The 72,089-nt window shown below is 35.2% G+C and overlaps 3 protein-coding genes and 3 long non-coding RNA genes across 7 annotated transcripts; 3 read left to right on the forward strand and 3 right to left on the reverse strand.

Annotated features, from left to right (window-relative positions):
• Positions 1 to 2,966: 2,966 nt before the first annotated feature.
• Positions 2,967 to 4,010, reverse strand: LOC136824265 (uncharacterized). 2 transcript variants are annotated; one of them, XR_010849112.1, is made up of 3 exons: positions 3,886 to 4,010; positions 3,613 to 3,767; positions 2,967 to 3,142 (listed from the first exon to the last, which is right to left on the reverse strand). It is a non-coding gene; the product is annotated as an uncharacterized lncRNA (long non-coding RNA). The 2 variants fall into 2 exon arrangements; XR_010849111.1 differs by having other exon boundaries at positions 3,626 to 3,767; positions 3,886 to 4,009.
• Positions 4,011 to 14,946: 10,936 nt separating this feature from the next.
• Positions 14,947 to 17,279, forward strand: LOC136824299 (uncharacterized). Its single transcript, XM_067080464.1, has 2 exons — positions 14,947 to 16,771; positions 16,975 to 17,279. The coding sequence occupies exons 1-2, from the start codon at positions 14,947 to 14,949 to the stop codon at positions 17,277 to 17,279; spliced, it is 2,130 nt and encodes a 709-aa protein (XP_066936565.1).
• Positions 17,280 to 17,997: 718 nt separating this feature from the next.
• Positions 17,998 to 18,377, forward strand: LOC136824259 (uncharacterized). The gene is made up of 2 exons (XR_010849109.1): positions 17,998 to 18,080; positions 18,292 to 18,377. It is a non-coding gene; the product is annotated as an uncharacterized lncRNA (long non-coding RNA).
• A 1,631-nt stretch (positions 18,378 to 20,008) lies between these two features.
• Positions 20,009 to 27,480, reverse strand: LOC136824286 (uncharacterized). Its single transcript, XM_067080451.1, has 10 exons — positions 27,342 to 27,480; positions 26,331 to 26,510; positions 25,724 to 25,854; positions 25,319 to 25,450; positions 24,711 to 24,909; positions 22,244 to 22,555; positions 21,753 to 22,011; positions 21,102 to 21,347; positions 20,532 to 20,723; positions 20,009 to 20,278 (listed from the first exon to the last, which is right to left on the reverse strand). The coding sequence occupies exons 1-10, from the start codon at positions 27,468 to 27,470 to the stop codon at positions 20,085 to 20,087; spliced, it is 1,974 nt and encodes a 657-aa protein (XP_066936552.1). The 5' UTR covers positions 27,471 to 27,480; the 3' UTR covers positions 20,009 to 20,084.
• An 8,484-nt stretch (positions 27,481 to 35,964) lies between these two features.
• Positions 35,965 to 48,121, forward strand: LOC136824287 (pre-mRNA-splicing factor SPF27-like). The gene is made up of 8 exons (XM_067080452.1): positions 35,965 to 36,083; positions 45,705 to 45,797; positions 46,027 to 46,097; positions 46,261 to 46,362; positions 46,487 to 46,597; positions 46,905 to 46,947; positions 47,189 to 47,226; positions 47,744 to 48,121. The coding sequence occupies exons 1-8, from the start codon at positions 35,991 to 35,993 to the stop codon at positions 47,835 to 47,837; spliced, it is 645 nt and encodes a 214-aa protein (XP_066936553.1). The 5' UTR covers positions 35,965 to 35,990; the 3' UTR covers positions 47,838 to 48,121.
• On the reverse strand, positions 37,399 to 38,392 carry LOC136824288 (uncharacterized). Its single transcript, XR_010849117.1, has 3 exons — positions 38,383 to 38,392; positions 37,951 to 37,985; positions 37,399 to 37,559 (listed from the first exon to the last, which is right to left on the reverse strand). It is a non-coding gene; the product is annotated as an uncharacterized lncRNA (long non-coding RNA).
• Positions 48,122 to 72,089: the final 23,968 nt, after the last annotated feature.

Raw genomic sequence — 72,089 nt, forward strand, 5'->3', positions numbered from 1 at the left:
TATTTCCTAGGATAAAAGTACTCCCGGGAGTACATTTCTCCTAGGAAATATTACCCCCTACAGAAAAAAGTACTCCCCTAGGAACTATGCTGTGAAGTCTATGCGAAATCAATTTTCCATGACGTTTTTACTTGGAGTACTTGCATACAGTGTTTGTGATCTGGCCATTAACTTTTGAATTTCGAAAGTTTTATAAAAACAAAAAAAACATTGAATATTTGAAGATTCTGAAAATAGATTATATAGCAAACTCTGTAGTTCCAACAAATTAGATTTTCTGTTCGAGTTAGGATAGGTTATTTATGAGTTTGGAAACTATTCTAGTCGCGAGTTGGGGAGTTGAAAAATTACCGGCTACCGAAAAAGAGTAACATACATCAAAAGTATATTTTGAAATCTTATTGCCGACCCAAAAAATATCAGCGTTTGATTGGTCGAGAGCATCGAGATATTTGCGATATTTCATATTTCTTTAGTCTGGAAATATGACCGCGTTGACTTTTGGGGGACTGGGTAAGCGGCGGCGAGAAAAATCAAAACAAAACAGCCGAAAAGAACTGACTTTCGGAGAAACTGACTTGGGAATCAAAGGGGGAAACGCAACAAAAATATGTTCAGATTAATTTTTACTTTGGAGTTCTTCCATAAAAGACACTAAAATCAAATCTGATGAACTAAGAATTTATTATAAAACAACTTTTGGCAACTTTGTCCGTGTGATAACCAAACAGTTTTTTATCAATGCATACAAAAAAACTTGAGATTCTTGAATGTTTGCCAATAAAATTTCTCATAACATAACAAGGAAAGTGTAATGTCTTGTATTTAACCAAATGACGAGTGATTTTTATAAAAGTTCTCTCCTAATTCTCGTTCTCGACAACAACGTACGTCCTTGACTTTTCAACTCAACAATCATTACATCTTCCTTCTAAAATTCGAAACATTTACAGCTTGACGATAATCAAGAAAGTATCCAAATTGTTTTGCTGTTGAAAAAATGTTGTTCTTTAACCATTTTTACAAGCATACATTTCCATCATGGGACTCCTTTCCTCTGCTATTCTTTCCCATGGCCATGTCACCGAAACAAAAACATAGAAAAAGACTGAATGTTATCAATCTGATTAATCCATTGATGGAGGGTTTCTTCTCTTTCGAAACAATACTGTACATCATCTGCATTTTGAATTATCAATCTAGAAACTTTCAAATACATCTCTAAAAAATCTGCAACTCTTCAAAACAAAACTTCTGGATCGAAAATGATCGAAAAATGTTTCTCTATTTTGTTTTTGTGTGAATATTTTTAGCGGGAAGTTATCGAATGTTATTTTGTTCGAATCTAACGTTCGAATTAGATTTTCGAATAAAAACATTCGAAAGTTCACAGAAGCAGAAGAAGGCGGTAGTAAGTTTAAAAACAAAAAGAGGACAATTTTTTTGAGTCGACAATAAATTAGTTATCACATGACTTCTCGTGCAATACTCGATATTTTACTCGTTCCGAGATTTTACCGATATTTTTCCTCGCCTAAAGGCTCGGAAAAATATTACGGAAAAATCTCGGAACTCGTAAAATATTTCTCGTATTGCACACGAAGTCATGCGATAACTAGTACGTAGTGTCGAATCGATCAATTAACTGACGTTAAGCGCGCTTTTTTGTTTTGATGATTGGTCGAAGAAATGCCTCGTTTGTGCAAGCTCAGCGTTTTTGAAGGAGCAATTCAGACATCGGGAAAAAGTAATGTCAATATGGCTTTAAGTACTCCCCAATACTTATTTCCTAGGATAAAAGTACTCCCGGAGTACATTTCTCCTAGGAAATATTACCCCCTACAGAAAAAAGTACCCCCTAGGAACTATGCTGTGAAGTCTATGCGAAATCAATTTTCCAGACGTTTTACTTGGAGTACTTGCATACAGTGTTTGTGATCTGGCCATTAACTTTTGAATTTCGAAAGTTTTTATAAAACAAAAAAAACATTGAATATTTGAAGATTCTGAAAATAGATTATATAGCAAACTCTGTAGTTCCAACAAATTAGATTTTCTGTTCGAGTTAGGATAGGTTTATTTATGAGTTTGGAACTATTCTAGTCGCGAGTTGGGGAGTTGAAAAATTACCGGCTACCGTCCGAAAAAGAGTAACAACATACTCAAAAGTATATTTTGAAAGTAAATGTAATATGAGAGTAATATATAATATAGTAAGACGTATACTACATATAAAACACGTTATATGCTCATTTCCCTGAAACACGTGTGTTGAGAGCATCGAAGCTATTTCTACTGTCAATTCATATCCATTTATTATAGTTTCATCAAAATTTTTATAAAAAGTGTCAATCCTAATGATAAAATGATAAAAGACAAAAGAAAGCGTCATTGTTTTTCTAGCTCTATATGCTAACTCTACGTACTTTATAAGGCTAAAATGACTGTCAACTTATATCCTGTATGATTAATATTTTTCGGGGAATTTCCTTGATAATCATATATTTAAAGATTTTGTCAATATTTTTACAAGAAAGTGTCATGTCAGCATTATGACAATGACATTTTCAGAAATACTAATTATTTTGGCTTTGCTAGCCAGCACCTTACTATTTTCAGGATCTTAAAGGCCAATAATATGGTTGGTACTGGCTTATTTGAAATTTGTACTTTTGAACTACATGAATTAACTCTATAGTTTTCGGTTGCCGTAATTTATAGCAACTCCCAACTCGAAACTTGCAACTACCCACCTACCCACCTCCCCAACTCACCACTAGAAAATTACCGAGACTCGTTATTTTAGTTATGGTCAGGGTTGGAAGTCGTAAATATTGTACATTTCAAAAATATCATAAGTCCCGAAAAATGAAAGCCACCATCTACAAAAGACTAACAACTTGCTGTAAGATGAAAGAAATTACGTATCACGGACTGTTAAGTTCGTCGAAGTTGTTATAAACTCTGTCATTTTAGTCGAAGGAAACGTCTAGAAACGATATTCGTCTTTTCACCTTTCTTCATTTTGAGTAGAGATTCCCGTTTTAATTTGTTCTCCACATCATGGTCGATGTAGTTGTAGACTTCAATGTAATGCGAGTTTTCGTCTTCGATCATAGTGTTAATGGTCTCTTGCATCGTACTGAAAATGTGAAAAATGAGACGTCATCGATGTTAAAGTTCTTGCTACGTCGTTTTTATTTAAAGTGCTTTTATGAAAGCCAAAAAATTTCATTTTTGTTTGTCAAGATACTGATGCTATTTTCGACGTCCTATTTTCTTCTGAAATAAGTCGTCTAGCATACGTTGCCTACAGATCATTTTGTGAACACTAATGAGTAATATTCAATACGAGAAAGAAATCTCCCCTAATAAACAGAATATAATTCTGTGAATAAAGATATAAAAATAAAAGATGTATTTATCATGCCACAAGTTATCACTGACGACAAAAATCGAATTTAAATAAAACGTTATAATGCGTTCACTCTAACTTGGTTAATCGTTAATGACTTTCAAGTGGAATTCTTTCTTTCAACCATCGAAAACAATGGAAATTGAGTGTTTTTTAAAAAGACATCAACCAAGTTAGAATGAACGCACTATATTTACCTTTTCATCGCACCTTTGTAAGAACCATGCTCAAAGAATCGAACGATTGTTATATTATCTTGTTGTAACCGGAATGACACACAGAAGAAAATACCCTCTGCCACACCACTGTATTATAATATTATCCAACACTGCATTCGTCTGGTTATCGATTTCTGAAAATATAATTAAAGAATCTTCAATAAATAGTTTAACTTTTAAAACAAGACAGGGTATAAGTTTCAAGGAAGGTACAAATTAATGAAAATAGATACAAAAGCTGGCAAAATATACCTTCCCATAAAGAATGGTTATCATCAAGACTTGATCCATCATATGGTTTACCCATTATTTGAAGATTTGCAACGTAAATTTGTTTTTGTAATTTCTAAAATAAAAGATTTGAAATATGAAAGATGAAACGGGCTAAAAATGGCTACTAGCATATAAAATGTCATCAATGGCGAAAAGGTCTATAGACGGTGGTGGCAGCCATATTGAAGGCGAAGCAAAATACCAACTTTGAAAGCAAAGTAGCCAATCCAAAGTGACTTGCCTAATTCTATTCATACTTCTCATTGGCTGCAATCTTAGCAATATGTTGCTATTTCCAGATGGTGTAAATTGAACAAGCTTAAAAGAAAATTGCAATCGAACCGAAAGCGATATAGAATAATTGCGATTTGATTGTCGAACGCAATTGAATCTCAATTGAGTGGACAAATCCTGGGTAATATTTGATCGCGATTCAATTGCGTTTGAGCGTTCAATTGATTCTGCGTTGGATTGTTCGACTCACACCATCCATCCCCGGGGGGGGGGGCACTGGGTTTGCGGACTGACGGTATGTGCGGGCCAAAAATTGGCTTTTAAAATTGCACCCTTACAGTGCAGCAAAAATCAGTGAAAATCATACCCTTAGAGTGCATTTTCCCCCAAATTTTCGATCCCTTTCGTGCAAAAAATGGTCAAAATTCTAGCATTTTTGGTCAAAATATCTAGATTTTTCAAGAATTTTCTGAAATTTCTACCCTTACAGTGCATCTCTAGTTTTTCCGACCCTTACAGTGCATTTTAAACATATTGGAAAAGGTACCCTTAGGACCCGCACATACCCGTCGGTCCTTTTGCCCAGCTGCCCCCCCGGGCATCCATCATACACCATACATTATCAGAAAGGATTATTGTAAACAGATATTACTATCACATCATTTAAACAAGACTTTTATCATTTCAAGTTTGTTTGTTTTTTCGCTAAATAAGACAAAAGAGATTTTAGCTCTAAATATTTAGGGGAACATACTTTGGTCAGAACTAATATGACAAGTCAAAAACAGGATTACAGGCATTATTCGTACGTATCTTCTATTATTTGCTCACTCAGCCTTTTGAAACAAAAGAAACAACGATTTTCTCTCTTTTGCACGCGGCACTCTCTCTTTCTTTTGCTTTCATTTGCTGTATCAATATAAGATTTTTATTGGTGACATAAGCATGGGTGTACACCCGAGAAATAAGAAGTTTTTATTACCGTATAATGCCATAATGTCTCAAGGCGATAATATTTCATTCACCAAAAAATTTGCCAAAATAAAAAATTTAAAAATGTCCTTGCTTGCCAAATAAGCTATTACCACAGTAGTGGTGAACAAAGTAAAGAATGAATCTGATTGGTCGATGGAATATGTCCTTCAGTCTAAAGAATCATCCAGGCTAGTTCAATTTATTCCAATGAAGTAGTTGATAGGACTTGCAAAAGTTGTGTTTTCTGTGTTTTGTGTGTTTGATCCAATAGCTGCAGAAAAATGATTTTTTTTTTTATGATCGGACTTGCAAAAGTTGTGTTTTCTGTGTTTTCTGTGTTTTGTGTGTTCCATCCAATGTGCAGCTATTGGATCGGACACACAAAACACAGAAAACACAACATTTGCAAGTCCAATCATAAAAAAAGTCATTTTCTGCAGCTAACACACAAAACACAGGAAACACAACATTTGCAAGTCCGATCATAAAAAAAGTCATTTTCTGCAGCTATAGGATTGAACATACAAAACACAGAAAAACACAACATTTGCAAGTCCAATCACAAAACAATGATTTTTTGTCAGCCAATCGATAGACCTTTTCGCCTTTCCATCCGCCATCTTGAATTGTATGCAAAAATAAAGGAACGAAAAAGCCGTGGTTGGATTTAGTTTGAATATATGCAAAACATATGCAAGTTTACACAAAGATTAAAAAGACAACAAAGCTTCTTATAAATAAATATTATAACCATTAGAACAATAAAAGATGGAATTTCTCAATCCAAAAAGAAATATTCACAGAACAACAAAAGCCTTTTAGAAATTTGTTCTTAAAGACATAGCATATTCGGTTTTCATGCCATTAAGAAATTCCACGAAGATGGAGTGCACACATCAAACTTTCAAAACACGCAAACTGAAAAGCAGTAATTATGACGTCACACATTCTCAATGTTTTGATTTGATCATTTGGCGGCTCTATTCCCAGGAGAATAATTTACCGTCAGCCGAATAAGAATTATTTTTTACCTTCGCTGATGATTTTTCAGTTTGAATTTATGTCTAATGTTATTGATTTTTGAAGTGCTTGTTCTAAGAGATGAGCGAATATAATTATTTTTAGTTTTCAAGAGAAGCAAATTTAATCTTTCTTCTACAAGATTACACTTTAATATAATGCCAATTATGCATGTAAGTTTTATATTTACTTTCTTTTTGCATATGTTTTGCATACTTTCTAAGGGAATTTCACCACGGGAATTCGGCCACCATAATTCTTGCATACAATTCAATATGGCGGATGGAAAGGCGAAAAGGTCTATTGAACACACGAAACACAGAAAACACAACATTTGCAAGTCCGATCAAAAAAATGAATTTTTTGCAGCTATTGGATCGAACACACAAAACACAACTTTTAGAAGTCCTATCGGTGTTTGTGCTCATACTTTATTGGAATAAATTGAACTAGCCTGGATGATTCTTTACTGAAGGACATATTCCATCGACCAATCAGATTCATTCTTTACTTTTTGTTCACCTTAACCCTATTACCAAAATGTAACTCCCTTTAGGTAAAATAATCGTAAATTGTACAAGATAGATTCTACAATAACCCATTAAGAATCTCAAGTGCGTTTAAATAAATCTCAATACCCATTGTTTCTGAATCTTCTAATGGATTAATATGGTTATCTAAATGATTGAAAAACTCTTGTGGAAAGTCAATGTCATCAACTTCAACGTGTGGAAGGTTGTTATTCTCAAATGGGACAGGAGCTTCAGGATCGTAACCATACCATTCTAGGTCATCTATCACGCCATCATGATTTTGCTGCAAAACATCTTGAACTGTATTAAGATTTCTGTTCCTGATATCCACCATTCCGTTTTGCCACATTCTAGTTGGGGTCCAGTTATGCTCAGTGCGCATAGGGTGGTTATTCCATGCTGATTTAAATGAAGACAAAGAATGATTTATTCTTGGTAAGAACACAAAATGCAACGCAAAAATGTGTCTATCATTATTTCTATCGAGAATTCCATTTGTTTCCATAGTATGGAACAGGTAATAATATGTACAACATACTGATCTGTAGACATCACGCCACAAACGCTCAATACGTTGATTCTGCTGTGATGTACCACGTAAAGCACTTCCCCTATTCAATCCTCTCAAATCCTCCATCGCTCTCCACACAAGAACATTTTCACCACCAAAATCAGTTCTAACTCTTGATGGAATTCCGAAAGTGGCGATAGCTTGCTCAAATAATGAAAGTACGGTTTCTGAGTAATTGTTGGTGGAGCAGTGTAACATTGTTATAAGTCGAGAAAAACCATCAATAGCTCCGTGTATAACGAACTTCCAAGTTATGAGGCTATGGTGACCATCCATGTGCCAGAGGCTATTAGGACCTCTGACACTGTACACTCGCCTAGAAACAACTAATGCCCATCTAATTCGAGCATTTTCAGGATCTACAGCCTTGATACTATCTTTGATACGTTTTTGTTGGACATGAATGCCCCGAGACTTTAAATGACCGTACACCAAAGAAAAACCAACAAAATTGCCGTGTTCCCTCAGAAATGATGAGACCAAATTATTGAGGTCTGCATCTGAAATGTCAGCAAATCTTGATAGATGGTTCAATTCAAAATCATTGACACGTCTTAGTATTGTCCATCTGGAAACACGAAACATATTTGCAATTGTGTTCCAGGAATGGCCAATTTCTCTCAAACTTATGAGTGTTTCTCGGGAAATGTCAAGTCTTGGTCGTCCAGGCTGACTTTGCCGGATCACAGGGGGCTGTTCAAATGAAATTACTGCTGGAGAACTTGGATAACAAACTTCGGTATTGAACATGAAGGATATTTCTCTGAAGATAGCATTAAAATTCTCTAGAATTCCAGAAATAAGCTGTACACTTTCTTGATTTCCTTGAAATCCTGGTAACATTTGTCCCAAGATGGGGCACACAAACTCTATTCTTGAAAGTACAATTTCAGCAGCATTTCTGGAATATATATTAGCAGCTGCATCTAAGAGCTCATCCAAGTATTGAAAGAATTCTTCCCAAGTATGATCTACATTCTGGACTCTATCACGCTCCATATTGCAAAAAGAAAGCTATCATTTATTCATAATGAATTTTTCACTGTAAAGAAAATACAATTTTTTAAAGAATTTATTTGTATATTAAAATCTCAAAACTAAAATTAATCATAGGTTGAGAAAAAATTCACCAATGCTTTACCAAAAACGTGTGCGCCGTTTTTATGTGCCCCGCCTTTTGTTAAAAATCTGAAATTCATTAATTATTTATATTGACGTCATAAAACAAGAAAAAAATTTCTCTTCCAGAGCGCACAAAAAACGCCATTGAAGTTGAAATACCTCAACTTCCACAAGCGCATATCATATTTTTCTATAGTTCGTATTTATTTAACCAATCAGATTAAACAAATAAACTGATTCAACACTTTTATCGTTTTATCTTCAGCTCTCAAAAATGAGCTGGGAGAGTTTATGAACAAGCGTTTTAAAAGACGAAGCGCACATAAAGAGAGTGCAAATTTAAAGGAAACCCGCTATAGTCAGACAAATTTGGGATAAAATAGTAGGCCCGATTTGTGTTAAAATCGTGCAAATTTGGAACAAATCACCAAATTTGGACCAGATGCTCATTATACCCTATAGATTAATATTAGAAGGGTAAACCAAGATAATTAAGAGGGTTACCCTCTTAATTAGGGCCAATTAGGCTAATTTGGCCTCATTAAGCCTAAAACAACGATTTTCCTGGGTGCTGTACCCCAAAAAGCATCAATTTTCCAATCATTTGGTTTCAAATCATTCTTAAAGGGATAATCAGATGGTTTTTGATATTCGGCCTAGAGATACCTTCCGTGATCCTGAGAAAAACCTCCAAATTTTTTGACCCAATCATTTTCCAAAGCTAATTGATATTTAATTCTAAAGTTTTTAACTTTTGCTTGAAAACAATAGAAATACAACGTAAAGACTGTGTAAAGACTCAATTTTAGAAAATTCAAAATTAAATATCTCAGCGCTGCTGGTAAATAATAAGGTTGTAAAGTAGCTTCTTTCCTTTTGCTTCGAAGCTTCGAAAAGTGCGTGTTCGAGATTTCTAGATTTTCCGTGGATAGACTCACAATGATATAATGTTAATCGATTTCCTAGTTAAAATTGCGAGGCTAAGTGACCAAGGCACGCGCGATTTCAAAGGGAAGGGCGGAAAAGTGCCAAACGCCCTCGTGCGTTGTCGGCACAATTATTTGTCGGGCGTTTTCGAAAATAGACTTTTTAGCGCCTGACAAACGAGAGTAGTGCGCCCGACTTTCGGGCGCGCCGGCAGAGTTGTCCTGTCAGTTGGTAGGTCTGCACTGAAACAAACATCAAACAATAAAACATTTACCCCCTAAACGTCAATATGACGTTCGTCATGGCAAGATGTATTGACGTCATCCCTTTTAAGGCTTACCGTCAGTCAACCAGGGTTACCAGTGTTCACAGTGCTTTTTTCGTCTGAGATGGAAAACATGAGAAATTGTTTATACTTTTGATTGACCCTCTAAGTTAAGTTGGCAGAAAGCACTCAATTTTCTAAAAGTTTTTGTTTCGCAGAGTTTGAATTATAAATTTCAGGAGCTTCACAATTCCTCCGAGGGAAGCGAGGTTGGAAAGGAGTGCCACAGGCGAAATTTTTTTCACTGTTTGTGAAGTATTTTTAATATTTCGCGATGTTGTTAAGAAGAAAATAAGAAAGTATCTTCTTTGCTACCTAGAAAAGCGAGGAATTGAAGACTTTTGTGTATAGATTGTAGATTAAACTAAATAAAGCAGTTGATAAACTAGGGAATAAAGTAAAGCAAGTTTATTACTCAATTGATAAACGAGTGAATAAAGTAGCGAGTTTATAAATCATTAGATAAACGAATGAATGAACAGATGAATGAAGTAGCTGACTGTCTTGTTGTCGGACTAGTGCCCATTGAATTTACCTAAATCCCAAAATAACTTAAACTTGAACTAACTTTACTTTAATCTAAACTGTATAGGCACAGACTCCTGGCTTTTAACCTCCAGAAGTAATTCCACCATCTTTGTTTTGAATACACATACTGTGAGTTTTTTGCAGACCAGAAAGGATTTCGGAATGGAATGCAATGCTGACCAGACTTGTAAAAATGATTATTTTCAGGACCAGAAATGAGAAAATGATGTTTTCCAAGACCAGATATGTAGGGTGAATTTACCGAACAAAATTTAAATTTATCGCACAAAAATTTTGAATTTATCGAGCGAAAGTTGAGTTTAACGAATGAAATTTGAATTTACCGAACGAAATTTGAATTTACCGAACGAAGATTTAAATTTTACCGAATGTTTGTTTTGTTTATCGAAAGAAATTTGTATTTATCGAACGAAAATAAAGCTAGCGAATTTTGCTACCAAAAACCCACCATATATATTGGACTAGAATCTCGATTTTTTGCGAATTGTTTTTGTTTTTGCGTCGTAATCGGCTTTCCGGCCAATTTACTACTCCGTGATTTTCCGGTAGCATTCATAGCCTAGCAAATAGCTTTTCCTTTTAAACATGAGCGGCGTTCATAGCCTAGCAAATAGCTTTTCCTTTTACATGATGAGCGGCGGACGTTTTTCTTTATTTTTCTCTTCGGAGTTTTTTTGTCGCAGATTGATTTGTGGATCAAGTTTTCAAAAGCAGGTAATTCTTAGACATTGCACGTTTTTGATTAAAGAGGCCATTTTGATTTTCAAGCAAGTCCAGCAGTCGAATTGCATTAATTTTTTTCAAAAATATAAGATATAAAACACAGTGAATTTGCTGACAGTCAAATTAAACAATCTGTCTCCTGTCTTAGACATTCAGATTGACTTATTTTTCGGCCAAACAGTTTGATCAGCACGTTCAAACTGCCACAGTTCTGAGAGGAAACTCAGGGCTGGGATAAACACTGTCAAACCCAGTTTGAGTAGCACCCTCAAGCTGATTGAAAGTGAATTAAAGTAAAAGAATTATTGAAACTGAATTACACTGCTTATTTAAAAAAGTCTGATTATAAAAGAAAAGCCAAATATTAGGGAAATTATATACGTTCTGTGAAACTTTTGTTTTGAAGCATAATTTCAGTGTCACTAATAAATTACAGCTTCTGCAACAAAGAAATTTGAAACATTTTTTCTCAGTCATGGAAGAGGAAGACTACTTAATTGATTTAGACACTGCATTGAGTGTTGCGCATTTTCGAAATTCAAGCAGAACAACTGCTGGACGTACCTTTTCTTGCGCTGTTGATTGTTTTCTTGAAATATGTTACCGCTTGCTTCTTCCAGAAATTAAAGATAAGATGTTGTTTGAAGAATCAAGTGAATTTTTTACTTTGCTTCAAATAAGTGGGTCAATGGAAATTCCATTTGAAAATAATGATAACATTAAAAGTAATGCTTTTCGACTGCTGGATGAAATTAGAGATCCGTTATGGTCAAGGATCATGGAAAATTGTGATACATTTAAGAAAAGAAATTGTGACGCAGAGTTCCAAGAGATTTTTGGAAGTAATATTTTCAAGAAATTATCAGAAGGAGAGAGACACGTTTTTGAAGCAAGCTTTGTAATTCAAGGTATTTGTAATAGTTGCGGTAGTGAAAAAGAACGTAGAGAAACTGGTAACATTGTTAGTATCCTTTCAGAAATTATGTATCCAGAGATTATGATTGATGCAAGTTCATGGCCGAACTGTTTATTGAATTCTCTTATTAATCCAAGCTCAGTAATAAAATTGCAATACTTGCTCTGTGAATATACCGGCTCAGGTTCAAGCTGTTGATCTTCCAAGTTTTCTCTTGATAGAATTTTCTACTCCATTATGCATAAACAATTGCAGATTTTTTGAGCAGATTTTAGTGAAAGAAACTAACTATAAATTACATGCCATTGTAAGGAATTGTGGTGCCCATTTTGCTTGTGGTATATTTATTGAAAATAAATGGGTTTACATTGATGATTTGAATCCTGACAAAATATTTTATCAAAACATTAATGAAATGTTTTCAAAAAATAATGGAGGATGGTTCTTTGCGTTTTATAGAAAAGCTTCCGAAATTATTGATTTTGTTATAGACACCTCGACTATTCAAGAAAATAATCTAAATGACGAAAAAACTCATAAAGTTATTCCAAAAAATGAGCCCAAAAAAGAATATCCTAATCGGAAGAGAAACATAATTAACTATGAAGGTCTTTGTAGCAAAAGTAATAAGAAAATTAAACTTGACAATTTATTTCAAAGTATTGACAAAAAGGTAAAAAATTTGAAACGAAAAGCCAATTATGAGCCTGCTAAGCGAAAAGCATATTATGACCCTGAAAAGCGAAAATCCTATTATGACCCTGAAAAGCAAAAATCATATTATGACCCTGAAAAAACAAAAAGCGTCTTATGATCCTGAAAAACGAAAAGCGTCTTATGACCCTGAAAAACAGAAAGCGTCTTATGACCCTGAAAAGCAAAAAGCATCTTATAACCCTGATAAGCGAAAAGCTGATTATGAGAAAGAAAAGAAAAAGCCAATTTACAATTCACAAAAGCGAAAAGAAAAATATGATCCAAAACAACGAAGAGAAAGGTACAATTTGCTAAAACAAAATAAAAATTCGAAAACCCAACAAAAAGAAACAGAGCTCAATGGAAATATAAAAGATTTTCAGAAATCCATGAAGTTCTCAATAACTCAATGTCAAACATGTTTTGAATCCTGGCCGATAAAAGTTACGCCAAAAGTAAACTCAGTCGATGATTACATTTGTACACGTTGCAAAAGAGACAAAGGAACTCCAAAGAAATTCAGTGCCGAAAATAATATGAAACCAAGTCCCGTGCCAGAAGCACTAAAAGGTCTCACACAAGTTGAAGAAATGCTAATAGCTAGAGCCTTTCCTGTAATGCAAGTGTACACCCGGCCAAGAGGAGGTCAAAGAGCTTACAAAGGTCACGTTTTGAATTTGCCTCACAATGTACAAAAAATTGCAGATGTCCTACCAAGAGAACCAAGTGACATACCTGTAATGATTTTTAAAATAAATGGGAAAAATAATACCTCAAAAGAACTTGTCGTTAGACGTGAAAAGATTTTACAGGCATTATTATGGCTGACAGGAAAAATGAACAAGGTGAACCTAATAATTTTCTATATAGTGAAATCAATATAGATATGGAAAGGCTACAAAAGCTGCCTGAAAATGGATTCATTGACTTACCAGACTTGCACGTACAATTAATGAGAAAAATGATATTGAGAGGGGTGAAGAAAATGACAACGAAAATGAAGATGTCAGTGAAAATGAAGATGTCAGTGAAAATGAAGAATTACCAGATTTAGGTCCAGTTAATGATGATAACAATGAACGTGTTTTTGATGAAAACACTGAAATGAAAAGTTTCTTACCATCTAAACTAAAGAAAGCAAAGGAAGCTGACTTAACAAAAAGTGAAATTTTGAATACAAAAACTGAAGTTGATATAGGAAGTACTCCACTTAGTGAATTCAATACACCCTACTTAGCAAGTCTTGCATTTCCAACATTGTTTCCAGACACAAAAGGTGACCCAACTAATCCTGCCATCATAAGGGAAATAGCAAAAAGTGAAACAGAGAGTTTTGCTGAAAAATTGAAACATTTAATCAAATTTGCCGAAATTGATGACAAAGGAAAATGGTTTTATAGATTTGCATCTCATCCAAGATTTTCCTTTTGGGGCTTCAATATGCTGTATAGAAAAAGATTGATTAGTCAAGGAAATTTTTTTATCAAGCAAAACCCAGGTGAAGCTAATTTGAGCATTGAAGATTTACAAGATCTTGTTAGGGATAATGATCACTACGTAGTTATGAAAAAATTACAAAGATACTCAAAGAATGTAACAGGTACGAATGCCTATTGGTGCGATGTCAAGGAGAAATTAAAAGCCACAATAACACAAATGGGCACGCCAACGAGGACATTGAGTATGGCTGATTTTCACTGGCCAGACATTCATGATTTATTTTCTTCAAATGACGAATCTGAATCTGCTGATTTTAGACAAAACATTGTTGATAATCCTCATATAGTAGATTGGCTCTTCACTGAACGAGTAAAAAGTTTTGTAAAACATTGGTTATATGAATCTTTAAATGCAGAATGGCATTGGTATAGGTTTGAATTTGCTGTTATGCGTGGTTCTATACATTGTCACGGTTTAGCAAAATTGAAAGATGATCCGGGAATATGTGAGTTGACTGAGAAGGCTCTGCAAGGTTTTTTGGCTCAACAAACTTTATCAAATCAAACAGAGATTGACCTTGAAAATAATACTCTTTTAAATCTTGCTGTAATCGAGGGAAACAATGCTGAAAGTCAAATCTGTGATTATGTAGATTCTTTAATGACAGCTATGAATCCAATTGAAGGACCTGTTGATGAATGGGAAAAGCCAAATGTTCATCCATGCAAAAAAGACTTGAGGATATACCTGAAGAGGATTTAGAACAAGATTACATAGATCTAGCAAATAGCGTGCAACGGCATACAAAATGTAGTTCAGCCTATTGTCTAAGAACTAAGAATGACAAACAGGAATGTCGTTTTAAATTTCCTTTTGAATGCTGCGAGAAAACACATTTAACCTTTGAAAAAGTAAAATTGAAGAGAGGCGGTGAAAAGTATGTTCCAAACATTGTTCTGAAAAGAAATGATCCTAGAATGAATAGACATCAACAGCTTCAATTACAATCATGGAGGCTAATTGCGATATACAAATTATCCTTGACCACAATGCTTGCTTGAATTATATTGCCAAGTATGCATCAAAAGCAGAAAAGATATCTGATGTCGCAAAAGAAGCGTTTACATCTGTCATTGGTAATCTTTCAGGAAAGGAAACTTCTGGTAATATTTTTCGAAAACTGATTATCAAATCTGTCGGTGAAAGAGACTTTAGTGCTCAAGAAGTAATGCATCAAATTATGTCTTTGAAACTACATTGCTCTTCATTTGATGTTGTAAGTTGCTCTCTTGAGGGATCAAGACAAATGAAAATTGACAATGATGGCGTTGAAACCAAAACCTCTTTCTTAGATGATTATGCTTCCAGATATGTTTATGAAGACAATGAGATTAGGCAAAGTAACCTCATAGATTTTGTTTCGAACTGGAAAATAAGTGCTAAAGACAAAAAGATTCAAAAGAGGAAAAAGGCAGTTGTTGTTCGTACTTTTCCAAATTATAGTCCAAACCCAAAGAGTGACAGTTATCCTTTATTTTGTAAATTCCAATTGATCAAGTACAAACCATGGAATGATTCTGTAGACAGTCTCTGGGAAGGTTTACAAGCAACAAATGAGACATATTGCCAGAAATGGAAAGAATTCATTAACAGCTCTTTAGGAAGAGAATTAGTTCCGAATTGGAAAAGGCATTACATCAATGCAAACAATTTTGAATATCAGGTTGAAGATGAAGAAAATGAAGAGGAAGAAAGTGAAAATATTTTTTTACGTGAAGATTGGATGGATATAGCAGACCTGAATTCCATGCCCAATAATGTTTCTACAGAAAATCAACAATATTGGACTGATTCTTATGATTCTTATACTCAAGATCAAATTAATGCAATGCCCTTTTGGATTGAAGAGAAAAAAAAGACTTTTGAAAACGATAATCCCACAGATTATAGTCAATATCAAGTTGAGAACTTAAATGCAGAGCAGCTCCAAGCTTACAATATTGTACATGATCATGCTCAAAATATAAATGCTGACCCTTTACAAATGATAATCACTGGGATTGCAGGAAGTGGAAAGTCATATTTAATAAATTGCATTAAAAAACTCCTTGGCAAAAAGTGTTTATTGACATCTTATTTTGGTATTGCTGCCTTTAATATTAATGGAAGAACATTGCACAGCACTCTCAAATTGCCAATTCGAAGCAAGTTAAAGCATGAACTCAAAGGAAAGTCACTTGACAATTTACAAACTGGCCTTAAAGACATAGAGTATATTATTATTGATGAATTCTCTGTAGTAGGCCAAAGATTGCTAGGCTGGATAGATAGTCGCTGTCGTCAAGCAACAGGAAAATTAGAAACTTTGTTTGGTGGAATATCTATTATATTAGTAGGAGATGTTGCACAGTTACCACCAGTCATGGATGATGTATTGTACCATTCTTTTCCAAAAAATGAAATTGCAGTTGCAGGTTATCTGGCCTATTGTTGTTTCAGAACTGTCGTAAAACTTAAAGCAAATATGAGATCTGCTGGTGAGGATGAGTCACAAAAGAAATTTAGAAAAGCTTTGGAAAATTTGAGAAATGGAAAATCAACAATGGAAGACTGGAATTTTTTCTTGACCAGACAACCTGAAAAAAACCCTGTTGACTATAATAAATGCATCAGGCTATCCTTTGCAAATGAAGTTGTCAGAGAACATAATGGGAAAATGTTGGATTCTTTACAATCACCCATTGCAGTCATTAAAGCAAAAAATACTCCACCAAGTGCGTCAAAATCATCCTCAGAAGAATTTGGTTTAGCAAATGAAGTTTTCCTTGCCAAAGGTGCCAAAGTAATGCTTACAAGAAACTTGTGGTCAGATGTGGGACTTTGTAACGGAAGTTTAGGCATTGTCAAAGACATAATATTCCAAAGAAACCACTTGCCACCTGCGCTTCCTATAGCTGTTATAGTAAAATTTGATAGATATACAGGGCCAAGTTTTTTGATGACGAAGATAATTGTGTTCCAATTGTGCCTATTATAGAAACTTCATCTGAAGATAACGTACAGAAAGAAAGAATGCAAATACCTTTGAAACTTGCATGGTCGATAACTATTCATAAATCTCAAGGTCTTACATTGGATAAAGTTGTAGTGGATTTGGGAAAGAAAGAAAGCATGGATGGTTTAACTTATGTTGCATTATCACGTGTGAAAAAGCTAAATGACATGGTAATTGAATCATTTCCATTCGAAAGAATCAATAAATTGAGTGACGGTAAAAGATTCAAATTTAGAGTACGCGAAGAAAGCAGACTAGAAGAATTAGCAGCACGAAACAAGCCTTAGAAGTAATTAGATGGAATAATTTAGTATATGTCATGTCAAAATCATTGCACGGGGGGGGGGGCTCAGGGCAGGGAAGGGTATTTTGCAAAAAGCAATATTTTCTTTTCTCCTTTATTTTCTCTTCCTTTGAAATACATTCTTATCCAACGAGTGAAATTATTTAGTACTTTTTATCATGAAAAAATTGATGAATTTAAGATGAGAAAGATTTCAAAACTGGTCCAACTACAGGATGTCCTATGAAAATTCCCCAGAACAATAGATGAAAACATTCTTTTGTTTTTTAAGAGGAATTTTTCATGGGATACTCTGTATACTTTAAATATCTTGATCATGAGTAGAAAAGCTTGCCTAGACTTTTCAAATCCTTACATTATTTTTTTTATTTTTATCCTAACTTATAGAATATTATATTGTTTTGTAATACATGAATTTTTTTATATCTTTATAATAAATTTGAAGGATATTATATTTTTATACAGAATTATTGAAATTACGTATTATTTATGATTTTGTACAAATTTTATTTGATTGATTGAATTTACATTTATTACTTCCAAGTTCCAAGTTGATTACAATAATGTGAATGTGATTGATGTTTAATCTTTACCACAGAACAATAATGAACAATGATAAAAATGATAATAGTAGAACAATGAATGAATATGGACAAAAGTGATTATTTTTGTGGTTGAATTGGCAACGAAATTCCCTGTAACGAAAATTATTCGACAATCGTCATTCAGCATACTCTACTCCCAACAACAATGCTTAAAAATCCTGTATTATGGAACTTTGACAGTAAGTACAAATAATTTTTTCATTATGTACTTTTATAGGACTTGGTTTTATTAATCTTTTATGTTTAACCTGTGTTCTTGTTGATACTTACCAGGCACTATTTGGGAAATTAATATCAAAAATTGAAAGAAACTTGAGAACTATTTTGAGGAAATTTTAGTACACTCACCATATTATCATCTAATTTCATGTTTCTTATTTTCCATTTAAGCTTATCTTATGAAAGAGGATTCATTTACTTTGACAACGCAATATTGCCTCGTTACTGCTACGATTACCACGTTACGTCATCATTTTCCATCCTTCTACACGATATTGCTGTTACAACTGCAAGATAACTGGCATATCAATTTTGTCCATGAGATCCCTTGTCATGCCGTTGGAAAAAGTCCTGGATACGCTATTTCCTGTTAACCTGGTTTCTGCTCATCAATATTGCCTCGTTACTGCTACTATTACCACGTTACGTCATATCATTTTCCATCCTTTACACGGCGCTGTTACAGCTTCTAGATTACTGGTAAATCCTTTTAATGTAAACAATTATGGATCACGATATCCTTTGTTAAACCGTTGGAAAAACTCTTAAGTACGTTGTTACCTGTCAATTTTTGGTTCCTGCTCGTTATGTTTCTGGCTCATGGCATTTCTTACTTATGCTGTTTGGTTCTACTATGAGTCATTTATATTACAAATCGATTGGAATATAGTTGCATGTCTTTTGAGTGTTTTAGTATCTGTAATTGACTCTACCTGGACACTTTTGCTAATGAATATTTGAAGATTCGTATTTTATTATTTGTAAAAGAATTTCACGTTTTTAGAAAAAAATATATTTCATTTATGTTAGCTTTATTATCGTTGATATCTCAAAGAAAATGCTTTTGAGAAGAATCATTCGAATTATTCCTATAATAATTTCCAAATTTTCGCTATAAAGCATTAAAAGGCTTTAATAAGCATTAAAAATTAGTCTTTATAAATGCTTATAAATAGGCATATGTAGCGGGTGGCAGTTAGTGAAAGCTATGGCTAGTTTCTTCCTAGTCGTGCTTATCTCTAATTTATTCTATTGAAAGTTTAGCATCACAACCATAAAATCAAGAAGCTTAAAGTAGGACTTCAAAGGTCAAAGCTCAAAGTCATCAAGGATAAGTTAAAAACACTTCAAAATAATCGTTATTGTATTATATACAGTAGATCAAGTTTGAGTATAGGTCGATGTCACCCAGGAAAAAGTCGAAAGAGGCCGTACCAAATAATTTTATTCCCCGATTATTAAGATGTTTTGAAACATAAACTGAATGGAAATAAAGAATTAAATGGAAAACCCTCAACATTTCTTTCGACACATACAACGTCAAAACAAATCTGCACATGCTACAAATATATAAATAAATTCAAACGTACAAAACAGATACAAAACACACTAGCCTGAGAAGACCTCCATAATCCGAAGGACAAACTGAACTGCAGTTTAGTGTGGTAATAAAGTAAAAATAAAAAAAATATTTATTGAACTAAAAGAGTACACGCGAATACATGTATTGGGCTGTCCCAAAAGAAAAAGAAACTCGTACCCCCTATGTTGAGGAGGTCTCTTTTGGAAAAAGTGATTCCCCTAGATTTTTCTTCCAATCTTATAGGATCCCTTGGATTTTTGTTTCTATTTTTCATACCACCCTGGATTTTCGACCTAGTTTCATTGCCCAACATGGATTATTAACCGCATTTTACTGGCCACGTCACACCTCCTCAAAATACGGTTTATTTCTGGAATGACCCAGGAATGTATTTGATATTCTGTTCTTTTAAACGTTCTAGTGTTTGCGTGGGCATGAGCATTTTTTTGTAGAGCCTCTTAGCCTTTTAGGTTATAATGGTAAAAAAATCTACAGTTATCAAAATAAACTTTTAGAAATGAAATATGTAAATTATATAAAAATATCCCAAAAGCGTATAAAATGTCATTGAAAAATTCCCTAATAAAAAATGACATTCTTTCTATAGAATTTCAAACCCCTTCTTCCTGAACCGTTGAAGAAACTTCTTCTCTTTGGTTATCATAACATTGTGTGCATCTCTGAGCATTTTTACAGCATCTGGTGTCCCTTCTGTCAACGCATCCAGTGGCTGGAGAAGTTTGCGCGTGATCGGATCGTCCTCTTCGTCAGAGAGAGGGGAATGTTCTCGACGTACTGAAAGAGAAAAAAGAGAGAAAATAGTTATTAGTTATCGGTACATCTCTTTTAGGGATTCGGATATTTACAAAATATTTGATATTTTGAAATGTATTTATGTATGACATTCAAGCCGTCTCTAATTATATGACACCTTACACTCATACTGGCAAGCTTTCAATCAGGTGCATTTGATATCAATTGTACCCTTCCTTGATGTTTCAAAGAGGTTTTGATCAGAGAAGACTATCAAATTTTTGATTAAAATTACCGAATTTTTGCCCCGGTTTCAATACGGGTTCCTCATGTTGTCCCCCTTCTTCTTGTTGCTGTTCTTTTGACATCAAAGGAGGAGGGTGTTGTTTCTGCTCTCCTCTCTCCTCCTCATTGTCTTCCTCATCTTCCTTCTCCTCCTCCTCCTCTGAGTCTTTTTCGTTGCCACCCTCCATCTCAGGATCTGGCTCTGAATAAAGCATTGTATGAAAGGAAGTAAGAAAGAATAAAGACCCATACAAAAGGAAGAAGGAAGTCCTTGTTATTCTCCTCTTTGATTTGTCTTCACCAACGCCCACCTAGAGGTTTGATTATCTGAGCTTCCTTCCTATCTTAGAGGAAATCACTTCACATGACCAGATAATAGATTTTTATTGTTAACATGCTAGTCTAAAAAAGCAGGAGGCTGAGAAATCCCCTATCCTAAGAGAAATCACATTTAAAACTTTCTCTCGTTTCTACCAAATTAAAAAATGATTGCTGATTTTATCTATCGAATATCAAAGGTGAAGATTTCAAAGATAAAAAAGAGCAGCCGCGGAGACTATGGCTTGAAACGGACACTTACGATAATTATTTTTTTCTTTCATTTCTCTCATTGAATCCAAACGAGACTTTGCGAACACCTCTCCTTCATCTGATCCCAGGGTTTTCAAATCATAATTCATTCCCACAGTGGAACGGAAGAATCGTAACTCTTCTTGAAAGTTCTTGTAACGTCCTGCGAACTCGTTCCGATGCAGTTTGGTGACGAAAGATAATCGAGCTCCGGTGAAAGTGAAACTTGGCGGACGTGCAGAGTGAGGAATGTTTCCTGTGTAACAAATCACAATTAAATTGATCAAATAAAAAATAAGATTTCACAAATCACGTTTTTGGATAGATCTCAAAAAAGTCAAGTTTTCAAAGAACCTCAGAACATTGATTTATTAGACTTTTTCGTTAGAAGAGAAAACATGCGTTTCATTAAGAGCATCATAACACACAATGTTGAATTCCCTTTTAAGTTTTTTTCCCAACTGAACGTCAACAACATATTTTCATAATGTTGAATACTCTGAGGTACTTTATAAACGGGGGGAGGTGGTTAGCATAAAATTTAGGTAAAAAGAAGGTGGGATCGTAAGTCGTACAAACGAATAACGTTAAGCAGATTTGTTATTATTCTTAGATTCGGTGCAGATTATAAAATCCTTCGTTCGTAAGAAAGTAAACATACCATCGAAAATGACCAGCCTTCCGTATTTCGGTTTGACTTGAGCCACTATATCCGTATTATCAGAGTTCTTCTCGAAGAATGTCGTTTCGCCGTAATAATCTCTCTTCCAGTTGGGGTTCAAGTAAACAAGGCACGTGTATTCTTCCTCGCCATGGTAACCAACGTCCGTGTGGATTCGTGTAAAGTCTGCATTTCGAATGAGGTTGATGGAGACGTCGTATGGGAAGAGTTCTTTGTTGCCAGTGACGTGATGGGCTGCCTGCAACGAATAGAATTAGAGAAATTTACAAACCTTTTCCCAACCTTCTTTGTTTTAAAAGTTCAGATTAAGTGGTTCTTTTTTTTCCCATTTAGTGATCGGATTACTAGGGAATCTGACCCTGATTTTACGGTTTGAAGCAAAGTCCTCGGCAATATTACTCACCACGACGACCTTATCCAAAAACATGACAGCTAAAGAACTCGAGCAGTGTGTATTCGTATAAACATACCTTTTGGATGATTTTCCAGTAAGGGCTTTTGATGTATGGATCAAGATGGAAGCCAGCCACCCATTGTACATTATCAGAGTCACTGTCCACAGAATCGTCATAAAAATACGTCCCATACTCCAACACGAAACTCCTCAAGCCATCCAAAATCTCTTGAGGAAACAGATCATCAAAAATGAAGATTTTTCTCCCATCAGTTTCTGTTGTATATTCCATAGTTTTGTGAGCATCGATATCGAGTTGTTCGATACTTCGGCCTTCGGGGAATTGGTATTCCGGCATATTCCAGTTGGAGTGTGCATCTGCACGTTTCTAAAAATCAATTCCAAGATAAGATTCTACAAATCATTTCCAAGTCGAGTTTCCAAAAACAAACATCAAACCAAGAAATTCAAGATGACAAAATATCATAACACACAAATAATCTATATATTAATAGCCGTAGTCTGTATGTCAGTTTGTTTTTTAGAAGATATTCAAAATGAACCAACAATGGTGACATTTTATTTTTGTGACTATATATATTTCGATCTTACGATCATCCTCAGGTCTAAAATCAATAAAAACAAGAATTAAAAATCCGTTCAAAAAAAAAAATTTTTTTATCAACATACAAGTTTGTTTTTTGTTGGATTGTTTTTTGAGATTTCGCTAAATGCACAGAGCGCGACGAGCAATTTTTTTCCCCGATAATTTTTCCTATCCGTCATTCCGTGATTCAGGGGGTATTGGGAGGTAGGGTCAGGGTTGCTAGTAGCGGCTTGTCACTGTGCCGGGTGCATACTCGGCGCCTTGGGCCCCGCAGGGTTGCTAGTAACGGTCAGGTTTAAAAAAGGGGTACTTTTACCCATATTATAATAACATTACCCCCGTCTTTTGCCAGTTCGGTATAATATGTTATGAATTGAGGGGTTTTGCTGTGCGGCGATGGCTCAACAGATAGAACGCTGGCTTCCGAATCTGAAGGTCTTTCTTTGGTGGTGGTTCGAATCCCACTCGGTGCGAAAATTAGACTGGTCGAAATTGATGGACAAATGATTGACAGGTATGAAAACTCAGTCAGAAATGAGAAAGTAAGTCTCAGAAAGTAGAATAAACAGGTAAGGTGAAAGATAGGAAAGGGAAAATGGGCCGTCGCGCTCTGTGCATTTAGCGAAATGTGTTTTTTGTGTGTCACTTTCGTTTTCGCAAGCAATGTTTTGTTCTTTTAAAAGATGACTTTTGCTTCTTGCTCCACAAATGTGTTAAATCAGATTCGCGCCGTTTTATAAAGACTTTGTTTTGATTGATAGATTAGACTTTTTCTTTTTTTTTCTTTCTTTTCTTTTGTTTTATGTTTTCGAATGTAATTAACGACCTTATTTGATTTGAGACATTCGAATTCTTTTCAAAACAAAAGAAAATCTTTTAAACAGAATCTGTTAAAGAAAAGAACAAATATAAAATAAAACATAAGAATCACAAGACAAGTTTGTTAGAACAACAGCAACATTAAAAATACATTCAAAAGGCGGTAAAAACTAGAGTTCTTTTTTCGTAAAAAGGGACCTTTAAACACCAATGTCGATACATTATTTTGCTGTAAATCTAAGTCATTGCAGTCATTGTTGAATTTGAAAAGTTATCGAAGTTATGACGAAGTTATTTTATAAAAAGCAACATAAAATTGCGCTATCACGCTTTTTTGTCTGCGTGTCCTAGCTGCCTTCCGGGGGGACTATGGTTGCGAGCTGACTTTCGGCCCTGTCCCTCGGACCCTTAGCAGAATAAAGAGGATAAGAAACAAGGGAAATTGTGTGAATTTTAATTCACTTTTTGGAACTAATTTGACCAAATTTTTATCTTTCTGGGGGCAAAAACTTGAAATTTTCCTATTTTTCCGATTCTTAGTGGGACTCTGAAGTTTGATTTTCCGATTTTTCAAACTGCCATGTTTCAAAAAAGTCACCCTTAAGGCCGGCACATACCCATACCCTTCTCTTGCCTAAGTACCCCCCCCCCGGCCTGCCTTTTTTCGACGAATCGCGTGTCATGTCTATTATTTCACTCCGCTTATCTTGACATCAAAGTTTTCCTAAACATGAAGAACTACGGCAAATATAACGCGAGCGAAGCGAGAAAAAAAATCTAATTGCAGAGCCGTCTCGGACGTCGCTGGTCGCCGGTATGGTGTAATATGGAAATGACGCCCTTTTTCTGCTTTCTGATCATTTTTGCCACAAAAATCTTTTTCAAAATATGTTTAAAAGATACGTCACCCGGGAGGGATAGAGTCAAACTTTGAAGAGAATTCTTCTCTTTAATTTTGATCTCATCGTGTTTTAAAAGCCACCTTCCCAACATCCAAAGGACTTTAAATGCGTTCAGTAAACAGCTAAACCGGCGTGCGACGCCGGGTACCGGCTAGTATTATTTAAAAAGAAAACAATCACTTCAAAAAGTTTAGATAATTAAGATTTGATTTTACCTCTCTGAAATCATTGTATTTAACAAAAGCTTGCTCCATTTTTGATTTATCTTTGGAGTAGACAACATGGAACAATACTTGTCCTTGGAGGAACTGCACAGCAGGTGGTCTATTCAAACGATATATGTCACTTTGCCAAACCACCAGCCTGGCCGACTTGTGAGTGGCTCCACCGATAATCTCCTTGTTATCATCGTATCTGCACGTGAAAAAGTGCAAAAATTTGACTTAAAGGAAATACTTAAAAAGCAACTTTCTCTTTGAAGCAAAGATACTAGATAACAGAATTCAACGCGCTTATCTTTGATACTATTTTAGTGCTGCAACCACTATTGTTAAATTGTTCGACATTCGGCAAACAGTTTATATACAAAATTTCATTCTTTAAAAGCTTACAATTGGGACGGAAATTTTAACTGAAATCCCATTACTAGTTAACTAACAGTAATATACAGATCTGATGGAAAATAAAGAAGAAGTCTCGAAGAAACTGGTCTTGTAAGTTAAGGTTAGCTGACGTCCTTCCTGGAAAAAATCAAACTGATAATGAAAACAAAGTAAGGAAGGGAAGATTTTTTTCTAGAAGCAAACACAATACCCGTACTCACAAATAGAACTCTCCATAATAATTTTTCCTCCAATGTTCATTCATAAAGATGGTAGCGGAGTACTCTTCACCATCCTCGCTATCTCGAACCACTTTCGTGTTATCACCTCGACGTAAAATCTTCGCAAAAACTCTGTATAAAAAAGATGAATTATCAAACTTTCGTTTCAGCTTAACACATTTTGACGGAAAATGTTCCCAGATAATTTCCCCAAAATATTTAAAGAAGGTCCGAATTTAAGATCTATATATCTCCCAAATTATTCAAATGAACAAGCATTAAAATGAAAATTGATGTCAATAAAAGTGGTCTTAAATTCGGGGTTGACAATATCCCTTGCAAGGATACTTAAAATTTTTGCAGACAAGGTGAGAAATGATTGGTCAGCCAGGAAGTATCGCTTACTTGTACGGATAATAAGGTCCATCCTGTTTAGAGACATCTTTTACAGCTTCTACGATTTTCTTGTTGAGTTCAGTATTGCTAAACATGAGTGGATCTTGGTTGTTTATCCATGCTGTGTTATCAAAGCTTCTCTGTAAAACAGAAAGATTTCGGAAAAATAACTGGAAAATCTATTCTTCAATATTCTAGAAAGTTAGCAAACTTAGACTGGAAGTATCTGTTGACAAAACAACACAACTAACACGACTTAAAGCCAGATTGACAGTATAAAAGCGAAGTATGTGTGGCTATGAAAACATGCCGAGCTTACAAAACATTGTACTTTTTTTAAACGAATTATCATCAAAATAGCACGCGTGGTTTTCATCAAACACTTTCGTTTTACACCAAATTGTACACTTCAGGACCAAAAAATAATGCCCAAAATGAGCAATTTGGGGAAAATTTTTGAAAAATCGGTCGATGACTTGAGATGATATGCTAGGGGAAAGCGAAAAAATAGAGGTTGGAGTGTTTTTTCAGGCGGAGCATGTCTATCTGACTGACTGTTTGGAAAGTTGATTTTGCACCAAATCAAATGATGAAAGAGAAACACAAAATGGCAGACCTGTTGATTATCATCTTCAGCATCATAATTATTGAACAACCAATCATTGACGTCAAAAGATAACAACTCTTTCAATAACACTTGCTCTTTGGATGTGATGTAATCGTCATAAATACCATAAGGTTTACCACTGTCAGGGGTTTTTCTCAAAGCAAATCGGAATGATGAAATATTGATTCCCTAAAAATAGAAAAAATAAAAAGAAACAAGTTTGCAGATTTTGGGAGTTTGTTGAGATGAAATGAAATGCGAAATCTGGAGCTGATTATTATATCAATTCAGCAAAACAAGAGTTAAGTCTGTCTCAATATAATCCTCAGCGGAGACAAAAAAGGTTGTAACTTTTGATAGAATTCGACTTAAATAGTGGTATTGTCCTTGTTGAAAAGATAAGCTCAAGTGGAATATTATCAAAAAGAAAGAAGAAAAAGAAAATATATCAGAAATTTAAGAAGAAAAAGATCAACTTTGAAAAAAACTGTGCTATAATTATCATTTTCACAATGACTCTTTGATCTTTGAACATCATTGATGGGAAAAACGTTTTAAAAAGATTGCTTCAATCATAAAGACACAGCCTAAAGTTTATCACTGATTGACTTTCGAAACCATCAAAAAGCAACAAAAAAGAACCCTTTTTCAAGTCAACCAGGGAAAAGATTTCGGCTATAATTTTTTTTAAATCTTTTTTTGCATTTACAGTATGACATTCTAAGATTGAGGAGTTTCTAATGTAGATTTTCTTCTCATTCATTTTTCATTTTCATTTTTCATGTTTTTGAATTATTTCTTTTTTGATAATAAATATTCCACTCAGGATTATCTTTTTAACAAGCACAAATCCGCTATCTATTTCGAATTCTATTAAAAAGTATAGCTTTCTTGTCCTTGCTGCAGATTATATTGAGACAGACTTTAGTGAATCGAAAATTCATCAAATAAAATTCTAAAGGGAGGCTTTCTTGAAAATGACAAAAGTTCTTTGAAGTCCAATTATTGACAAATTCATACCTTGCTTTCACCTACAACCTGTCCAACTTTAAAGGTCCCTTCATTCTCAATCACGTTGTCTTCATGTGAGTGACAGAGGGAATTTGAAAGCAAGAAAAGCATCCAAAACAATAATCTATTTGTTTTCATTTCGTGTTTATATCTACAAAAAATGATCAAAATTAAATTAATTTAGTTTTGCTCAAGATTATACACACGTTCAACTTTTTATGCAATGCTGGCAGAACCAATTAACAGTAGTTGCAAATACAAAACAATAGAAAATACGAAGGAAACGAATGTCCAGTCGTTCATGTTCATGTTGCTATCAATGACAGTTGCAGTTAACGGTAAAATATTTTGATCTTTGATGTCCCTTTGTTCCCTTGTCTATAAAAAGCTTTAATACTTTGATATGCACATTGACAGCAAATTTGATATCGAAACTAAGATTTTCTAGACGATCTCAATGAAAAGAAATGTATGCTGGAGTACTGTAATTTGTTTTTGAGTGTTCTATTAAACAATTATTCTACATGGCATCAGAGCCATTACTTTTACTATGGAAAAACCGTCTTCATCTACTTTTGTGCTTTTAACCTAATAACATCTGTGAAAAAGTTTTAACTATTTATTTTATTTCATCTTTTATGTATAATGTTATTGTCAATGAAACTGCCCTTTCTTTTATAACATTTCCCATTAAAGTTGGATCAGATTCAGATTGAGCCAGCTCCAGCTGGTATGACAGAATTCTTTGAACTTTTGAATCAGTGCAATTCAGACAGAATTCCAAGATTTTTACCACTTTGATTTTCTCATAGCAAGCTGATGACTCATGTAAAAACAAAGCTCCGGTAAGTTATGGCATGTCTTAAAATTACCATAATTTTTAGATTTTTGGAAATGACCAAATGACTGAACATGAAGGGTACTAGGATGTAGTTTCCAACCTGATGTGTAACCTAATTGTTTTTCGCTAATTTTTGCAAAAAAACGCAAAAACTGATTATGAAGTCATAATCGATGACGTCATAAAAACTAGAAATTGAATTTCTTAAAGGTTGTTTATCCAATCGTCTTCAAACTTTCACTAAAGATGTATCTCACTAAAGTCATTCATTTGAAAAAATTTTTTTTTCGAAATTTTGATTACGTCAGCAAAAAGTAAAATTTTTCTTTTTTTCCTAATTTCTGCTGACGTCATGAAAATTAAGAAAAATCTTTTTGTTCAAAATGATCGACTTTAGTGAGATACATCTTTGGTGAAAGTTTGAAGACAATTGAATAAACCATTCTTGAGAAATTCGATTTTTAGTTTTATGACGTCATCAATTATGACGTCATCATAGTACCCTTCGTGTTCAGTCCTGTGGTTGGTCATTTGCTGTTGACTAATGCAATCTAAAAATTATAGTAATTTTCAGTTTTTCAGACATGCCATAACTTACCCGAGAGGGCAGTTTCATAGACAGTAACGTTGTTTTAAAAATCACAAAAATGTACCAATTTATTATGTGATAATCCAATAGAACTAAACTAGAAATATAAAATATGACAACAGCAAATTTCCAGCTATTAGTTTTTGAACATTTCCCAAGACAGCTTGGGAAATACCATGTGTTTCTATTTCAAGAAATGTTGCGGAAGTCATTGATGACGCAAGAAATCAACTAAACAAATCAATAAAAAGATATCAAAGGCGGTCATTGAAAAATTGTACTGTCCGCATCACCTGCCTGCATCATATTTTGCGCTGATTTTCCAATGCAGAGAAGCGGGAAAAAATCTGGAAAAAAGAAATTGTGCTATTATTTTATCCAATCAAAAAATTGATGCACTATTGTTTAAAAAGAAGTATCCAATCAAATAAAGGTGAAGCGCTTTCATCCAATCTCAGAAAGGATTCTTTGAAAAAATAAGGCTTGCATCAAATTCCTGCTTTTGTTTGAGAACTAAAAATAAGAAAAATTCAACCCTTAGAATCAATGATTGAAACAAATAAAGTTTATTATATGACTACTTTTTATTCAAGGCGCCCAAAAGCCATATTAGCGCCAAAAATCATCATACACGACTATCTCATCGGTTGAAATTTAAAAAAGACTTTCCAAAGGAGCAAATTACGGAAGCAACTGAGAAGAAAAGACTACCTTCATTATTTGTATCAAAAGCAAAACACACGATTGTTCCCTAACCTGATAGCAGCTGTGGAGTTTTCTTAACGCAACACGCTGAAGCTCTAAAGATTGCTAAAAACTAACATCTGAGGAAAATGGCCTATCTCTACGGAAAATTTGAGTTAACTTTTTGTCTCGTGCCGAAAAATTAAAAACTAAAATGGTGCTCCATGAAAAGTGCATTTTATAAATAGGAATTTTAAAATTCTGTCCCACAATGCTTTGCAAGTGGAAAGGTTTCAAAATTGGAGGCGGAAGGTGAAAATGGATGTTTGTTATTGTTTTAAAACTCAAGTTTTTTGGTCTTTATACTTTATAAACTTCATATAAGTATTCAGTAATGGTTGTATTCATTTTCTATAGCTTCAGTTTTCTTCTACGGACAATATAAAGATGTTTGTTTAAGATTTTCTCTCTTTTTAAGTGATATTGTGTATGATGTTTTTATACTTTGTTTTCTCTTGTGTGATCAGTTTAAAGCAAAAAAGATTCTTTTTTGAGCATATTCATCCATTAAAGAACCTTGTTTGTGAAGTACAATAATGTTTTGCATGCTTCTTTTCCAAAAAAGTTCTGAATTTGCTTTTAAGAGAACTTGACATATCTCTCGACCCAAAAGTTGTCAGCCATGACACCCTTCCCTGTCGACATTGCACTCGGACCTGTTCCTCTTAAATAAAATTCTATGCGGTCCGCGTACAGGGGCGGGACCATATTCTTCAGATTGTATATTTTCGCCCACGTCTTTAGAGCTTCAGCGTACTGGGCCAGAAAATACACAATCTGTTATCAGGTTATTCTTCCCAAGCTGCAAGATAGCGGGTGAAAAGTTTAAAAAATAGTCCAGTCAGGAAATGGCTTTGCTGAAAATATTCAGTGGAATTGAATTGAATTGAACTTTTTTTGTATTAGCATCTGAATGCAGTTTATAATTTGGCGTAAGCTTTGCATTTTTTCCAGAAGACTTGAAAAACAGCTAAAGCGGCAATCACAAAATTCTTCGTTTCGCGGCGCCCGACCGACTCTCGAAAATTGAGTAAAATTGAGTCGGCGAGTCGGTAAATTTGTCGGAATTTTTCTGTCAATGACCTTTCCTTCGTTCCAACCTGATGTGTAACCTAATTGTTTTTCGCTAATTTTTGCAAAAAAACGCAAAAACTGATTATGAAGTCATAATCGATGACGTCATAAAAACTAGAAATTGAATTTCTTAAAGGTTGTTTATCCAATGGTCTTCAAACTTTCACTAAAGATGTATCTCACTAAAGTCATTCATTTGAAAAAATTTTTTTTTCGAAATTTTGATTACGTCAGCAAAAAGTAAAATTTTTCTTTTTTTCCTAATTTCTGCTGACGTCATGAAAATTAAGAAAAATCTTTTTGTTCAAAATGATCGACTTTAGTGAGATACATCTTTGGTGAAAGTTTGAAGACAATTGAATAAACCATTCTTGAGAAATTCGATTTTTAGTTTTTATGACGTCATCAATTATGACGTCATCATAGTACCCTTCGTGTTCAGTCCTGTGGTTGGTCATTTGCTGTTGACTAATGCAATCTAAAAATTATAGTAATTTTCAGTTTTTCAGACATGCCATAACTTACCCGAGAGGGCAGTTTCATAGACAGTAACGTTGTTTTAAAAATCACAAAAATGTACCAATTTATTATGTGATAATCCAATAGAACTAAACTAGAAATATAAATATGACAACAGCAAATTTCCAGCTATTAGTTTTTGAACATTTCCAAGACAGCTTGGGAAATACCATGTGTTTCTATTTCAAGAAATGTTGCGGAAGTCATTGATGACGCAAGAAATCAACTAAACAAATCAATAAAAAGATATCAAAGGCGGTCATTGAAAATTGTACTGTCCGCATCACCTGCCTGCATCATATTTTGCGCTGATTTTCCAATGCAGAGAAGCGGGAAAAAATCTGGAAAAAAGAAATTGTGCTATTATTTTATCCAATCAAAAAATTGATGCACTATTGTTTAAAAAGAAGTATCCAATCAAATAAAGGTGAAGCGCTTTCATCCAATCTCAGAAAGGATTCTTTGAAAAAATAAGGCTTGCATCAAATTCCTGCTTTTGTTTGAGAACTAAAAATAAGAAAAATTCAACCCTTAGAATCAATGATTGAAACAAATAAAGTTTATTATATGACTACTTTTTATTCAAGGCGCCCAAAAGCCATATTAGCGCCAAAAATCATCATACACGACTATCTCATCGGTTGAAATTTAAAAAAGACTTTCCAAAGGAGCAAATTACGGAAGCAACTGAGAAGAAAAGACTACCTTCATTATTTGTATCAAAAGCAAAACACACGATTGTTCCCTAACCTGATAGCAGCTGTGGAGTTTTCTTAACGCAACACGCTGAAGCTCTAAAGATTGCTAAAAACTAACATCTGAGGAAAATGGCCTATCTCTACGGAAAATTTGAGTTAACTTTTGTCTCGTGCCGAAAATTAAAAACTAAAATGGTGCTCCATGAAAAGTGCATTTTATAAATAGGAATTTTAAAATTCTGTCCCACAATGCTTTGCAAGTGGAAAGGTTTCAAAATTGGAGGCGGAAGGTGAAAATGGATGTTTGTTATTGTTTTAAAACTCAAGTTTTTTGGTCTTTATACTTTATAAACTTCATATAAGTATTCAGTAATGGTTGTATTCATTTTCTATAGCTTCAGTTTTCTTCTACGGACAATATAAAGATGTTTGTTTAAGATTTTTCTCTCTTTTTAAGTGATATTTGTGTATGATGTTTTTATACTTTGTTTTCTCTTGTGTGATCAGTTTAAAGCAAAAAAGATTCTTTTTTGAGCATATTCATCCATTAAAGAACCTTGTTTGTGAAGTACAATAATGTTTTGCATGCTTCTTTTCCAAAAAAGTTCTGAATTTGCTTTTAAGAGAACTTGACATGACATATCAGCCATGACACCCTTCCCTGTCGACATTGCACTCGGACCTGTTCCTCTTAAATAAAATTCTATGCGGTCCGCGTACAGGGGCGGGACCATATTCTTCAGATTGTATATTTTCGCCCACGTCTTTAGAGCTTCAGCGTACTGGGCCAGAAAATACACAATCTGTTATCAGGTTATTCTTCCCAAGCTGCAAGATAGCGGGTGAAAAGTTTAAAAAATAGTCCAGTCAGGAAATGGCTTTGCTGAAAATATTCAGTGGAATTGAATTGAATTGAACTTTTTTTGTATTAGCATCTGAATGCAGTTTATAATTTGGCGTAAGCTTTGCATTTTTTCCAGAAGACTTGAAAAACAGCTAAAGCGGCAATCACAAAATTCTTCGTTTCGCGGCGCCCGACCGACTCTCGAAAATTGAGTAAAATTGAGTCGGCAAGTCGGTAAATTTGTCGGAATTTTTCTGTCAATGACCTTTCCTTCGTTCCAACCTGATGTGTAACCTAATTGTTTTTCGCTAATTTTTGCAAAAAAACGCAAAAACTGATTATGAAGTCATAATCGATGACGTCATAAAAACTAGAAATTGAATTTCTTAAAGGTTGTTTATCCAATCGTCTTCAAACTTTCACTAAAGATGTATCTCACTAAAGTCATTCATTTGAAAAAATTTTTTTTTCGAAATTTTGATTACGTCAGCAAAAAGTAAAATTTTTCTTTTTTTCCTAATTTCTGCTGACGTCATGAAAATTAAGAAAAATCTTTTTGTTCAAAATGATCGACTTTAGTGAGATACATCTTTGGTGAAAGTTTGAAGACAATTGAATAAACCATTCTTGAGAAATTCGATTTTTAGTTTTTATGACGTCATCAATTATGACGTCATCATAGTACCCTTCGTGTTCAGTCCTGTGGTTGGTCATTTGCTGTTGACTAATGCAATCTAAAAATTATAGTAATTTTCAGTTTTTCAGACATGCCATAACTTACCCGAGAGGGCAGTTTCATAGACAGTAACGTTGTTTTAAAAATCACAAAAATGTACCAATTTATTATGTGATAATCCAATAGAACTAAACTAGAAATATAAAATATGACAACAGCAAATTTCCAGCTATTAGTTTTTGAACATTTCCCAAGACAGCTTGGGAAATACCATGTGTTTCTATTTCAAGAAATGTTGCGGAAGTCATTGATGACGCAAGAAATCAACTAAACAAATCAATAAAAAGATATCAAAGGCGGTCATTGAAAAATTGTACTGTCCGCATCACCTGCCTGCATCATATTTTGCGCTGATTTTCCAATGCAGAGAAGCGGGAAAAAATCTGGAAAAAAGAAATTGTGCTATTATTTTATCCAATCAAAAAATTGATGCACTATTGTTTAAAAAGAAGTATCCAATCAAATAAAGGTGAAGCGCTTTCATCCATCTCAGAAAGGATTCTTTGAAAAATAAGGCTTGCATCAAATTCCTGCTTTTGTTTGAGAACTAAAATAAGAAAAATTCAACCCTTAGAATCAATGATTGAAACAAATAAAGTTTATTATATGACTACTTTTTATTCAAGGCGCCCAAAAGCCATATTAGCGCCAAAAATCATCATACACGACTATCTCATCGGTTGAAATTTAAAAAGACTTTCCAAAGGAGCAAATTACGGAAGCAACTGAGAAGAAAAGACTACCTTCATTATTTGTATCAAAAGCAAAACACACGATTGTTCCCTAACCTGATAGCAGCTGTGGAGTTTTCTTAACGCAACACGCTGAAGCTCTAAAGATTGCTAAAAACTAACATCTGAGGAAAATGGCCTATCTCTACGGAAAATTTGAGTTAACTTTTTGTCTCGTGCCGAAAAATTAAAAACTAAAATGGTGCTCCATGAAAAGTGCATTTTATAAATAGGAATTTTAAAATTCTGTCCCACAATGCTTTGCAAGTGGAAAGGTTTCAAAATTGGAGGCGGAAGGTGAAAATGGATGTTTGTTATTGTTTTAAAACTCAAGTTTTTTGGTCTTTATACTTTATAAACTTCATATAAGTATTCAGTAATGGTTGTATTCATTTTCTATAGCTTCAGTTTTCTTCTACGGACAATATAAAGATGTTTGTTTAAGATTTTTCTCTCTTTTTAAGTGATATTTGTGTATGATGTTTTTATACTTTGTTTTCTCTTGTGTGATCAGTTTAAAGCAAAAAAGATTCTTTTTTGAGCATATTCATCCATTAAAGAACCTTGTTTGTGAAGTACAATAATGTTTTGCATGCTTCTTTTCCAAAAAAGTTCTGAATTTGCTTTTAAGAGAACTTGACATATCTCTCGACCCAAAAGTTGTCAGCCATGACACCCTTCCCTGTCGACATTGCACTCGGACCTGTTCCTCTTAAATAAAATTCTATGCGGTCCGCGTACAGGGGCGGGACCATATTCTTCAGATTGTATATTTTCGCCCACGTCTTTAGAGCTTCAGCGTACTGGGCCAGAAAATACACAATCTGTTATCAGGTTATTCTTCCCAAGCTGCAAGATAGCGGGTGAAAAGTTTAAAAAATAGTCCAGTCAGGAAATGGCTTTGCTGAAAATATTCAGTGGAATTGAATTGAATTGAACTTTTTTTGTATTAGCATCTGAATGCAGTTTATAATTGTTGTGATGCTGGATTTTTTGATTAATTCAACATATTATTTTTGTGAACATAGCAAAAAAGGCCAAAAAGAAAAAGGTCTAAAAGTGTCTAAAAAAAACAGAAAAAGGAAAAAATATGAATACAAAGCCAAGAAAATCAAGAAAATATACTCACCTCCCTCTACTAACTGCCTTAACCACCTCTAAAAGCAAATATTATTGAAGATGGAAAAAGTCCAATCCCCTGCAAATCTTTCCTTTTTGTGTTGTCCAAAGCAAGTGAAGTGTTGGCTGGAAGTTTTTCTAGATTATTGACATCGATTGCGGAAGTTTTTTGGGTTGTTTTGATGGAAAAGGATAATTACAAGGTCTCAAAAGAAGGTTGTCTATTGCTCATTCCGACATTTTAAATTTTCCGGGGGTTTTGTTGTTTGGAATTGATTAACTAACAGTTAGGTAGGGTCAGGGTTGCTAGTAACGGCTTGTCACTGTGCCGGGTGCATACTCGGCGCCTTGGGCCCCGCAGGGTTGCTAGTAACGGCTCGAATTTCAGTCAGGTTATAAGTCGATGTCGGAATGAGCAGTAGACAACCTTCTTTTGAGACCTTGTAATTATCCTCTCCCTGTTTTGATCTGATCACTTTCGTTTTCTTAGTACAAAATCGTGACCATCATAAAAGAAAACAAATATTCCAAAAGTTTTACAAATATTTTCAAAAATACATATGAAATTTTTTTTAAACGGCACAATAAATAATACAGATGTTTAAAAAGTTAAGAATATACTTTCAAGACAAGTTAATATATTACATTGTTTGATCTGCATTTTACATATAATATCAATAATTCCAGGAATTCAGCTCGGCTTCAAAAGCGGGAGATTGGGTATCCACTTTCGTTTTCAGTCATTTGAAAATCTTATTTCAAAATGGCGTCGCAAGCGCACATGAGCCATGAAGTTGTCCCTGATGCTCTTCCATACATTGACCAAGGATACGACGAAGCATCTGTCCACACCATGGTAAGTATGTTAGAACTAGGTCACAGTTTGCTTCAGAGCAAACTGGTGCGACCGCTGTTTTACAGAGCAATTAACACTTTCTTCAGCAGTCAGTCAACAGAACAACATCCATCACAAATCATGTATGATACTTCTTAAAAAATGAAAAACAGCACATGTAAAATGCAATAACTAACAATGTCGAAAATAATTGCAGAGGACCGAGAGAAGTTATAATTCAAAATTACTCGTACATCTAAAAACAAAGACTACCCCTCTGAAATCAAAAACGCTTGCATCCTAGCTAACACGCTGAACTTTCTAAGCCACCGTACCATCCACCCATACCTCTCTGGGCCACCACCGTACACGCGGGATATCTCTTAGATATTTGCGTGGTTATCTCCCTAATATTCAGCCACCAAAAATGAAAATTGAAGATGGTAACTTAAGCTGCACGATTTATTTCACTTTCGATTTCAACTTTCAACCTCCCAGACTCCGTAAAACAAAAACACGACGGTAAAAAACCGCCTTCAGGCGGTCGACTATATTCATTTTTGTTCTAGAGGGCGATCAAGGTAAATTGTACTGTACTGTTTTACAAACAGCCAGACGGTGTCAATCGAACAACTTCAAATAAAAATCGCAATCAAACCAATCGAACGCAATCAAATAATTGTGATTCCATTGTGGAACGTTGTTGATTATCAATCAGTTAGTACAAGTACATCGATTTGTGAAGTGTCTTTACGTCATATAGAACAATAGAAAATAGCAAAAGAACAAAGGAATTACCCATACCCACCATTTCGCAACCATGGGGAATCGCGATTTTACGCAAATGGGAATCCTCATATCGAATAAAGCATCTTCTGAAAATTTCATTCTTCCCCATAAATGCGAAAATGAAAAACGAAGAAGCTTTCGTTTTCTAATTGTCTTTTTAATCTGCCACAAAGTGTTATAAAATTCCTTATAAAAAGACACGTTCTCCTACTAAAGGTTTAAAAAATGACGTAGAAACAAGAAACTGTAAAAATAACCGTAATTAATCAGCGGTCGTTAAAACCAAACTAAAGGAATCGCGTCAGCAGTAAGAATTCCCATATGACGGTTTTAGAAAGTTTTCAATGAAATTATTTCTGAATGACTGAGAATTTCACTTCACAAAAGGATAAGTTATTCGGGACGAACTGAAAGGTGTGGCTAAAAGCGTATAGGGATACGGTGGAGAAAATTAAAGAAAAATTAAAAACACGGGGAAAGCAAAGAAGAACATCTATTTTCTTTAAATCCCAACAATAAAAAATAGAGGCGCACTTAACAGTGATGGTAGTGTTACCCTAATTGTAATTTATCGAAAGTGTACGTAAGGTAAAAAAGCTAAAAGAATAAAAGTTTATCCGGCTAAAAAATATAAAAGCCATGGATCATTTTACAACTATAAATATCTTTGTCTTCTTTTCGTTTTTCTTCTAGCGCCGGACCAGATTTCTAGATAGAGATAAATACAATATATAGAGTCCCTCTAAAAGCACCCCGTGCTCATCACAGTACAGCCCCACTGGAAAATTAACTTTGATTTAATCTTCATTTGAAATTCAATAGATTTATATCCCCATTGGGATTTCGATAGAAATTTGTCCCGAATCCCCACTTCCACCGGGGGCTGTGAGACAGGGTGCTCAAAAGTACATATAGCGTAGAAAAAAACTATGACGTATAGCGAATAGGCTACATGGTGTGGTATAAAATTGAATGGGGATTAAACCGATTTCTGGTTTTGATGGCAGCAACTTTGACAGTCTCAAAGTATAGTGGAATTTCGTCCGGATCTCGTCTGATCACGAAACTAATTGAATTTGAAAGAAGATATGACTCTTACCCCCAGTGAAGATGACATGCTCATGTCCAATCAATCTGGTACGAATGCATTAAAGGAAAAAAAATTAGAAAAAGATTTTGGTTTCCAAAATTAATTCTCGCTAAAATTAATCAAAATCTTTGAAATCAACTCCTCTGAACCCGGCTGTATTTCCCCACAATATATCGCAACTAAAAAGTAATGCTTTTACACCGTATATCTAACTGTACAATCGAACGTTACATTACATGAACGTTGTGGACGTTTATGTTTATGTCAGCTGAGGTGTTGCAGGGGGGAAACAACGGGATGGTGCCTGTCCTTAAAAAACGCCTTTTCGCTACTTATTCATTTAAGATTACACTCAAATGCATTTAGTCGATTTAGTATTCTCAAAGGTATTTCAATATGACACTTTTTACGAGGAAGATGTTTATCGATTACAAAACTTACGTCACAACCAGTTTTAATGACTTGCTCTCATTCGTTTGGTTTCTGTAATAAAAAGAAAGTCGGTATTGTGAACTTTTAACATGCTTTAAATGGAGGTATTTGTACTAACTGTCAATCGAACGGCCTATTTATGGGTACTATTGGATTGCGTTAGAGTAAGGTTGGATTGGTTTGATTGATACCGTGAAGTCGGGTATATAACTTGCATCAGTGGAGGGTAACTTCCATAGTGACTCCAGAAGTCAGGCAACTTTCATTACGTCAAACCAAATGTTTCATTTTTCCGTGAACTTTGAACCCTTCGAACTTTTTTTCTATGTATGCTAAAGCGTTCCAGTTTTAACTAAAAGAAAGCCAGTGATCTTAACTTTCCAGCGGTATATAACACTGTGGACTCGGGCTAGATGGCAAATTGGCTGGTAAAGTGCCGAATGTTTTTGCAACATTTTCAAAATTGTTTTCCGACGGGAGAAAAAAAAGTTGTAACTATCGTTATTTCATTTATTAATATTTTTAATTAATTAATATTAATTAATATATCGATGAACAAATGTTTCTGGAAATGGAGGAAAATGTAGTTGAAGGCTCTGAAACTTTGTATGTTTATCAGAAAAAGGGTGAGGAATTCAAAAATCACAATCGCTAATTTTAGTTCTTTGATTTTCATGTAGTTTTTTTCACTTTTTTGCTTCTTTAGCATGGGAATGTCCCAAAAAAAAGTTTATATTTCTGCCAAATGGATTTTCTTTTCATTTGGGGAAGGAGAAACTTATATATTCTTTACTTACCTTAAGTGGATTAAATTTTGCGTGGATTAATTTTCGCGGTTTTCGCAATTTTTGGCCGTTTTCGCGAAATTTGGTCCACGCGAAATATTTAAAATCTAAAAATTGGCCAAAACCTCTAGGAAAATGAAAGAAATCGGGTGAAAAAGAGGCTGATTCGCGAAATTTTGTCCACGCGAAATTTTTAGATTCTTGATTCGCGAAAAAAAGTCCACGCAAAAATTTATCCACTTAAGGTATAACTTTTTGTTCCTCCATTTCCAGAGGCCCCTTGAAAATGGGTCCTATCACCTTTTTTGACTCATTCCAACCTTTTCCAAGCTAATTTTCTTCAAAAACAAAAACAAAACAATGCAATGTCTTCTTTTTTCAAAAAAAGATATATCTTTCGTTATTTTCATAAATATACTAAATATTTTACAAATATTTTTATAATTAATAATATTCTAACACCATCAAAGAATTCTCCCTCCAAATTTCAGGTCTCTAGCTGCACTAGAAAAAGAGATATGCAAAATTAAAGAAGCCTGGCTGGGAAATATCTTTTTTTTCTTTTTTGATACATTTTTCGAATTTTTCCAAGCTATTTTCCTAACCTTTTTTTTGACATTTTTAGTCAATTTTTTGACTCTAAAATTTGAATATCTTTACAACTACTTATCCTCTGGAGGCCTATGACCCCTCATTTTCTTTCTTTTTCAAAGCTCAACAAGATAGATAGGTTTTGAAGAAAAAAAATTAAAATTTGAAAAATCTTCTGGAGTTGCTAACTTGCATAGCCAGTCTAAACTTAAACTCTTATATCAGGATTAGAAACTAGGCTAGTCTTACCTCTTTTATTTTTTCCTTTACAACAATACAATGCAGACAAGTTGACACAACATGTGTTCATGTACATTGACAAGTAATCCCGGAGAGAAGTTTTTATAGAAATCTGCAACAAAAACGAAAGTGGTCTCTTCTACTGATTGCTTCCCAGCGCTCCTTCGCAGCTGTTTATCAAATTTCCACCAATGAGGTTGCCGCATTTCAAACGGCCTTTCTTTTTGGCGCCCGTGGCCTTTCAGTGCTTTGCACAACGGGCGGCTGTAAAATCCCACCCTTCATATATATTTGTTTCAATTCGTGATCCGTGGCTTAGGTTTTTTCTCATCTTCAATTTACTGAAGAAAGTGGGAATTTGATGCGAGAGTTAGATTGTCAACAAAGTGTTGTAAAAAAAAAATCATTGAATAAAAGAAAAACTTAAAATCTTAGATATTTTCATTTTGAAGAATAGGTGCAAAAAAGTAGAAACATAGAAAAGTTTTATTTTTCATTGCATTTAATCGAAATGGGGGATTTGGAAAATTTTCTATGTTTTGTTTTTTGCACAAACCCCAAGTAACTATGGGCAAGCACCCCGTTGCTAAGATGTTGGGTTGAAATCGAAAATGAAACCACTCAAAACGAAAGTAAAATCAGCCCGTACTCGAAATCCCGTAATCTTGATATACAAGTTTATATTCTATATATATTCTAAGTCTATACTGACTGACCAATCAAAGCAGCAAAATTTCAAAACAAAGGAACTATGCAGCTTTGCTCGCAGCTCTACTCTAGCAATTTTTGTTTTGATTCAACTTTGTATTTTAATGACCAGACAGGTCTTTCATTTGAGGGCTTTGCATGTTTGCCTCCACTGATCAAGTTACCTGATCTCACGGTAGTTGACTATGTTCGATTGGTTCGATTGATTGGCAATTACATTTGATTTCGTTTGATTACGATCAAGTTTGATGAGTTTGATTCCGATTAAATTAAATTTTTTTAGCGTGGATGGCCAAGCGCCTAAGTACCGCATAAAAGCAAATAAAATCTAATACAATTGAATTGAACGTAATAAAACATAATTGAATACAATCTAACGTAATCTAAGCAATCGAACGGCAAATCCTGGGTAATATTCAATTGCGTTGGAATTATTCGATTGTGTTCAATTGCGTGCAATTGATTCAGCGTGCAATTCGTTTGCTCGATTGAGACTGTTTGGAAACAGGATAGATTATCTTGCAGATAGTGGAAATACCTCCATTTTAAAGCATGTTCAAAGTTCACAGTCGTTATTTCTTTTTATTATGGAAACCAAACAAGTGAGAACAAGTTAATAAAACTAAAAGTCAGCACTCCGTGGTTGTGACATAGTATACTTACTTCAGTATACTTCAGTTTGATTTGATGATATTCATCTGTCCAGCTCGTTGAGCCCAACACGTATAATCTGATCGAAAAGAGCATTTGATTCAGCCAATCTTGTTTGTCGCGACGTAGTGTGAGGTTCGTCGGGTATAGAGCACAGATATTTATCGATGGATTTATCGATATTTATCGATAGGTTTTAATTGATCTTCCCAGTTTCTTGTTTCTACGTTATTTTTAAACCTCTTAGTAGGAGAATGTGCCATTCAATAAGGAATTTATAACACTTCATGGCAGATTAAAAAGACAATTAGAAAACAAAAGTTTCTTCATTTTTCAATTTTATGGGAAAGAATGAAATTTTCAGAAGATACTTTATTCGATGTGAGGATTCCATTTCCGTAAAATTGCGATCCACCCATGGTTGCTAAATGGTAGCCTTGGTAATTCCTTTTTGTTCTTTTGCTATTTTCTATTGTGTGACGTAAAGACGCTTTGCAAATCGAATTTTACTTCCAACACTAACTGTCTTGTCTCTAGGAAACTGCTTCATTGTTAAAAGATAAATCAATATCATGACATTATCCTCTAAAAAACTTCTGCTGGAGTAATTAGTTATTCTGTGGCGTTCCAGTTGTTCGTTTGTAAAAAATTGTTTGGTTTTCGTCACCCGACCGACCCTAATTTTTCATCAGTAAGTACCATGTGTTTCCATTTCATAAAATTACGGGAAAGTTATATCAATGATGCAAGAAATCAACAAAAGAAACCAACAAAAAAAGATCAAAGGCAGCCATCAAAAAAAATTGTTCTGTTCGCGTCACCCGCCTGCATCATATTTTTCGCTGATTTTCCGATGCGGAGAAGCGGAAAAAATCCGGTAAAAAGAAATTTTGCTTTTAACATATAGCTTTTCGTCTAACTTTTATTTGCAGAACAAACGAACACACAAACAAATGAAATAACACTGACAAATTCCAAATCCCCTATTGCGATTGAACCATTAAAAAATAAACTTTTCAATGTTTCAATTTTTTTGCACCAATTCTTCAAAATGAAAATAATTAAGATTTAAAGTTCTTCTTTTATTCACAGATTTTTAACGGCACTTCGTTGACAATTTAACTCTCACATCAAATTCCCCCTTTCTTCAGTAAATTGAAGACGAGAAAAAACCTAAGCCTTAGGATCACGGATTGAAACCAGGGATCGAATTAACGATTTGAAATTGAGTCAGACTTTTTGGCGAACGAAGGAAAGCTAAATAAGTCCGCCGCAGCCTATACCAATATACGATGCATTTTCTACTTTAAAGGATAATCTGTAAGCAAAGTAACAGTTGTATTTATTTGCTGAAAGATTCAAAATACTTGTTTAAACTAATCATTTTTCAAAGAAGAGGAGATATGTTGCATCGTGATTTTGCAGATTTTTTGAATTTTTGCTTTGTGCATTTACAAAAATGTATCGGGAACTGCAAAATGTGATATGTTAATTTGATCCTTGGAGGCTTGAGGCTTTGAGGCTTGGATAGTGGTAGTATTGGAGCATTTGTTTTGAACTATTTCCATCAATGATTTACCATTGACTTTGTTGTAGATTTTTTATTTGGATTGGTTTCGCTAGTTTTGGGTTCAGTTGTTAAACTTTTTCTTTTGGAAAGGTGGGTTTTGTCCTTGATCAACAGCTCTGTATTGTTTTTTCATGTCTGTCACCTTAAGACTTTAGGGTAGGCTGGAGACCTCATAAATAGTCGGATTCAGCTGAAATTTCGCACATGTTCCTTTGGTGAATATCTGGGGGTGGGTTTTTCATTCTTTCAAAGTTTAGATTTTTAGGGGCGTGGTCACAAGTTTTAGCCTGAAATGAAAACAAGGCTAAAAACTTTGGGGCAGGTTGGAGACTACAAAAATGGTCAGATTCGACTGAAATTTTGCACTCTTGTTCCTTGGGTGAATATCTTGGGGTAATTTTTTTCATTTTTTCAAAATTTTTATTTAAAGGGTGTGGTCACAAGGTCTACCCAAAACGAGGCTAAAACTTTTCTTTTATCAAAAATTTTATTTTTCATTTTTTTAATTTTTTTTATTTTACAATTGGGCCTATGAGTAATTTAAATGATACTGAAGTTGAGCCAGTGCGGTTTATCACGTTTGACAGTGTATTATAGACACTAGAAAAGCAACTGACTGATATTTGCTGATCCACCATTAAATGATTTTTCGTAGCGTTGGGCTGTTCTATTTTACCTAAGAACCCCTGGAAATTATGTTTGTTGAAGCAGATTCCCCATTAATTTATCATTTAGGGTAGACAAACTTAATGTGGTGTCCATGGGACCTTGAAAACCTTGAAGTTGAAGCAACCAACCTTGAACACCTTGAAAAATGAATATATTTTTAATAAAGGACTTGAAAATCTTGAAAAAGCATGATTTTAATAGCAAAAGTCTTGTTTTGACTTATTTGAGTTATTACTGATGCGGGCGAAAGTTCCCAAAATTTTCTTGCTCGCTTTGCTCGCAATCATCTCTTTCAAGCAAAAAAGCTGCCAAACATCTTTCATACACCTCATTCAAGAGTGAAATTCTGTCATTTTTTATATCAATTTGAGCCCTAAAAACCTTGAAAAATATCCTATAAATGGCCAAAAAACTTTAAAAACCTTGAAAACCTTGAAATGTTGAAAAAAATTCCGCAGACACCCTGCTTATTAATATATCCCCTTGGAGAAAAAGAGTTTTTCCTGAGAGCCCTGGAAGTTTTCCAATGAGTCTTTGAAATTTCTAAAAATGTTGTCTCGTTATAATAAGCTTTTGTTTGATTTTATTTGTCTAATGATGCTTTTCTCACGCCAGAGTTCATAAGTGTATCCGCTTGGTATTCTAGCATTTTTGTTTCAAATTTTTGACCAGTAAAAGTCCAAATAGAAAAAGATAGAGAACTTTTTAAAGTAAGAGTATTAATTATTTTTCAAAATCAGTTTCTTTCGAGGCTCCATGACAGCTGTCCTTTGCGGACAAAGCCTGTACAATGATTGTTTTCTCGAACAATAGATAGACAATGCTTCGCTCTCCACCGTTTTACTTGATGTTTATCTAGAGTCTCTATAATAAGTCTATGACATGATGTAAAAACAATGTTTTTGATAGTAGGCGTAGTAGTGTAGTGGTTACCAGTCTTGGCAACCTCCTGTTGGAGTTCTAATCCCACTCGGTGCTGTGATTTACTTGACAAGTGAATGTACCTTCGCCCGGGTAAACCCATGCCATGTGAGGGGAATGCTCTGATACAAGAGTGTGGGAAGATATGCCTGGCTTTGTGTTGTGGTTGCTATACTTGTCAGTTTCGACCTTGCGAGTCGTTCGAGTATAGTTACTATACACCAGCTGCTCGATGTGTTGCGAGTACGAGTTGGCCGAATCAGGTAAGCGCAGTGATTTCCCTATCCTAGGATATTGAAAGCTGTCCTGGATAGAGCCCTTTCTGTTCATCGGAAGGTTCATCTCTCTCTCTTCTCGGAATACCATGATCGAAAAATGAGATGAAACCGTACCTTTAAATTCAACAGTAAATTATTAAACTTGATCATCATTTTTATTATTTTAAGTATATGAGGTGTTTTCTAAAGCTTCTACTGAAAATATTGATCTAGAGTAAGCAAAAGGTTTCTTCTTAAGTTTGGTTTAGCTAGAATCTTAGAATGTATGAATCTGTTGTCTATGTTCCAAATAACTGAATTTTAGGCATCTCAATAGAGCACATGTCTGCTTACGAGTTCAATGTCTTTTGTATCAGTTTGTATATGGTTATAAACACTGATCTCTAGCTACTTGACTGGATTGAGCTACCCGTGTATAGGAAACGTGTCTAGGTCTACCATAGATTTATAAATGCCTGAAGAGCTAGATATCGTGCTTTTGCTGAAAAGTGTGCCGAGGTTAGGTAGGAAATCCTACCTAAGTCACGTGACATTACAATAGAATTTCAGCGCTTGACCAATCAGAAGCTTCGCGGGTTTTTGAAAACAATAGCAGCAATATTTTTTGCGATATTGCTTGGAAGAGCTTGAAGCACTCCATCTAGCCCTTCGGGCTATATAAATCTATGGTCTAGGTTTAGAGCTGATTAGTACACCATCTTGTTTTCGATTCTGGTCGTCAACAGAGCGATTCGAATGTTTTGAAGTTCAAACGTTCGAAAATGCAAAGTAGAATAGAAAACAACAAGGACTTGTTGACTTCAAAACTGGACACGCTTCCAGGGGAAATCTGTGAGCAGTTAGCCTTATCTAGTGTGTAAAAGAATATGATATCTGTGGTTATAAACCCTATATGTATTTCTTTAAATATTCATTTAGGTAAATGAATTGATTGAGGAGGAGACAAAACGGTATCGACCGACCAAAAATTATTTAGAATTCATGCCACCTGCCAATTATTCTCAATTTGAGGTAAGATGTTTTTTATTTAGCACCTCATTTTTTCTTCTTTCTCGTATCTATTAAGGCATTGTTCTGCAAACTATGTGTGTTTTTACCAAGGTCCACAAACCGGACGGATATAGCACGACGTGTTTTTTTTACTTATTAAATCTGTCTATCAGTGGTAGGTAACTGGCAGACCTTAACATTGTTTTCCTGTTGGCTTTAATTTGTGACATTAAACTGACATTTTCTCTAGACTAAATTAATGAAGACAGAATTTGAGAGGATTTCAAATCGCCAACCAATGGAACTCTTGAGCATGAAGAGGTTTGTTTTTGCTTTTTATTTCTTTCAAATTGTTTAACTTAAAACTTATTTAAAAAACTACTCAATTTTTTAATGTAGCTTTTTGGTTGGTTTGGCTATCTGGTTGGATAAAAAGCTTATGTTTGTAATGTGATACAATAGCAAACTCGTGATTGTTTTTTAGATATGAATTACCACAACCACCAGCCAATCAAAAGAATGATATCTCTGCATGGACAGATTGTCTGAAAAATTCCATGGCTCAACTCCAGCATCAATCGGAAAGGTATATTTTCTTATTTGATGGTCTTATCATCATATTCTGAGATATATGGTATTTACCTTCTTCATTTTACTCAGAAAAACCGATCGAGTCTATATTTTTTTCTACATCGGGTACCTTTTTGTAGAGTTGCCAACTTGGATTTACTTTCGCAATATGGAACAGACAGTTGGCGATCACACTGTGAAATTCTTCAAAGAATGTTCGAGGCACAACAAAGGAAACATGCTGAAATTAAGTAAGGAATCTATTCTCTTTCTTTTTTGGTCTCGTTATAGCTTCTTTTCCCCTCGTTTGAGTAATTTGATAATTTTGAATAATTCGGCTAAAAGACTGCTACTAATTGACATAATATATTTCTTTGCAATCACTGCATTTCCCAGAAAACTTGATAAACTATCTGGAATTGTCTCTCTACAACTCGAATGTTTCTACTTCTTCCAGTCTCTATGACTCGAGTTTTCCATAACTCAAATTTGGATTCCCCGGGCTTGTTTAATTTATATAAATTGTAATTTGTAAAGAATGCGACACTCACTTTTTAGGAGACGAATCCAAGAAATCAACTGGGAACGAAAATCAGATCAGGTATGTAGCTCTGCTGACGTTTTGCATGTTTTGATAAAGTTTACAGTTATTTAACAGACTTGATCAACAATAGGTCTCCACAGATGATTTGTTTTGGGGAATAAGGGATAGTCCCGTTCGTTAATAACTCTTATCTTAAATTATGAAAGAAAAAACCCTTGCCAACTTTTTGCTGACTGATAAAAATCGTGGTTATATGAACGCCACCTGCAGTTAACTCACTGTGTTTGTTATTGTTTAGAAAAAAGCTGGCTCTGATCTCCAACATCTTGAAGAGAGGTATGTTATCCTTCAAAATGTTCCCTTTGACCTATCGTTCATAATTTACATCACTCCATTGACAATGTGGAGGGTGCTGCTCAATGTTAAAGTTCTGTTATCTGTTAAAAATGGGCGTTTTTTGTCTTATCAATTTGTGTAACTTAACCGACCTGAAATCCTGTTTTTTTTTATTTGAAGCCAAAATTTTGCTCTAAGCATTACATAATTGAGGTTTTTTGAGATTTAACCAATTATATTTCAAGTTCCCTAAGATCTAATGAAGGTTTATAATTGGATTGAAAATCAAAGCCTGTATTTTTCTCGCTGTTGGTTGATTAGTAGTATTAGCACTTCCTTCATTGCATTATTCAAGCAGATTCAAGACAAAATATCCTCATTTAGAAGGAATGTTCCAGACTTTCCATAGAATCAGAATCCACTCGACTTTTAAGAGAAAATCCCTAAATAATTATGTGGTGTTATGACGAAAAATATTGGTGATCTAAATATTGTGTTTTTTTTTCTCGCCTTTCAGCTGGATCGGTCTGGTCAGCAAAAATTATGAAATCGAACGAGCAATTGTTGAAACAGAAAAAGAGGTAGAAACTCTCAGACAAGAAGTGGCTTAAAAATCATCCATGGAGAGGAAAAATCTCACAGGTTGTATGTGAATACAAATTTCCTTTCCTTTTGGGTTGTTGTCATGGTGATGTGATCAGAGGAATTACCAAATACATTCATTTTATACGATAGATAGAGACTACATATTGGTGACCTTATGAAAGAGAGATATTGACCTGCAGGATGTTATGTCATCTCAATTACCATGTACCTCCTTTTATAAAAAAAAAGTCCCAATTTTTTATTTATTTAATCAATTTGTTTATACAAAGACTTTTTACAGCTTAAATTAGACGATTTTTGCTTTCTTTTTTTTGTGATGACAGTTTGTTTAAGTGACGTCATTTCTCGTCATTTTGACTTGTTGTGAGGTGTGCGGGGAAGTTATAAGTCAAACGAGATCTTGAGGAACCTTCCGAAAACATGTCTTGATATTGGCTGGACACCAATCTTTGTCGGTAGAAACTTTCTCTTGAACTGATATATTTTGCTAGTTTTTAGATTGAGAAGTATTTGATGTTGTCAGTAATATGGTCAGTAATGTAAGATGGTTTATTTTGTGATTTCAAAAATTGGAAATGGAACATTTTTTGTATTGAGTTTGGTTCCATTGAGCAAACTTGTATTGGATCCAAATTTTACGCGCCGTTCCTGTCCGATCAACTTTACTTCGTTGATTAAAATACTCTGGCATTTTTTACCTCACCCTGTTTAAAACGCTTTTCGCCATTTTTAACCCTGCTTTTCTAGAGTTTCCAGGACGATCAATTAAGCTCTCGTCTATCACTAACAGAAGCCGAAACTAACAAATGATTAATCTTAAAACAGTAGTAGTAATCTATATCGTTAATCTATTACACACAAAATATAATGCTTAAGCCCTCTCCTTAATCGGCTTGTTTTGTTGACAGTGTTCAGACTTTTCTCAGATCTTTATCGAACCTTCTGAAGTGGGCTTTAACACGTGGTCTACTAATTCTGGACAATTTAAATCCAAAAATGATAATCCGTAAAATCTTGCTTGGTAAAAATGGAATATAAACACTTCCGTTGAAGAGAAAGCCCTATAGAAGTTTCATTGATACCACTATTATTTTGATTTCGAAGTACTTTTGATAGATTTGACAGTTAAGTCTGAGAGGCGCTTCGGAATCGTTGAACGAGATTGTTTATATTCTTGACTTGTATAGCCCTCTTAGAAATTGTCAATGAGACACTGTTATGAATCAGTATTAAACATTGACTGGTTTCAAGAATCCTCCTGTCTTTTTGGAGTCTTCAAATAGGAGGAGATGACATCAAATTTAAGTTTCTTCCCACCATGAAAAAAAATCATTCGTTAGTCGAAAACCCTATGTGGAGGAACACTGATTTTTCTTAAATTGGTCACTTGAATGTGTTTACACTCTCTCCTACGTAAATGTTTGTTTTTGACATTATGAATGATGAATTTATGTCGAGCATTAATCTGTATTGAAGTATGGAAAGTTTTACGTCGAATTAACATCATCGCTCTTGAAGCCTGCCTCTTTTATCTTTTCTATCTTTACTCTTTCTCCTTTTTCTTAACGAAGAAATTGAATGACTGCAGTTTTGTTGAAGGGGCTTACTCTCGATTTTGTTCTTGAAAGTCTGTTTGTAAGGTAGGTTTGCACCAGCTTGGTTTCTTGCACGTTCAAATGATCTATGGAAAACTTTGTGCTGGTTTTTCTCTTTTCATTTTACGGCAAATGATTTGTCGTAATCATCTTACTTGTATTAAGATTTGTTCGCAAAATTGTCTTCTTTATTACCTAAACCGGAACTCGGACTGTTCTAAAACATCTAATGTGGAGTGCCCCTCATTCCTAATACGGTATCAATCCCTCTCATAGGCTCTCCTCATCGGTCGATTTAAAGTCAAGAGGTGCGATTTTCTAACAAGGTGACATCCCAAAACAAGGCGAGGGAAATCTAATACCTTTGTAATGGATAAAAAATGAGATGACCTTCAATTTGTTATTCATACGTGAACTTTTAACGGTTTCTGTCTGGTGGGAACAACCGTTCAAGTAAATATGCGAGGTTGATAGATATCGTTTGATCGTTGCTGGGTGTTCACTCTTCAGTCTTTGATGTGATATTTTTCAAATGTTTTTTAGATGTTGAAAAAGGTGTAGAGATTGACAGATAGATTGGTTATGCACTGTTATTTGATGATGTATTAGACAAGCACTCTGTTCTATATTCTGAAAGAGAAATACTGCCGCGTGGAAAGTCTATCCACGTTGCCCTTTATTTGATGAGTTCAATGTATCAATATTTGGATGACTTTGTTCAAATGTAGAGTGATTGGTTTTGTGAACGCCTGAACCATAGGCTGATTTTTGTTGCCTTGCAAGGTTACTGTAACTTGTTTATGCTTCATTCTTGTTATGAGCTTGGATAGTTAAAGGTGAATCAATCTTATTGGTTATTTCAACCAAACAAGCTTTTGAGAAGAGCTCCACAACTCAAATCTCTATGAATCAAAATTGACAACGTGTGAGCAGTGTTGTCCATCTAAAGTTTCTTTTTTTTCTAAGACCTGCTCCCCTAGAGTAGAAGCAGTTTTCACCTCGTTAACAAGTTTTCAGACACTCATTTTGACCAATGTTGAAATTTCTCCAAAAACAAAATCAGCTTTTACAAGGAAGGAAGCTTCGCGAATTTTTACGGAAAGGTTTGACGTTGTGAGAGTAAGCAAGCTACACTTTGATGACGTTTTGTTAGTTTTTCTCTATTTATGTTTTTTACATCTTCTTTCTTAATAACCAATAGGTCATAATTTTAAATTTAATTTTTGATTGACTGCGTGACTACGAAAGATGTGAGTTTTTAGGTGACATAATCCTGTTAAAGTCAAATCACCTCAGGAACTTGTTAACTTTATAACGAACAAGTGATTTTAAACATCAAAACAATTTACTGTGTGCAGCTCAGTAGTGTAGACAAGGGAGGCGCAAAATTTGTATAGGAGATCAGATTTTTATGACACAGTAATTATATTTTTATATTATGAATAGATAATTACAGTGTCATAAAAATCTGCTCTCTTACACAAATTTTGGGCCCCTCCTGTCTACGCTACTGCAGCTAAAGAAAACTTGTAACTGAGATGTACTGTATAGTAAAGTAACCTGTATGATTTATTTCTTGCAGTTTATTGGTAAGTGAAACTAAGCATTTTAGCGGATACAAGAATCTTTCTTTGGAAATTTTATTCTTTACGTTTCGTTTGCGTTATAGGAATATATTGTTTAATTCAGGACCAAGTGAAGGTCCCTTTTATTAGAAAAATTTCAAATTACTTCAATCCAATGAAAACGTAGATTGGATTCGATTATCAAGAGAGATAGTTTTTGTGTTCGAAGTTCTTTTTATTGGACTTGGACAAAAGCAATCAACATGAAAATGGCGCTTTCAATAGCGTTCTTTATAACCGCCTGCTACCAACTTGCTTGTGGTGCCAAAACTGCGAATTACGCATGCCCAGAAACAACGAGTGACGATGATTCAGTCGTTATTTTCGGATATGTAGTGGAGCATGACAATGTTACGGGCACGATACGTTTTCAAACGTTGGAAGTTTTGAAAGGCGGCAATTGGTCGGATATCGACCAATCAGAGATCGAGGGGCGATTAAGTGAGAGTTTCACTTCGAAATGTCACACGCCGCGGATGGACGAAGCGTTGGTTGTTCATTTGAACGATGAGAAAGTGATCAAAAGAATCGCATTCCCTAGTTCATCACAAGGTATGAAATTCTTTGTATTTCACAAACTGAGGGGATCAAAATAGGAACTAATTGGGGAAGAAGATATCTTTTTTCAAACATTTCCTCATTCAGTTACATTATAATTTTGTTGCCACATTTAATATCACCTTTTGCCTTTTAAAACAATTTTTGGTCGACGAAAGAAAGTCGTTTTTCATACTTCATTCGATTCATCCTAATCCACACGAGGCAAACATTTTATGAAAGAAAAACAGAACAATTAAAGATCAAGCTTAATGTTTCTTTTTCCATTTTCAGTATCAAGAACTACCCGTGTCCGGCGAAATATTTTCGGACTCGTTCCCATAAACCGAAAATGCACGAAAAGATGTTCGTTTGGTGGTTCCTGCGCCTTCCACCCTCTCACCGGGCGGCAGTATTGCTCATGCACCCACATATATTGCTCAAAAGAATACGGGCCAGTGTGTGGCAATGACCAATTCACTTACCCTAACGAATGTACCATGCAGCATAATTCGTGTTTCAAACAAAGACGTATCACGGTCGCTTATAGAGGGCGTTGTGGTAAGTAGGAATAATACACCTATTTCCTATTAGCGGATTCATGTAAAAAAGTCACGAAAAACGTCGAGAAAGTCTCTGATTGGCTGAAATATTGCATATACAAGCATATTTTTCAAAATGTCCAGTGTATGAGGTAATTTTTGCATGCCTCCGCCAATCAAAAGTTTGTTTACTCGACGTTTTTTCGTGACTTTTGCATGAATCTGCTAATAGGAAATATGTGTATTGCTTTTTCATCAGTTTGAGTATGAGAAGAATTTATTCTTCAAGACGGTCATAAGTCACAAGATTCGTCAACAAAGACCTTTATTTCAAAATACTTCTTCTATTTTACATGTCTGACGGACCCATGTTCCCTGCCTAATGATGCGAATCTTAGTATACCAAAACATTTAACTCTTTGATCGATCTCACAAGCTGTCCTTCAAAGAACCTTGATGATGGTGTTTTTAATTGCAAAGTATTTTATTCTTCCTTTTCGTAGACGTCAGAAATTGTAAAGATTTGAAAAAGAAGGGATACGCCAAGACAGACGGCCATTACTTTTTGCATCCAACGCCAAAATGTGACAAAGCCATCAAAGTGTATTGTTACGATATGGATTCACCAGAGCCTAAAGACTTTATCACTTTACCGAGTGGTCCTGAGCATAACATGGCGTACATTTACGAGAAACGAATGGATCTTAGCAAGAAGTTTGAATGCGAAGGACCAGTCGGTCCCATCGTTTACAGCAAATCTGGAAGAACTCACTTCTCTAAGGTAAGGGATTTTTTGGATTTTAGTATTTCTATTTAACCAATTTTCAGCTCTCTAAAACGTTTATAAGTGAACTATTATTAGGTGAACAAAACGCTGTTAAGAAGCTCATATTTACAGTCAACTCTCTTTAATTCGAATGTTTCTATAATTCGAACTAAAATCTAATTTGTATAAATTTTTTCGTCCCTTGAGAATCGAATTAGCTTACATAATATAGAGTCAACTGCATGATGAAATCGTTATATTAAGCCATGAAACTGCGGCTTCTATTCAATTTTGTTGTATATTTTAACGTTACTTTTTTCAAAACTTCAGGTAAGGATCAATCTTGCTACGATGACAATCATCCAGGACGATTACACATTTGCGACGAGCGATCGCCAAGGTTCGCCAGTACCTTTCGCAACAGGTGGTGACTGTTTCTCCGCTAAACAAGACGCCAAGTGCAGAAAAGGTTAGAAAGTTTGGATAACAAAAGCGGTCGGTTTTTAGGAAGTATTGTCGAAAAATTGATACTTTTTCTATTCAGAGGGGGGGGGTATCTTCTGATTCTATTTTACACAATAGAAATACACAATTCGTGAAGCGCGGACCTCCATGGCTCGACATAACGATTTCAAGTGGGCTGCTTTTGCTTGAATTTATGATTTTACGGTCGGACAAGGAACAATTTAGGTAGGAGAATGTAATGTCCGATGTTCGACCGATTATTTTAAGCCGTGCGTTTTCAAGTATTGTTGCCATTTTGATATCGTTAAAGATGATAAATTTGTTGTGCTTTTGCTTTAAAATTTATAACTTTTTGGTAAATGTGTAAATTTTGCTCGAAGTAATTCTATTATGCAAATAATGCCCGCAATGGCTCTTGAAAAGTTTATTATTACTTAACATCTAAGATAACATATACAGTTGAACTCATCTAATTCGAATTCTCAAGGGACCGAGAATTTTGTTCGAATTACATGAGTTTTTTATGAAAAAGTCTTTCCCACGTTTACTTTTGAGCTTGATGGACATTAGCGACCGCTTGATTGGACATACCATCCTCCAAGTCACAGAGAGCTCCATATTTCGTTTTTAAAGTGACTTCTTTATGTTTTCTTTTTCCCATCTTGTCTTGATAAGAAATGGAAGGCAAAAAGCAGTGGACGAGCTCGCCAATCGAATGTAATAAAAAAGATAACATTCGATTGGCAAACAACGTTGAAAACGTTCGATTGACAAAATGTCGAGTTTGTCAGCTTCAAAAACTCAAAAAATCCGAAAATTCGAAATACATGATTAAAATTTCTTGATGGTACTAGAAAATCTGTTTGATTTACATGATTTTTCGAATTACATGGGTTCGAATTATAGGAGTTTTCTTGTAAGGTTTTCAAGGTAAATTCTGAGGGGACCACAGAATCTGTTCGAATTAAGTGAGTTTTTGAATTATAGGAGTTCGAATTACATGAGTTCAACTGTATTAATAACTTTTTAGGAAGCTTCAAACTAGACATTAGCAACACTGGCTTCAAGATCAGCAGTAAAGTTCGTTGGACATTGGAAAGTGATACCAACTCGTTAAAAATACAAGACTACCGCAACAGTGAAGGTCTTGTGGTGTCCGCTAAGTGTGGTGGCTGGTGTGGCCATTGTGTACCTCAACCCAAATTGCAAGTGGAATTACAAAGTTGTAATATTAAGACTGGTATGTTTTTTCAGATACTTTCTGTTTTACTAAATTCAATTTAAAGTCTCTCAAGCTGACAGTTCATTTTGAAAAAAAAAGACCAGGATTACTAAATTCCTATACTATAAGAATGAGAAACCAACAGGAAAAAGAGTGACATGCGAGTGAAGGTAGAGAGTCTATCACCATATTCCCCTAACAGTCTGCCTGGATTCGAACACAGTCTATTACGGTGAAAGTCTGTGATCGAAACCTTCACACTATGGCAGAATGTTGGTGAAAAAAAGGTTTGCGATACCCTATTTTGAAGTAAAAATTTTGCCCCATCCGTTTAATTTCCAAATACATTTACTACTCCCTTTTATATATTTGACCTTCGTCTTCTCCCATCTTTGTTCAATATTATGTGGAGATTCTAAACAACTATAACTGTATAAAACTTACTTAAAGAGGAGCTTGAAATCTCTCTGGGTTTCGCATTTGATTTAAAAAGTGATTAAACTTTCAAAAAACTTTCAATTTTTTTTTCTTTCAGATTCATGTTCAGGCGTGCAATGTCCGTATTACGGGCAATGCTCTGCCAAAGGGGAGACGTACAAATGTTCATGTCCAAACAAATGCACCAGAGAAGTGGACCCGGTGTGTGGTAGTGACGGAGTGACGTACTCCAATCGGTGTTCCATGAGATATCAATCGTGTGTGGCCAAGAAATTCATTGATGTAAAACACCAAGGAAGCTGCGGTAAGTGGATTGTTCTCTTGCTTATTTTGTTGGTTTTAAGCCAAAGTTGACCACATCTGCGAAGTTCATTCTGAAAAAATATGTTTAAGGTTTCAATAAGGGTGGGTTAGAGAATATAAAGATTTGACCATGGTGCGTTATTGGACCTACCCCGGTGGAGGTCCTATAAATTAACCTTTGTCCGTCCGTCCGTTAGTTACCAGCTTTTCTCGAGATTGGCTCATTAGTTTTTTCTGATTTTTTGCACAATGATGCAAAATGGCAATGCCCAAAATGTGACGGAGCCCGATTTTCGAAAAAAAATTTTTTGGGGCAAATTTGGGCCAAAAAACGGCTAAAAAACGGGTTTTTTGGACTTTGTGAAAAATTGGATCATTAATTTTTTCTGATTTTTTGCACGAAAGTAGGGTACCATCATAGGTATAAGATGGCTCAAGCAGATTTTTGCAAAAAATTTTGTTGGCTCAAAAAACGCATGTTTATCTATAAGAATCACTATTAATAAGCATACATCGATGTTCTTAGTCAAATTACTCAATTTTTTTTATGAGATAGATGTTTTTTCTTCTCAAGAGGGCTTACTTTTGAAGAATATGTGTGTTTAGACAGGAAATTTGGGTTGCTTGGCGTGTTTTTATAGAAAAACTGGCCAAATTCGATATTTTTTTATAAGCACATTATCAATTACTTAGGTATTGGCTTTTCTCGAGATTGACTCTTTCATTCTTTATGATTTTTTACACAAAGATGCATAACTATAAACCCTTGAATGTGACAGAACCCGATTTTCGAAAAAAAATGTTTTTGGGCAAATTTGGGCCAAAAAACGGCTAAAAAACGGGTTTTTTGGACTTTGTGAAAAATTGGATCATTAATTTTTTCTGATTTTTTGCACGAAAGTAGGGTACCATCATAGGTATAAGATGGCTCAAGCAGATTTTTGTAAAAAAATTTTGTTGGCTCAAAAAACGCATGTTTATCTATAAGAATCACTATTAATAAGCATACATCGATGTTCTTAGTCAAATTACTCAATTTTTTTTATGAGATAGATGTTTTTTCTGCTCAAGAGGGCTTACTTTTGAAGAGTATGTGTGTTTAGACAGGAAATTTGGGTTGCTTGGCGTTTTTTTATAGAAAAACTGGCCAAATTCGATATTTTATTATAAGCACATTATCAATTACTTAGGTATTGGCTTTTCTCGAGATTGGCTCTTTCATTCTTTATGATTTTTTACACAAAGATGCATAACTATAAACCCTTGAATGTGACAGAACCCGATTTTCGAAAAAAAATGTTTTTGGGCAAATTTGGGCCAAAAAACGGCTAAAAAACGGGTTTTTTGGACTTTGTGAAAAATTGGATCATTAATTTTTTCTGATTTTTTGCACGAAAGTAGGGTACCATCATAGGTATAGGATGGCTCAAGCAGATTTTTGTAAAAAAATTTTGTTGGCTCAAAAAACGCATGTTTATCTATAAGAATCACTATTAATAAGCATACATCGATGTTCTTAGTCAAATTACTCAATTTTTTTTATGAGATAGATGTTTTTTCTGCTCAAGAGGGCTTACTTTTGAAGAGTATGTGTGTTTAGACAGGAAATTTGGGTTGCTTGGCGTTTTTTTATAGAAAAACTGGCCAAATTCGATATTTTTTTATAAGCACATTATCAATTACTTAGGTATTGGCTTTTCTCGAGATTGGCTCTTTCATTCTTTATGATTTTTTACACAAAGATGCATAACTATAAACCCTGAATGTGACAGAACCCTATTTTCGAAAAAAAATGTTTTTGGGCAAATTTGGGCCAAAAAACGGCTAAAAAACAGGTTTTTTGGACTTTGTGAAAAATTGGATCATTAATTTTTTCTAATTTTCTGCATAAAAGTAGGGTACCATCATAGGTAAAAGACGGCTTAAGCAGATTTTTGCAAAAAAAAATTTTTGGCTCAAAAAACGCATGTTTATCTATAAGAATCACTATTAATAAGCATACATCAATGTTCTTAGTCAAATTACTCAATTTTTTTATGAGATAGATGTTTTTTTTTCTCACGAGTGTTTAGACATGAAATTTTGGTTGTTTGGCATGTTTTTATAGAAAAACTGGCCAAATTCGATATTTTTTTATAAGCACATTATCAATTACTTAGGTATTAGATTGATTGGCTCTTTCATTTTCTACGATTTTTTGCATAAAGATGCATAATTATAAACCCTCAAATGTGACGGAGCCCGATTTTTGGAGAAAAAAATTTTGGGGTATATTTCAGCTAAAAAACGGCCATAAAAGGGTTTTTTGGACTTAGTGAAATATTGGACCATTGTTTTTTTCTGATTTTTTGTATCAAAGTAGATGGCTCAAGCAGACTTTTGTAAAAAATGAATTTTTCAGCTCAAAAAAAGCATCTTTATCAATAAGAATCACTATTAATAAACATACATCAATGTTCTTAGCCAAATTACTCAATTTTTTGGAGATGTTTTTTTGCTCACGAAGTCTTGAATATGAAAGAACATTTCAAGAGCATGAAATTTTGGTTTCTAAACGTTTTTTATAAGAAACAAACGACTAATTTTAATAGATCGTCACTATTTGTGTTCTGAATGATTGTTTAATGGTCACGTCACGTAGATATCAATTATAAACGTGTTAAATGCATAATCCAGGTAGGTCCATCAAAGTATCACTTGTTTTTAATAACTTTGGAATTCATGACGTAATCATTTATTCGCAAATACCCGAAAACAGCAGTTCTTTTTAACCAACTTTTATTGTTTAAAAGCTATAAGTAGTGGCAAACGCCTGGAGTTTTGGGGTATTTCCGTAAAAACGTTTCCGTTTTGAAAATCAAGCATGAGTTAAAAACAATGTTAACCCTTTAGAGGGAAAAAGAGATTTCGTGACGGAGCTTTGACGTTTATGTTTTAGAATTATCCTTACCTAACCTGCACCTTGTGAACGAAACGACAATCAAGAATTCAATTTTTTTTTTCAGGCTCACAAGATTGCAGCGAGACATTAAAATGTCTTTTCAACTCCAAATGTCAAACCCAGAATGGAGTTTCTCGTTGCAAATGTTCCACAGTGTGTTCCAACGACATCGAGTTTGTGTGCGGTTCGAACCTTAAGACATATCAGAACGAATGCTTCTTGAAGATGGACTCGTGTAAAAACCAACGATCGATCAGCGTCAAATATCTCGGTGTTTGCAGTAAGTTGCAATATATTTCTATCCTTAATCATGGTGTTTTATTACTTGAAGATTTTCACAAAAGTGACGGAATTTTCCCGAAGAAGATTTTAATCTACGAAAACCTTAACCCAAATAAATTTTCCCCGTTTATGTTTTGAAATTAAATCAAGAAAGGTTTTTAACTTAAATGTTATCAAGGAAGATCTTGTTGATTATACTTAGTAGTTGAATAAGTACCTTCGTTGATTAACGGCATATTCTGTAGCTTTTAAATTATGATATTAATGTTCTTACCATTTCATTATGCTTCTATCTTTCATTCAGGGTACAGCCATTCACAGATCTTTGATTTCGACATTGCGTTTGCCATCGGTGGAAAATCAATCGACCGTCAAGTGTTACTTCAACAGCAAAAACAACTCATGTCTTATTTCCTAGACTCGTTTCGTTTTCCCATTGAGCAAAACGGAATCAGGCTAGCTTTCCTCACCTATGACGATAGTGTGAAGATTGTTAAAAATCTCGACCAGAATTTCGTTCTTCCATACGTTCGACGTTATCTTGATGAAATGACTTTGGGTGGAGACTCCTCAAAGATTGAAAGATCTCTCCAAGGAGCAACCAGTTCTATTTTCACCAGAGCGCGTCCTGGTGTTCAAAAAATCCTTGTCGTTTTTGCTGATGATAGTTCAGATTCTGACTTGAACGCTATAAGACAAGCAAAAGAACGACTAGCAGATCAAGGCGTTCAAGTGATATTGATCTCTTCTGGCAATCGAATGTCCATGTCAATTGCAGCAGCGATCGCAAGCAGCGGAGATAATTTGATCACTGGGCTGACCTCCAAAAACTTTTTACAAAGCTATCAACAGTTCATTGATATCGTTATTAATGGTAAATTTTTTCTTTTCAAAATGTCGCATCAGTTAGTCATTATGTTCTTATAGTTTTTGGTTTAACAGATCATTGAACTATTGATGCTTCATATGCCCCAAACACGCACTCAATGAAACATCCACTACGTTACTTTGAAGGAATGGCCGTTTTTGATTCATTAAATCATTTTTCAGTTAATTAGTTTGTTTGTTATTTTTCTCCTTAGGTCGATGTTCTTTCTTGAAATGTCAATCACCAGAAACGTGCCAGAGCCTCGACATGACCAACATCAAATGTGGATGCAACGTGAATTGTCAAAACGCTCTCCAGCCTGTCTGTTCGTCCACTGGTGTCTCGTATGGAAACCTTTGTTTGATGAAACAAGATGCTTGCGTTAACAAGAAGAATATTTTCAAGATCAACGATGGCTTTTGCAGTAAGTTTTTGCAAACACCAGTACCAGATTCAATTGAGCGTTTTAAATCTTCTTTTCTTTGCCCCTCCTCTGTAATACACGTCGTCGAATGTATTCTGATGGTCGAATGATTACCTAGATTAAGAAGGGAGTATTTCCCTCTTGTTGTCTTTCTATTACAAACGAAGTCATGCGACAATGGTTAGGTCGTTAAGATGGAATTCAAAGCTTTCGTTCAGTAGATTCTCCATAACTCGAACACGCATGGGGAACACAAAATTGTTCGAGTTATCTATATAGAAATTTTAATTTGTGGAGTAAGCTTTATAAGGATTAAGGACCTGTTCCAATCAAGGAGACATTCAAATTATAGAGGTTGGAGTTAAAGAGTTCTATATACTATATATAAATTCCTTTAGAAATTAACAAACCAATGGATGTCTTGGTCACCTTCGATACCTCCAACCAAATGACGTCACAAGACTACGATCGTGTCAAGACATTCTTACGAAACGTCGGGAAGTCGTATGACGTCGGTAAAGATAAGGCAAGGATCGGGCTCATCAATTTCGGCTCACGTCAAAAAGTAGTGTTGGATCTGAATGAAGGAATCAGTGAAAAGCGAATCGAAGATGCCGTCCAGAAAGTTACAAATATCGGTAAGAGAACCTTCTTGAGAGTCTCAAGGTTATTTATTCTTTCTTAGTTGGAAAGGCAACTTAAACTCTTTAATTTTGGTGTAGAAAATTTGAAAATGTCGGTCTTTTAAAAGATGAGGGTATCTTTCAAGAAACACTTACTAATAATATTAGATTAATCACGATCCGCTCAGCTATAACTAGCGTTTATATCTTTCTTTCTTTCCATCATTCTGCGAGACTCGTCCGTCTTTCAATCTGTGTGGCAAGATTGATAATTTCAAAATATCACAGGTAATGTGTATTTCTTCTACCATAATGCTATTTTATCTCGATTCTCCTTTATATAGGTGGCAATCGTGACATTCCAAGAGCAATTCGATTCAGTATCAATCATTTCAGTCAATACCGCAGAGATTCAGTCCCTAAAGAGTTCATTTTCATTACAAGCAAAACAGATGTCGCAAACTCTGGTGTGTTGGAGAGATTGTTCACATCGTTCAGTCAGAACAATATCAAGCTGAAGTTCGGTATACTTGGTAAACCAACCACTCGATTTGTGGACTTCTTGACGAAAGGACGGAGCTCTGATCAACTTGTCTCCATTGACGATGATGATGAATCCATCTTTAAATTCTTTAAACTTTTAAAACCAACCGTCACTGTTGAAGGTACGTATATCTACCCAATTAAATTTTTGTAACATACTTTTTGTATGTTTGACTTGATTTAATCACAGAAGTTTAACTTTGAATATTATCTGCGATCCAATGTAAAACATTTACTCTTTGCTGAGATCTTTTTGTGACGATCTAGTTTTTTAGATATTTCATTTAGAACTGTTAGAACACCACTCTTTAGAACATCATTTTTTCTATGACATCTTTAGACAAAATGGACGTCGGCTTCATCTTGACTGGAGATAAAAACACATTCCCAAAACAAAGAGATTCCGTTGTTGAGATCATCCGTAGGCTTCGGATGCAACCAGGAAGTCCGGACATGTCCAATAAAGTTGGGTTCATCGACCAAGAAAGGTTTTTTCCACTCACCACTGATAAATCATACATCATAAGAAATTTACAAAACTCAAAACCAATATCAGACCCAGATCTCAAGAACCAGTTCGAGAGAAGCGTACAATTCTTCACACAACAAAATGGTGGACGAAGCAGTGTACCTAAAGTCTTATTCGCTTTTGTTGATGATTTGATTTTGAATTATGATGCTAATAGTATTGCCTCCTCACTGAAGCGACTTTTAGACCAAGGAGTGAAGGTTGTCTTGTTGCAGAGTGAAAGTAGTTATAGTTTACAGGTCTTACCAACGTTCATCAAAGATCGATTGGATCGTGTAGATATCAACATTGATGATTTGAGTGATATCTTGGAGAAAATCCTCACACAGCTCAACAAAGGTATCTAGATTTAATAGGTAGATGACAATCGTCAAAGTCTCAGCCAACTAAAAGTAAATGGAGTGCGGCGGGGTAAAAACTATGGGCTCCAGGTATATCATATTATATGGACATCCCTCTTGATCCTTGGGGGTTGAGGACTTTCAGATTTTTAGACATAAGTGAGAGAAATTTCAGGTGGGATTGATCATATGGGGCTCGGGTGACATTTTTCAATTGGGGGTTGTCAAGTTTTCTGTATTTAAGACTTTGAATTGTTGGAATTGAATGTCAAAAAATGTGATCTAGGTTAAAAGTTCATTTTTTCTACAGCCTTTTTCAGTTTTTAGTCTTCGGGATTCTTAACTGAAATTGGGTTGGGGCTTGATTTTACGATGAGGGTTGCTGAATAAGTTGGGGCTTGGGCTGATAAGAGATTTAAGGCGAGGGTAACCCAATGTAAGTTGGGATGACCGTTTTTTGGTGGGGTTGGAAGGGATGTTGCCCACTATGTATAGTTTTTGCACCAAAAAGAAGCAACATTAAATCTAAGAGAGAAAATTTAATTATCTTAAGATCTTGAAAACAGTTTTATTTCATGAAGTTTAAGTATTATTGAATTTGACTTCATTATGATATTTCCTTTCCAGACCCCTGCCTTCGTAAAGAATGTGGCTATCATGGCATCTGTCAAAGAACTAATGCCAATGAAGCAACGTGTATTTGTCCAGTGTGTGCGTCCACGTTTGGTTATGAACCAATTTGTGGAAGTGATGGTCAAACATACTCAAATGAATGTGCTTTGAAAATGGCCAGTTGCAAACAACAGAAAGAAATCTTCATTTATAAACGTGAATCTTGCGGTGAGAAGAGCTTCCCACTTTCTTTAAAAAATAGGCTTTAAAATAAAAACGGCATGAGATGGATTCTTTAGTTTCTCTAAGTATCATTTTAGTCCGGGAACTTTGGGGAGTTAAACTATGACAGCCATAGAGGCACGGGTAAATATGTAGCATCTTAAAGCACAACGTCTGAATTGTTTCTTCTGGGTTGGTTTCTCTATTTTAATTGTTTCTCTTCGATTCCAACCTTTTTATCTGAGTCTTATCATTTTCTTCTAGGAATCAACGAAGAGCTTGACTTATACGTTGCCATGGACACATCAAACAAACATACTCCAGAAAGTTTCCAAACGCTGAAATTGTATGCAAAGGGAATCATCGATGAATATAAGATTGGGGACGAGTCACGTGCTTCTTTGCTGTCATATGATTCGTCGCCTGAGGTTGTGGTCGATATCAACTCCAAAGCAACTGGCAAAGACATCAAATCTATTATCGATTCTCTACAGTTCAACACCAACAGTCGACCAAGATTGAGTCAAGTCTTGAATGAAATTGTCAACCTCTTAAACGAGAGACAGAATACTGTCCGATCAAAAGTTCCTGCTAATGTCTTGGTCCTCTCCAAAGGTAAGGTGTTTTATGGAGGATGGTTATTAACACAATTATCTGGTTTTGTCGTCTTCAGATTGACAAAGGTTTTCAATATAAACAAACTTTTTTGTGACTTTTTAATCTTGACCGACTTGGGTGAGGTAGCAAGGTTGATAGTAAAATACAGTCATTGACTGTTCCGCGTCAAATATATTTTGATTTCTCGCTTATTCTTCTTTAGACATTACTTCCACGGAGATTTCCAACTCAAGACGTCTCATAGAGGACATTCAGCAGCGTGCTCGCCTATACATGGTTCTTTTGAACGGTGAGCGAGCGGACTCATTGAGACAATATTTCACCATCAAACGGAACTTAATGGTTGTGGATGAGCGAGACCATGGCTCTGGACTCACAAACTTGACAGAAGTCATTGGTGGAAACAACGGTATGTCTTTACTTTCGTGTTTTGAGTCAAGTCCAACGGGTTTAACATGAACCCGTAGCTGATGAATGGTAGGGTAAAAAAATGGTTGTGAGTTGGTTTTTCAGTGGTTCTAGTGAGTGATCAGAGGAACATCAGAACCACTTGATTGCAATATTCAAAGGACAACACTAGTAAAATCTAAAGCACGATAATTTTTTATTATTCCTCTATTTTGTCCGTATTAGAATTTTTCAAACAATTGCCGAGGTTTCTTTTAATATAGGAAGTGTTTGAGTATTCTACATGAAAACAACGACGAAAAAGTTTTTTTTTAGGTCAAAGTCAATCAACAGACGTTGTTTTTGCGTATGGGTTAACCGATACCAACTTAAAGGATGACGTCACCTTAGCACGCCAAATGAGTATGGCTATCGTCAACCAGCTGGCTGATAATGATAGAACATCAGTGGGTGCTGTCCGTATGGAAGACCGTCCGGTTACTCTGTTTGACCTGATTCCCACTAATCGGAAAAACACTATTTTATCGAACTTGAAGTCTGCCAAACTTTCATCAATCAGTTTTGATATGAGAACTTCTTTACCTTATGTCGGTGATAAAGTTTTCAAACTGAACACAGATTTTCATTTCGATATCCCGAAAACACTTGTCTTGTTTATCAATCAACCTCAAGACGTTCTCGTACAACAACAAGTCAAAGAGCTTTTGGATAATGGAGTCAAAATCATTGCGATAGGTGTGGGTAACAGAGTCCAGTTACCAGACTTGTTGTTATTGGTGAATGGTAATCGAGACATGGTTCGTATAATCAAGACAAAAGATGACGTAACTGATGAAGCAGGTGTAGACGTTATCAAAAGACCAGGTACGAAATTTCGCTTTTATTACGATATATTTTGAAAGCATTGTTATACCTTTTATATTTTAAGGTTAGACGAGGTCCGTTTAGTTTTTTTAGTTTAGCTAGAAACTCAATAGTTTCTTTGCTTTAAACTTTACAACTTTTCTCTTCCAATATCACTCCAAAATCATCCATATTTACCTTAATCTTTATCTTTTCACAGAAATCAACTGTTCCCCATACGCCACTATTATAACTCAACGTGATGGATCACAAACTTGTTATTGCAAAGCTTGTAATAAGGAAGTGTACAGCCAAGTGTGCGCCAGCGATGGCGTAACATACGGAAACTTGTGTGAGATGAAGTATCAAGCTTGTCTCGCGAATGAAGATATTTCATTGAGGAGTGATGGTCCCTGTGAGTTGGACTCTCTGCTTGATGTGGTCTTCGTATTGGATAGTTCTGATGCAGTGGATACAGTAACTTGGCCACAAATCAAACGATACGTTTTGGAGATGGCCAACAGTTTCAAGATATCACCTGAATCTGTTCGAGTTGGATTGATCAATGCTGGACAGACAGCGAAAGTTGTCTTGAAATTGACAGAAGGAGATGACTTGAAGGATTTACTGCAAAGTTTATCGAAAGCTGATCGCATTGGGGGAAAATTGGATTTGAATTCTGCTTTTGTAACAGCCTCTGAACAATTCGACAAGTCATCAAAATCTGCTAAAGTTGTGCTCCCAATACTTGCCGGCCAAGATTTGGACAGATCTGCCATCAACAAACAAGTGGAGAATCTGTTAAAGCAAGACATTGTGGTGAAAACCGTTCTCCTCTCTGATGACGATAGTATTGACAGCTCCAAGAATGTTGGAGACACCTTGATCGTCAAAGATACAACTTTCTTACCAAATGCAATTTCATTCATCTATCAATTCCTCACTAAAACTTCAGGTACAAATTCCATGTTGTTGTTTTTTCTACTTCTCCAAAGAAGTTTTTGTGAAGCAAAAACCCTATCCGCTAATTGTGAAATTCTTTTCATACTAGAATTCAGAGACATAAGATTTTGCAGAATTTTCGTTTTATTTGATAATTTTTTCACCCTTCTCTCATTTTAGCTTCACAAAACAAACTGGATGTTTTGCTGACTTTCATGACGTCACCGAAATCAACCGACCAATCAATGAACAAAATGAAAATGCTAGCTTCGGAATTCGTCACCAGACTTCCGCGCTCTCGGACACACACACGTCTCAACGTCTTAACATATGATAACATTATAGACTGGAAGGGAACACGTGATTTATCACAGGCTAAACTGTCAGAAGCAATCAAAGGATTGGACTTGAGAAAATCTCGCTCTGACACTTCACTCGTCTTATTCACCAAAACAATCGATCAAGCATATTCAGATAATTCCCGCCCAGATGTTGATTCTGTTGTTATCGTTATCAGTGATGAAGCGCCAAGTAAAGAAATATCTTCCTATTTGAACGGATTGGCGCGCAAAAAAATTAAAGTTGTCACGGTGATCATGAATGGAGGTGTGAAAGACTTGGGAGATGTTGTCATCCACCCGGGCGTCGATATCATCACAGGCGGAGGAGAGGGCGGTAAAATTGTTGTCGATGAAATTGAGGAAGCCATCAAGCCTGGTAACGAGCTTTCTATTTCGAATTATCAAAAGTTTTGAAGAATTATCTTGGAAAACATTGGTCAATCATTTTGCTTTTTTTCAAAAATGTTTACTTTGTTTATATTCATCGATTGAAAATACAGCGGACGGGGAACACGACTTTCGAGTTGTGAAGTAAGGTTTTTAAGGCATAGTTAACTGAAGGGACCATAAAACTTCGAGTTATAAATGTTCGAGTTAAAGGGACTCCACTGTATTAGAAAGAATCCCCCTCGATTCTGAAAACCTATTTTTGGTTCCACTTTAGATTATTGCAAAGATACCGTTTGTGAGAATTACGGAAAATGTTTCGTCAACCGGAAAAACGAAGCATCTTGTCAATGCCCTGTATGTCAGCCTCTCTATCGGCCTGTGTGTGGTAGCGACCAATCAACGTACGCCTCCATCTGCCATTTACAACAACGTTCGTGTCAATCAAAGAAGAAGATTTCCATGATCCAAAAGACTGTCTGTGGTAAGGAGGAGAGTGTTTGAATTATTCTTTCAGAATTGCAGAATGGCGCCGGATTTGTCGATCAATTTTTCAGAATTTTCCATGCAAACGTAGTGCAATATTCAAGAATCTACAGACGCTTTTCATCCGACGCTTGGATCGACTTGCAACTCAATATTTTGTCTCTAATAAGCTTAGCTAGTTATTTCATAAATTTTGCGCTTCTGTTGAATACCAAATTCCTACGATCGAAAATTTTTCTTGGCTCGTCTCCAGGGTGATCAGCAGCTCACTGGGTAAAATTTGATTTGTAATATTCTGCATTTTCAAATACTTTGAATTTACTTTTCCATCGTTTCAGCGTCTGGTTCATCGTTCGATATCATCCATTTGATCGACACATCAGATTCCACCAATCAGAAACAGCTTGATGATATTCTCAACCTGATTCGTGTCCAAACCTCTTCATACAAACACGGTGATAAAGTCCGTACATCGCTCATCACTTATGCTAACACCCCAACCACTATCCTGAAACTCGATGAGGGTACCGATTACAATTCTGTTCTCAAAGGATTATACCAAATCCAAAAAACACCGGGTAATGCCAACCTCCCGAAAGCGTTGGACTACATACACAATGACGTCATCAAGATAGCGCGTCGTGACCGGCCTATCATTTTATCGCTTTTCACCACGAGAAATCCGTCTTTCACACAAGGGGAACTTTTGAAAGCTTCCAAAGCGAGATTAGATAATCGCCTGGTGAAAGTTGTAGTGACAACATTGGACTCTGAAGGGATGAGCAAACCACTTCAAGGATTAACCAATGTGATCCAAGGAAATGTTGTTCCTAAGGATCCGAATGATTTGACAGTCGTGTTGCCTGATGTTATGGATTCCGTGAAAAGAGCCCTGTGTAAGTTCCACAACTAGATTCATTTTCTATGGAAGGTAGTTCTATATTTTTATTACTTTGATCTTGAACATTACTGTATCTCCTTTCTAAGTATGAAGCAACACTTACTCCTTGAATGTTTCACATGTTGGCCCCTTCCTGTACTCCCTCTTATCCAGTTACAAGCCTGGTCAATACACACAAAAAAATAAGCAAGATAAATATTTTGATACATATTTTTCCCTTTTTCTTCATAGACAAACCTTCTGAGATCGATATGATCTTCTTAATGGCTGGTACGCAACCTCAACAATTCAATTTACAAAAGATAATTGCTACCAACATGTTACGTGCTTTCCCGGTCGGAACGCGCGCCGCACGAGTCGGTTTGATGCTTTACGGAGACGAAACTCGAAAGTTAGTTTTCCCGTTAAACAAACACAATAATGCCCTCGACGTCAAGTCAAACATCATTGGTCTACAAAATCTCCCAGTAGATGATTACGTCAGTTTCGACACAATTACATCATCGATAACGTCATCTTTACAAGTCATCAAAGGGATTCTCAGTGACAGGGCGTCGGGCGCTCGTTTGGGTGTTTTGAAAACCGTTATTTTATTCACACCTGCGAATGCCTACGTTCCGCGTGAAATCTTCAAATATTTGAATAATATTGAAGTCGTTCTATTGCGACTCGCCCCATTCCCAACTACCGATCCACCAATCACAGATGAAGATAACGGGGAAATCATCACCATAGTGGACCCTGTGACGCCCACCGACCCTACAGATCCAGTGGTAATTATTGTCAAACCAACTAAACCAGAGATCGATGGAAATGGAACGATTAACATTGTCGATATCATAGATGTTGTTAAAGAAGGTCAGCCAATTATTTTCAAGAAACGTTCATTTGTTACAGTTTTTCATTCTCTAATTATTTCAACTGGTTTCTTTTCTCTTTTAACGAACTTCTATTGAGCACTCTTTGAATTTGTAAAGTAACACTCTTTTCACACTTAAAATTCGTATCAAAATTTTAGCATAAAAGGGTGAAACATAAAACAATTATAAGATCGTTTTAATTTCAATTATTTGTTTTTAGATCCATGCAAGCGACTCAGATGTAAAGAAAATCAGATCTGTCTGAAGACGTCCGAAACCTCTGCCGTCTGCCAATGTCCGGTTTGTCGGGTAGACATTGACCAACCGGTTTGTGCAAGTAACGGACAGACCTTCATCAGTAATTGTCACATGAAGAAGTTTGCTTGTGAAAAGAATCAGAATCTGTTTGTATCCAAGAAAGGTCCTTGCGGTGAGTATTTGTGTAACAAAAAGTTTATTTTGCCTTCACACAACTTTTAAGAAGAGCGTATAGAGACTCGAGGACCTTCTCTTTAGTTCAAAGTCCGTTTTTTTCTTACCCGGTATGATTGTAGACATTATGATGATTAGCCTTTTCATCATCAGTCGCCTTGACAACAAAGTATGAAGTGAAACCTATTGTTCTATTATTCCACTGTGTCCTCTCTTAATAATGTTAAGTTGAATATGAGGAACTTCACATTACAATTCATAACCGTCATCATTCAATCTTCAGACTCCAAACAACCAACAAATATTTTGTACGTCATTGATTCATCCGACGGAGTTTCCACAAAAACATTCGACTTCTTCAAAGATTTTGTCTCCCAAGATCTCAAATCAAAAGCTCTAGATCAAGACAACCTGAAAGCAGGACTTCTTGTTTATGGATCGTCAGGCGTTCTACAGCTTAAACCTACCCATCAAAGAGTACTACTAGAGGTAAATAGTTTGTTGTTTTTTACATTTTAAAAAGCGTCAAAATGTGGATTTCTATGTAGCCATCGAATAATTTTCTTATCTTTTTAACGAAGTACAGAATTCAATGTAATTCTGTTTTAAGCGGGTTTCCTTCTATGCCAAAATTGCATTTCTGTCTGTGGAAGATTTTCTGAGAGAGTGTAGGGGATACTTTCACTAAAGTAAGCAAACTACTTCAATTCCTTATTCCCTTTCACTAATCCTGTCTCAAAATCTTTTTCCGCTCAGGCTGCGCTCGATGAAATGAGAAGAGTCAATGGACCACGAAATTTCCGTCAAATCTTTTCATACATTCTCAATACTGTATTACGGAATCCACGCTTCGTCGACCCGTCAGCCAAGAAAGTTATTGTACTAATGGTAGATGGTACCAGTTCGGCATGGTCGCAATCAGACGCGCGGGCGTACAGAGACCGCCTGAAGGCTTTGAACGCCGAAGTAGTTGTAGTGTCCACGAAGGAGAGTTTTGGTGAAGATCTGAAGAAAGTGACACAACAACCTGATGAAAATGTCGTCGTCATAGAAACCAACGGAAATGGAAAAGATGACGTCACCGATCTCATCAACACCCTGATTGTCGACACCAACAGTATGCCTAAGTTCCATCCTCTGATCCCTAAAATTTTTCTTCTATCTTTTGCTTATAAAGGTCTAATCGCACGCATCGTTCTACATGTAATCTCAATATACTTTGTGTTTCCCAACTTTTGCTCAAATCGTACACTTGCGTTCTTCCCTTTCTCTTTAGTTTTCTATACCCCAAGAAATGAACAAATTTATTTTTATTTTACCATCATACTTTTCAGCGAACAAAAAGGACAAATCCTTCCTCTTCATCGACACTCTGACGTCACGCGATCCGTCAATCATTCATGGCATTCCTCGAAAGATGATTGGTCGAATCATCAACAGTAAAACCGTTCAACCGTTACAAGTGGCTTTTATGAAGGCTGGCTCCACCATTGTCCCCTTTATCAAGGTAAAATATTGTTTTTTCGCTCTTTTTTTTTTTACAACACCTTGCTAGTAAGGCAGATAGAATTCTAGTTTGTCTAGGTTGAAAGCCGTTAATTTGGTTCTATTTGTGACCGCGACCCTGATAGGATCGAACCCTTTCCTTTATCATGCAGCTTTTAGCACAGGGGTGTAAATTGTTGAACTGTTTCCTTTATGTGTGTACTTTATCAGGGAAGTTTATTCGAATTACTTCTTCGAATGAAGAAGCTGGTTTAGATGGGGGATAACGGTCCAAATTCGCAACAACAAAATCTTGAATAAAGAACGAAAAATTTCACCGTCCTTATCCCCGAGTGACGCCACCCTAATGTTTTATTCTTCTTTGTATATTGTGAAGAAGAATGACTTAAAGTTTAATGAAAATCTACTCATGCTTGCTGAAATTCAAACAAGATGCAAAAATTGTTGTCTTTCTTTTATTTAACACTGTAATAATTTTACTTTTATTTTTAGGTTGAACCATCCACAGATCGAGATGCTCTTTTAGACAGGTTGGATGTAGTCAACCTCCCTCTAACCTCCAGTGTAGCACGTGACTTGAAGTCTGGGTATGAGTTGTTGATCGGAAAAAATGAAGATATCTCATCATCTAATGTTGTTTTGTTCGTCGCTCAAAAACCCAAACCTGAAGATATTCAAATGGTGAAAGGATTAAAGGGACTGGGATTGAAAATAACGATCGTTGCTCTTGGTAACGGGTTTGACATGCGTGAATGGTTGAACATGGAAGGGACGATTCCTTTACCTGGTGGCGGAAAAGATGGAGTTGATGTTCTTGAAATTATTGATCAAATCATTGATGAAGCCAACAAAGGTGAATTAACTGGATTATTTGATTTTGAAATTAGATTTACTTTAAATGTTCAAGGATGTAACGTTCATGTATTTCTTGTGCTGATTGAGTGTTGTCGATAAATCCGATCACCGTCGGATGCGTCTTTTGAGAACATTGTATTTGTTGATCATTATTGATTCTTTTCACCTTCTCAGGTTCTTGTAAACAAGAAGAATGCACGAAACCTTTCTCCACGTGTCTGACACAAGTAGACGAAAGTGCTAACTGCGCATGCCCGATCTGTCCGAAACTCTATGCGCCAGTTTGTGGAGATGATGATGTGACGTATGCCAGTGAATGTTATTTGAGACAAGTGGCCTGTTCTTCGGGAGAAAATGTCAAGTTGGCATACGATAAACCTTGTGGTATGACTTTAATTACTCTTTGATTCTTTTTTACAATTTTTCTATAACAGTCAATCCTCTCTAGCTCAAACTTACACTTCTCCCTGTCAATTGAGATATAACATCTGTCTTCCTCGACTGGAAATACTTACTAAATACCTTCTGTAATTTGATCCAATTTCTTTATCATTGCCACATTGATATTATCACTTTAAAAATGTTTCAGGTCTTGGAAACAAGAAGGACATTCTTTTCGTTGTGGACACTTCACCAAAGATGACGAGCGATGACGTCACTTCCATCAAACGATATCTCCATAATGCAGTGGATGACCTCAAAATCTCTCAAAACGACGTCCGAACCGCCCTTTCTACCAACACGCCCACATCCGCTAACGCCGGATACCTGGGTCTGGAAGAAGGCTCATCTCTCAACAA

This window comes from Clytia hemisphaerica, unplaced genomic scaffold, assembly GCF_902728285.1.
Source record: "Clytia hemisphaerica strain Z4C2 unplaced genomic scaffold, Clytia hemisphaerica genome assembly, whole genome shotgun sequence".
Taxonomy (NCBI): Eukaryota; Metazoa; Cnidaria; class Hydrozoa; order Leptothecata; family Clytiidae; genus Clytia; species Clytia hemisphaerica.

What these genes read in the sequence shown, in the direction of transcription:
- LOC136824299 (XM_067080464.1), top strand. Translation starts at nt 14,947, where the DNA reads ATGGAGGCTAATTGCGATATACAAATTATCCTTGACCACAATGCTTGC. An exon ending in TGAAGTTTTCCTTGCCAAAG is followed by an intron (nt 16,772 to 16,974) that starts GTGCCAAAGTAA and finishes TGCCTATTATAG; the next exon opens with AAACTTCATCTGAAGATAAC.
- LOC136824286 (XM_067080451.1), bottom strand. Translation starts at nt 27,470, where the DNA reads ATGAAAACAAATAGATTATTGTTTTGGATGCTTTTCTTGCTTTCAAAT. An exon ending in GAAAGAAAAAAATAATTATC is followed by an intron (nt 20,724 to 21,101) that starts GTAAGTGTCCGT and finishes TGCTTTATTCAG; the next exon opens with AGCCAGATCCTGAGATGGAG. An exon ending in GAAACCGGGGCAAAAATTCG is followed by an intron (nt 20,279 to 20,531) that starts GTAATTTTAATC and finishes TTTCTCTTTCAG; the next exon opens with TACGTCGAGAACATTCCCCT.
- LOC136824287 (XM_067080452.1), top strand. Translation starts at nt 35,991, where the DNA reads ATGGCGTCGCAAGCGCACATGAGCCATGAAGTTGTCCCTGATGCTCTT. An exon ending in AAGCATCTGTCCACACCATG is followed by an intron (nt 36,084 to 45,704) that starts GTAAGTATGTTA and finishes ATATTCATTTAG; the next exon opens with GTAAATGAATTGATTGAGGA. An exon ending in CCAATTATTCTCAATTTGAG is followed by an intron (nt 45,798 to 46,026) that starts GTAAGATGTTTT and finishes CATTTTCTCTAG; the next exon opens with ACTAAATTAATGAAGACAGA.